The sequence below is a fragment of the Callithrix jacchus genome, chromosome 7 (genome assembly GCF_049354715.1).
Source record: "Callithrix jacchus isolate 240 chromosome 7, calJac240_pri, whole genome shotgun sequence".
Lineage (NCBI taxonomy): Eukaryota > Metazoa > Chordata > Mammalia > Primates > Cebidae > Callithrix > Callithrix jacchus.
Genome location: NC_133508.1, coordinates 1,305,138 through 1,377,226, shown reverse-complemented (window position 1 = coordinate 1,377,226; position 72,089 = coordinate 1,305,138).

Sequence of the window (72,089 nt, the reverse complement as noted above, 5' to 3'; positions counted from 1 at the left end):
ATTCACGTAAAATTAGAATTTTGGTATTTTACATGAGAGAGCATACTGAGTTGGTGTATATACTCCAAAAGAAAGTAGAATAAGGCATTGTTTATTTTCTCTAACAAACTATATTCAGAGCCATTTTCTTTTAACTATGGGGCACCTAGATATTATTAAGATTTGTTTCGATTCGTGTAAAATTAGAATTTCGGTATTTTACATGAGAGAGCATACTGAGTTGGTGTATATACTACAAAACAGAGAAGAAAAGGGCTTTGTGTATTTTTTCTGACAGATTATATTCTGAGCGATTTTGTTTTTAACATTGGGGTGCGTAGATAATATTTAGATTTTTTTCAATTCACGTAAAATTAGAATTTCGGTATTTTACATAAGAGAGCATGCTGAGTTGGTGTATATACTCCAAAAGAAAGTAGAATAAGGCATTGTTTATTTTCTCTAACAGACTATATTCAGAGCCATTTTTTTTTAACTTTCGGGCGCATAGATATCATTTAGATTTTTATCGATTTGCGTAAAATTAGAATTTCGGTATTTTACAAGAGAGAGCATATTGAGTTGGTGTATATACTCCAGAACAGAGTAGAAAAGGGCATTGTGTATTTTTACTGACAGATTATATTCAGAGAAATTTTGCTTTTAACATTGGGGTGTCTAGATAAAATTTGATTTGTTTTGATTAATGTAAAATTAGAATTTCTGTATTTTACATGAGAGAGCATATGGAGATGGTGTATATACTTCAAAACAGAGTACAATAGGGCATTGTATATTTTTTCTGACAGATTTTATTCAGAGCAATTATCTTTTTAAAAATTGGGGTACCTAGATAATGTTTAGGTTTTTTTGATTCGCGTAAAATTAAAATTTCGGTATTTTTCATGACAGAGCATACCTAGTTGGCGTATATACTCCAAAACAGAGTAGAATAAGGCATTGTATATTTTTTCTAACAAACTATAATCAGAGCCATTTTCTTTTAACTTTGGGGCGCCTAGATATTATTTAGATTTTTCTATTTGCGTAAAATTAGAATTTCGCTATTTTACGTGAGAGAGCATATTGAGTTGGTGTATATACTCAATAACAGAGTAGAATAGGGCATTGTATATTTTTTCTGACAGGCTATACTCAGAGCAATTTTTTTTCTAACATTTGGGTGCCAAGAGAATATTTACATTTTTTTTGATTCGCTTAAATATACAATTTCTGTATTTTACATGAGCGAGCATATGGATTTGGTTTATATATTCAAAAACAGAGTAGAATTGGACAACTTATTTTTTCTCTGACAGATTATATTCAGAGCAATTTTGTTTTTAAGATTGGGGTGCCTAGATAATATTTAGATTTTTCCGATATGGGTAAAATTAGAATTTCGGTATTTTACATGAGAGAGCATACTGAGTTGGTGTATATACTCCAAAACAGAGTACAATAGGGCATTGTATATTTTTTCTGATAGATTATACTCAGAGCAATTTTGTTTTTAACATTGGGGTGCCTAGATAATATTTAAATTTATTTTGATTCGCTTAAATATAGAATTTCTGTATTTTACAGGAGAGAGCTTATGGAGTACGTGTATATACTCCAAAACAGAGTAGAATAGGGCATTTTATATTTTTTCTGACAGATTATATTCATAGCAATTTTGTTTTCAATATGGGTGCCTAGATAATATTTAGAATTTTTGATTCGGGTAAAATTAGAATTTCGTTATTTTACATGAGAGAGCATACTGAGTTGGTGTATATACTGTAAAACAGAGGAGAATAAGGCATTGTATATTTTTTCTAACAGACTATTTTCAGAGCCATTTTCGTTTAACTTTTGGGCGCCTAGATATTATTAAGATTTTTTTCGATTCACGTTAAATTAGAATTTCAGTATTGTACATGAGAAAGCATATGGAGTTGGTGTATATACTCAAAAACAGAGTAGCAAAAACATTGTATATTTTTTCTAACAGATTATATTCAGAGCAATTTTGCTTTTAACATTGGGGTGACTAGATACTATGAGATTTTTTTCAATTCACGTAAATTTAGAATTTGGGTATTTTAAATGAGAGAGAATACTGACTGGTGTATATACTCCAAAACAGAGTAGAATAATGCATTCTTTATTTTTTCTAACAGACTTTATTCAGAGCCATTATTCTTTATCTTAGAAGATCCTAGATATTATTTAGATATTTTTCGATTAGTGCAAAATTGGAATTTCGGTATTTTACATGAGAGAGCATAATGAGTTGGAGTATATACTTCAAAACAGAGTAGAAAAAGGCATTGTATATATTTTCTGACAGGTTCTATTCAGAGCAATTTTGCTATTAACATTCTGGTGCCTAGATAATATTTAGATATTTTTCGTTTCACGTATAATTTGAATATAGGTATTTTACATGAGAGAGCACACTGAGTTGGTGTATATACCAAAACAGAGTAGAATAAGGCACTGTATATTTTTCTTAACAGACTATATTCAGAGCCATTTTTTTTTACCTTTCCGGCGCCTAAATATTTTTTAGAATTTTTCGATTCACGTAAAATAAGAATTTCGGTATTTTACATGAGAGAGCATATGGAGTTGGTTTATATACTCCAAAACAAAGTAGAAAAGGGCATTTTATATTTCTTCTGACCGATTATATTCAGAGCAATTTTGCTTTTAACATTGGGGTGTCTAGATAATAAGTAGATTTTTTCGATTTGCTTAAATATAGAATTTCGGTATGTTACATGAGAGAGCATACTTAGTTAATTTATATACTCCAAAACAGAGTAGAATAGGGCATTGTACATTTCTTCTGACAGATTTTATTCAGAGCAATTTTCTTTTTAACATTAGGGTGCCTAGATAATATTTAGATTTTTTCGATTCGGGTAAAATTTGAATTTCTGTATTTTACATGAGAGAGCAAATGGAGTTGGTGTATATACTCCAAAACAAAGTAGGAAACGGCATTGTATATTTTTTCTCACCGTTTATATTCAGAGCAATTTTGCTTTTTACATTGGGGTGCCTAGATAATATTTAGATTTTTTTCAATTCGGTTAAATATAGAATATCTGTATTTTACAGGAGAGAGCACATGGAGTTGGTGTATATACTCCAAAACAGAGTAGAGAAAGGCATTGTATATTTTTTCTGACGGATTATATTCAGAGTAATTTTTCTTTTAACATTGGGGTGCCTAGATAATATATAGATTTTTTTCGATTCGCTTAATTATAGAATTTCTGTATTTTACATGAGAGAGAATATGTAGTTGGTGTATATACTCCAAAACAGAGTAGAATAGTGCATTGTATATTTTTCCTGACAGATTATATTCGGAGCAATTTTTTTTTTAACATTGGGGTGCCTAGATAATATTCCGATTTTATTTTATTTACGTAAAATTAGAATTTTTGTATATTTCATGAGAGAGCACACTGAGTTGGTGTATATAGTCCAAAAGAGAGTAGAATAAGGCATTGTATATTTTTTGTAACAGACTATATTCAAAGCCATTTTCTTTTAACTTTGGGGCGCCTAGATAATATATAGATTTTTCTCGATTTGCATAGAATTAGAATTTTGGTATTTTACATGAGAGAGCATATTCAGTTGGTATATATACTCCAAAACAGAGTACAATACGGCATTGTATATTTTTTCTGAAAGATTATATTGAGAGCAATTTTCCTTTTAACATTGTGGTGCCTAGATAACATTTAGATTCTTTTCGATTAACGTAAATTTAGAATTTCGCTATTTTACATAATAGAGCATACTGAGTTGGTGTATATACTCAAAAACAGAGTAGAATAGATCATTGTATATTTTTCGTGACAGAATATATTCAGAGCATTTTTGTTTTTAACATTGGGGTGCCTAGATAATAATTAGATTTTTTTCGATTCACGTAAATTTATAATTTCAGTATTTTTCATGAGAGAGCATATTGAGTTGGTGTATATACTCCCAAACAGAGTAGAAGAGGGCATTGTATATTTTTTCTGACAGATATATTCAGAACTATTTTGCTTTTAACATTGGAGTGCCTAGACAATATTGAGATTTTTTCGATTCACGTAAAATTAGAATTTCTGTATTTTACATGGGAGAGCATATGGAATTGGTGTATATACTCAAAAACAGAGTAGAATAGGGCATTGTATATTTTTTTCTGAGAGATTATAATCACAGAAATTTTGATTTTCACATTGGGGTTCCTAGATAATATTCAGATTTTTTCGATTCACGTAAAATTAGAATTTCGGTATTTTACATGTGTGAGCATACTGAGTTGGTTTATATACTCCAAAACAGAGTAGAATAAGGCATTGTATGTTTTTTCTAACAGACTATATTCAGAAAAATTTTGTTTTAACTTTGGGGCACCTTGATATCATTTAGATTATTTTTGATTCGCGTAAATTTTGAATTTAGGTATTTTATGTGTGAGATCATATTGAGTTGGTGTATATACTTCAAAACAGAATAGAATAGGACATTGTATATTTTTTATGACAAATTATAATCACAGAAATTTTGTTTTTAACATTGGCGTGCCTAGATAATTTTTTCATTTTTTCGATTCACGTAAAATTAGAATTTCTGTATTTTACATGAGAGAGCATAGTGAGTTGGAGTATACACTCCAAAAAAGAGTAGAATAAGGCATTGTATATTTTTCCTAACAGACTATATTCAGAGCCATTTTCTTTTAACTTTGAATCGCCTAGATATTATTTAGATTTTTTTCGATTTGCGTAAAATTAGAATTTCGGTATTTTACACGAGAGAGCATATTGAGTTGGTGTATATACTCCAAAAAAGAGTAGAAAAGGGCATTGTAAATTTTCTCTGACAAATTATATTCAGAGCAATTTTGCTTTTAACATTGGGGTGCCTAGATAATACTTAGATTTTTTTTGATTCGCTTAAATGTAGAATTTCTACATTTTACAAGAGAGCATATGGAGTTGGTGTATGTACTCCAAAACAGAGTAGAATAGGGCATCGTTTATTTTTTCTGACAGATTATATTCAGAGCAATTTTGTTTTTAACCTTGGGGTGGCTAGATAATATTTAGATTTTTTCGATCAGAGTAAAATTAGAATTTCGGTATTTTGCATGAGAGAGCATACTTAGTTGGTATATATACTCCAAAATTAAGTAGAATAAGGCATTGTATAATTTTTCTAACAAACTATATTCAGAGCCATTTTTTTTTAATTTTGCAGAGCCTAGATATTATTTAGATTTTTTCGATTTGGGTAAAATTAGAATTTCTGTATTTTACATAAGAGAGCATACTGAGTTGGTGTATATACTCCAAAACAGAGTAGAATAAGGCATTGTATATTTTTTCTAAGAGACTATATTCAGACCCATTTTCTTTTAACTTTGGGGCGCCAAGATATTATTTAGAACTTTTTCGATTCGCAAAAAATTAGAATTTTTGTATTTTACATGAGAGAGCTTATTGAGTTGGTGTATAAACAGAAAAACAAAGTAGAAAAGGGCATTGTATATTTTTTCTGACAGATTATATTCAAAGCAATTTTGCTTTTAACATTGGGGTGCCTAGATAATATTTAGTTTTTTTTCGATTCGCTTAAACATAGAATTTCTGTATTTTACATGAGAGAGCATATGGAGTGTGTGTATATACTCAAAAAAAGTGTAGAATAGGGCATTGTATATTTCTTCTGACAGGTTATATTCAGAGCAAGTTTGTTTTTAACATTGGGGTGACTAGATAATATTTAGATTTTTTCGTTTCGGGTAAAATTAGAATTTCTGTATTTTACATGAGAGAGCATACTGAGTTGGTGTATATACTCCAAAACAAAGTAGAATACGTCATTGTATATTTTTTCTAACAGACTATATTAAGAGCCATTTTTTTTACCTCTGTGGCACCTAGATATTATTTAGATTTTTATTGATTCAAATAAAATTAGAATTTCAGTATTTTACCAGAGATAGCATATTTAGTTGGTGTATATACCTAAAAGCTGACTAGAATAGGGCATTGTCTATTTTTTCTGACAGATTATATTCAGTGCCATTTTTTTTAACATTGTGGTGCCTAGATAATATTTAGATTTTTTCGATTCGCTTCAATATATAATTTCTGTATTTTACATGAGAGAGCATATGGGGTTGGTGTATATACTCCAAATCAGAGTAGAATAGGGCATTGTATATTTTTTCTGACAGATTATATTCAGAGAAATTTTGTTATAACATTGGGGTATCTAGATAATATTCATATTTTTCGATTCACGTAAAATTAGAATTTCGGTATTTTACATGAGAGAGCATTCTGAGTTGGTGTATATACTCCAAAACTGAGTAGAATAAGGCGTTGTATATTTTCTCTAACAAACTATATTCAGAGCCATTTTCGTTAAACTTTGGGGCGCCTAGATATTAATTAGATGTTTTTCGGTTCACGTAAATTTACAACTTCGGTATTTTACATGAGAGAGCACATTGAGTTGGTGTATATACTACAAAACAGAGTAGAAAAGGGCATTGTATATATTTTCTGACAGCCTATATTAAGAGCAATTTTGCTTTTAACATTGGGAGGCCTGGATAATATTTAGATTTATTTCGATTCTCTTAAATATAGAATTTCTGTGTTTTAGAGGAGAGAGCATATGGAGTTGGTGTATATACTCCAAAACAGAGTAGAATAGAGCATTGTATATTTATTCTGACAGATTATATTCAGAGCAATTTTGTTTTTAACATTGGGGTGCCTAGATAATATTTAGATTTTTTCGATTCACGTAAAATAAAAATTTCAGTATTTTTCATGAGAGAGAATAATGAATTGGTGTATATACTGCAAAACAGCGTAGAATAGGGCATTGTATATTCTTTCTGAGAAATTATATTCAGAGCAATTTTGCTGTTAATATTGTGGTGCCTAGATTATATTTATATTTTGTTCTATTTGCGTAATATTTGAATTTATTTTACATGGGAGAGCATATTGAGTTTGTATATACAACAAAACAGAGTAGAAAAGGGCATTGTATATTTTTCTGACTGATTATGTTCTGAGCAATTTTGCTTTTAACATTGCGGTGCCTAGATGATATTTAGATTTATTTTCAATTCTCTTCAATATAAAATTTCTGTATTTTACGTGAGGGAGCATATGGAGTGGGTGTATATACTCCAAAACAGTGTAGAATAGGGCATTGTATATTTTTCTGACAGATTGTACTCAGAACAATTTTGTTTTTAACATTGGGGTGCCTATATAATATTTAGATATTTTCGATATGGGTAAAATTAGAATTTCTGTATTTTATATGAGAGAGCATACTGAGTTGGTGTATATACTCCAAAACAGAGTAGAATAAGGCATTGTATATTTTTTCTAACAGACTATATTTAGAGCAATTTTCTTTTAACTTTGGGGCGCCTAGGTATTATTTAGATTTTTTTCGTTTCAAGTAAAATTAGAATTTTGGTATTTTACATGAGAGAGCATATTGAGTTGGTGTATATACTTTATAACAGAGTAGAAATGCGCATTGTATATTTTTTATGACAGATTATATTCAGAGCAATTGTTCTTTCAAAATTGGGGAGCCTAGATAATATTTAGATTGTTTTCGATTCACGTAAAATTAGAATGTCGATATTTTACATCAGAGAGCATACTGAGTCGGTATATATACTCCAAAACAGAGTACAATAAGGCATTGTATATTTTTTCTTTCAGACTATATTCAGAGCCATTTTATTTTATCTTTGGGGCGCCAAGATATTATTTAGATTTTTTTTGAATTCGTGTAATATTAAAATTTCGGTATTTTACATGAGAGAGCATATTGAGTTGGTGTATATACTCCAAAACAAAGTAGAATAGAGCATTGTATATTTTTTCTGACAGATTATATTCAGAGCAATTTTGCTTTTAACATTGGGGTGCCTAGATAATATTTAGATTATTATCGATTCAAGTAAACTTAGAATTTTTGTATTTTACTTGAGAGAGAATACTGAGATTGTGTATATACTCCAAAAGAGTAGAAGAGGGCATTGTATATTTCTTCTTACAGATTATATTTAGAGAAACTTTGCTTTTAACATTGGGTTGCCTAGATAATATTTAGATGTCATTTGATTAACGTAAATTTAGAATTTCTGTATTTTACATGAGAGAGCATATTGAGTTGGTGTATATACTCCAAAACAGGGTAGAAAAGGTCACTGTATCTTTTTTCTCACAGATTATATTCAGATCCATTTTCTTTCAACATTGGGGTGCCTAGGTAATATTTAGATTTTTTTCGATTCACGTGTATATAGAATTTCGGTATTTTACACGAGAGAGCATATTGGGTTGGTGTATATACTACAAAAGACGGTAGAAAAGGGCATTGTAGATTCTTTCTGAAAGATTATATTCAGAGAAATTTTGCGTTCAACACTGGGGTGGCCTAGATGATATTTCGATTTTTTTCAGGTCGTGTGAAATTAGAGTTTCGGTATTTTACATGAGAAAGCATATTGAGTTGGTGTATATACTCCAAAACAGAGTAGAAAAGTGCATTGGGTATATTCTCTGACAGATTATGTTCAGAGTAATTTTGCTTTAAATCTTGGGGTTCGTAGATAATATTTAGATTTTTTTCGATTTGCGTCAAATTAGAATTTCGGTATTTTATATGAGAGAGCATATTGAGTTGGTTTATATACACGAACACCCAGTAAAAAAGGGCATTGTATATTTTTTCTGATAGACTATATTAAGAGAAATTTTGCTTTTAACATTGGGGTGCCTGGATAATATTTATATTATTTTCGATTCACGTAAAATTAGAATTTCGTTATTTTACATGAGAGATCATATTGAATTGGTGTATATACTCCAAAACAGAGTAGAATATGGCATTGTATATATTTTCTGAAAGATTATATTCGGAGAAATTTTGCTTTTAACATTGGGGTGCCTAGATAATATTTAGATTTTTTTGATTTGCATAAAATTAGAATTTCTCCATTTTACATGAAAGAGCATATTGAGTTGGTGTATATACTCCAAAACAAAGTAGAAAAGGGCATGGTGTATTTTTTCTGACAGATTATATTCAGAGCAATGTTGCTTTTAACACTGAAGTGCCTAGATAATATTTAGATTTATTTCGATTCACGTAAACTTACAATTTCGGTATTTTATATAAGAGAGCATATTCAGTTGGTGTATATACTCCAAAAAAAAACTAGAAAAGGGCATTGTATATTTTTTCCAACAGACTATATTCGGAGCAATTTTCTTCTAACATTGAAGTGTCTAGGTAATATTTAGATTTTTTTCGATTCACGTAAAATTAGAATTTCGGTATTTTACATGAGAGAGAATATTGAGTTGGTGTATATACTCCAAAAAAGAGTCGAAAAGGGCATTCTATTTTTTTCTGACAGATGATATTCAGAGAAATTTTGATTTTAACATTGGGGTGCCTAGATAATATTTAGGTTTTTTCCATTTGCATAAATTTAGAATTTCTGTATTTTACATGAGAGAGCATATTGTGTTGGTGAATATACTCCAAAACAGAGTAGACAAGGACATTGTATATTTTTTCTGACAGAGTCTATTCAGAGCAATTTTGCTGTTAACACTGGGGTGCCTAGATAATCCTTAGATTTTTTTGATTCCTGTAAAATTAGAATTTCGTTCGGTATTATACAGCAGAGAGCATATTGAATTCGTGTATATACTCCAAAACAAAGTAGAAAGGGGCATTGTATATTTTTTCTGACTGATTATATTCAGAGCAATTTTGCTTTTAACATTGGGGTGCCTAGATAATATTTAGATTTTTTTAGATTCACATAAAATTGGAATTTCGGTATTTTACATAGGAGAGAATATTGAGTGGGTGAATATACTCCAGAACAGATTAGAAAAGGGCATGCTATATTTTTGCTTTCAGATTATGTTCAGAGCAATTTTGCTTTTAACAGTGGGGTGCCTAGATTATATTTACGTTATTTTCGATTCACGTAAAATTAAAATTTTAGTATTTTTCATGAGAGAGAATAATGAATTGGTGTATATACTGCAAAACAGATTAGAATAGGGCATTGTGTATTTTTTCTGACAAATTATATTCAGAGCAATTTTGCTGTTAATATTGTGGTGCCTAGATTATATTTAGATTTTTTTCGATTTGAATAATATTTGAATTTATTTTACATCGGAGAGAATATTGAGTTGGTGTATATACTTCAAAACAGAGTAGAAAAGGGCATTGTATTTTTTTCCTGACAGATTATATTCAGAGCAATTTTGCTTTTAACATTGGGGTGCCTAAATAATATTTAGATTTTTGTTGATTTGCATAAATTTAGAATTTCTTTATTTTACATGAGAGAGCATATTGAGTTGGTGTATATACTCCAAAACAGAGTAGAAAAGGGCATTGTATACTTTTTCTGACAGATTATATTCAGAGCAATTTTGATTTTAACATTGGGGTGCTTAGATAATATTTAGACTTTTTTCGATTCGCGTAAAATTAGAAGTTCGGTATTTTACATAAGAGAGCATATTGAGTTGGTGTATATACTCCAAAACAGAATAGACAAGGGCATTGTATATTTTTTCTGACAAACTATATTCAGAGAAATTGTGCTTTCAACATTGGGGTGCCTAGATAATATTTAGATTATTTTCAATTCACGTATAATTAGAATTTCGGTATTTTATATGAGAGAGCATATTGAGTTGCTGTATATACTCCAAAACATGGTAGTAAACAGCATTGTATATTTTTACTGAGAGATTATATTCAGAGCAATTTTACTTTTAGTATTGGGGTGCCTAGATAATATTTATATTATTTTCGATTCGCGTAAGTTTCGAATTTCGGTATTTTACATGGGAGAGCATATTAAGTATGTGTATATACTCCAAAACAGGGTAGAAAACGGCATTGTATATTTTCTCTGACACACTATATTCAGAGCAATTTTTATTTTAACATTGAAGTGCTTAGATAATATTTAGATTTTTTTCAATTTGCTTAAATATAGAATTGTTGTATTTTACATGAAAGAGCATACTGAGTTGGTGTATATACTCCAAAACGAGTAGAATAAGGCATTGTATATTTTCTCTAACAGACCATATTTAGAGCCATTTTCTTTTACCTTTGTGGGGCCTAGATATTGTTTAGATTTTTTTCGAATCACATAAAATTAGAATTTCGGTATTTTAAATGAAAGAGCATATTGAGTTGGTGTATATACTCCAAAACAGAGTAGAAAAGGGCATTGTATATTTTTTCTGACAGATTATATTCAGAGCAATTTTGCTTTTATTATTCAGGTGCCTAGATAATATTTAGATTTTTTCGATTCTGGAAAAATTAAAATTTCTGTATTTTATATTAGAGAGCACACTGAGTTGGTGTATATACTCGAAAACAGAGTAGAATAAGGCATTGTATGTTTTTACTAACAGACTATATTCAGAGCCGTTATCTTTTAACTTTGGGGCCTCTATTTATTATTCAGATTTTTTTCGATTCACGTAAAATTAGAATTTCGGTATTTTACAGTAGAGAGCATATTTAGTTTGCGTATACACTTTAAAACAAAGTAGAAGAGAACATTGTAAATTTTTATATGACAGATTAAATTCAGAGCAATTTTGCTTTTAACATTGGGGTGCCTAGATAACATTTAGATTTTTTTCCATTTGCTTAAATATAGAATTTCTCTATTTTACATGAGAGAGCATATGGAGTTGGTTTATATACCCTAATAATGAATAGAATAGGGCATTGTATATTTTTTCTGAGAGATTATATTTAGAGCAATTTTGTTTTTAACATTGGGGTGCCTAGATAATATTTAGAATTTTTTCGATTCGCTGAAATATAGAATTTTTGTATTTTACAAGAGAGAGCATATGGAGTTGGTGTATATACTCCAAAACAGAGTAGAATAGGGCATTGTATATTTTTTATCCCAGACTATATTTAGAGCTATTTTATTTTTGACATTGTGGTGCCTAGATAATAATTAGAGTTTTTCGATATAATAGAAATTAGAATTTCTCTATTTTATATGAGAGAGCATACTGAGTTGGTGTATATACTCGAAAACAGAGTAGAATAAGGCATTGTATATTTTTTCTAACAGACTATATTCAGAGCCATGATCTTTTAACTTTGGGGCGCCTATTTATTATTTATATTTTCTTCGATTCATGTAAAATTAGAATTTCGGTATTTTACATGAGAGGCCATACTGAGTTGGTGTATATACTCCAAAACAGAGTATAATAGGGCATTGTATCTTTATTCTGACAGATTATATTCAGAGAAATTTTGCTTTAACATTGGGGTGCCTAGATAATATTTAGATTTTTTTTGTTTCGCTTAAATATAGAATTTCTGTATTTTACATGAGAGAGCATATGGAGTTGGTGTATATACTCCAAAACAGAGTACAAAAGGGTATTGTATGTATATTCTGACATATTATATTCAGACAAATTTTGCTTTTAACATTGGGGTGCCTAGATAATATTTAGATTGCTTTCGATTCGCTTAAATATAAAATTTCTGTATTTTACATGAAAGAGCATATGGAGTTGGTGTATATACTCCTAAACAGAGTAGAATAGCACATTGTATATTTTGTCTGACAGATTATATTAAGAGCAATTTTGTTTTTAACATTGGGGTGCCTAGATAATATTTATAATTTTTCGATTTGGGTAAAATTTGAATTTCTGTATTTTGCATTGGACAGCAGACTGAGTTGTTGTATATACTCCACAATTGTAAAATAAGGCATTGCATATTTTTTCTAACAGACTATATTCACAGCCATTTTCTTTTAACTTTGGGGCGCCTAGATATTATTTAGATATTTTTCGATTCCCGTAAAATTAGAATTTCTGTATTTTACATGAGGGAGCGTATTGAGTTGGTGTATATACTCCAAAACAGAGTAGAATAAGGCATTGTATGTTTGTTCTAACAGACTATATTCACAGCCATTTTCTTTTAACTTTGATTCTCCTAGACATTATTAACATTTTTCTCGATTCATGTAAAATTAGAATTTCGGTATTTTACATGAGAGAGCTTATTGAGTTGTTGTATATACTGCTAAACAAAGTAGAAAAGGGCGTTGTATATTTTTTCTGACGGATTATATTCAGATCCATTTTTCTTTTAACATTGGGGTGCCTAGATAATTCGATTTATTTGAATTCACCTAAAATTAGAATTTCGGTATTTTACATGAGAGAGCATATTGAGTTGTTGTATATATTACAAAACAAAGTAGAAAATGACATTTTATATTTTTTTTGACAGATTATATTCAGAGCAATTTTGCTTTTAACATTAGGGTGCCTAGATGATATTTAGACTTTTTTCGGTTCGCTTAAATATAGAAATTCTGTATTTTACATGAGAGATCTTATGGAGTTGGTGTATATACTCCAAAACAGAGGAGAATAGGGCATTGTATATTTTTTCTGACAGACAATATTCAGAGTAATTTTGTTTTTAACATTGGGGTGCCTAGATAATATTTAGATTTTTTCGATTCAGGTAAAATTAGAATTTCTCTATTTTACATGAGAGAGCACACTGAGTTGGTGTATATAATACAAAATAGAGAAGAAAAGGGAATTGTATATTTTTTTCTGACAGATTATATTCAGAGCAATTTTGCTTAAAACATTGGGGTGCCTAGATAATATTTAGATTTTTTCGATTCAGGTAAAATTAGAATTTCTGTATTTTACATGAGAGAGCATACTGAGTTGGTGTATATACTACAAAACAGAGTAGAAATAGGCATTGTATGTTTTTTCTAACAGACTATATTCTGAGCCATTATCTTATAACTCTGGGGCGCCTATATAATATTTAGATTTTCTTCATTTCGGGTAAAATTAGAATTTCGTTATTTTACATGAGAGAGCATATTGAGTTGGTGTATATACTACAAAACCGAGTAGAAAAGGGCATATTATATTTTTTCTGACAGATTATATCCAGAGAAATTTTGCTTTTAACATTGGGGTGCCTAGATAACATTTAGATTTTTTTTTATTCGCTTCAATATTGAATTTCTGTATTTTATATGAAAGAGCATATGGAGTTGTTGTATACACTTTAAAACAGATTAGAAAAGGGCATTCTATATTTTCTCTCACAGATTATATTCAGAGAAATTTTGTTTTTAACATTGTGGTGCCTAGATAATATTTAGATTTTTTCGATTTGGGTAAAATTAGAATTTCAGTATTTTACATGAGAGAGCATACTGAGTTGGTGTATATACTCCAAAACAGAGTAGAATAAGGCATTGTATATTATTTCTAACGGAGTATATTCACAGCAATTTTCTTTTATCTTTGGCGTGTGTAGATATTATTTAGATTTTTTTCGATTCACGTAAAATTAGAAATTCGGTGTTTTACATGAGAGAGCATACTGAGTTGGTGTTTATACTACAAAACAGAGAAGAATAAGGCATTTTATTTTTTTCTGACATATTATATTCAGAGCAATTTTTCTTTTAACATTGGGGTGCCTAGATAATATTTAGATTTTTTTCGATTCGCTTAAATATTGAATTTCTATATTTTACATGAGAGAGCATATGGACTTGGTGTATATATTCCAAAACAGAGTAGAATAGGGCATTGTATATTTTTCCTGACAGATTATATTCAGGGCAATTTTGTTTTAAACATTGGGGTGCCTAGGTAATATTTGGATTTTTTCGATTCGTGTAAAATTACCATTTCGGAATTTACATGAGAGAGCATACTGAGTTGGTGTATATACTCCAAAACACAGTAGAATAAGGCATTGTATATTTTTTCAAACAGACTATATACAGAGCCATTTTGTTTTAACTTTGGGGCGACTAGATATTAGTTAGATTTTTTTGGATTCGCATAAAATTAGAATTTCGTAATTTTACATGAGACAGCATATTGAATTGTTGTGTATACTCCAAAACAAAGTAGAAAAGGGCATTGTATATTTCTTCTGACAGATTATATTCAGAGCAATTTTGTTTTTAACCTTGGGGTGCCTAGATAATATTTAGATTTTTTTTCAATTCACTTAAATATAGAATTTTTGTATTTTTCATGAGAAAGCATATGGAGTCGGTGTATATACTCCAAAACAGAGTAGAATAGGGCATTGTATAATTTTTATGACAGATTATATTCATAGTAATTTTGTTTTTAACATTGTGGTGCCTAGATAATATTTAGAATTTTTCGATTTGTGTAAAATTAGAATTTCGGTATTTTACATGAGAGAGCATACTGAGTTGGTGTATATACTCCAAAACAGAGTAGAATAAGGCACTGTATATTTTTTCTAACAGACTAAATTCATAGCCATTTTCTTTTAACTTTGGGGCACCAAGATATTATTTAGATTTGTTTCAATTCGCATAAAATAAGAATTTTGGTATTTTACATGAGAGAGCATATTTAGTTGGTGTATATACTCCAAAACAGAGTAGAATAGGGCATTGTATATTTTTTATGACAGATTGTATTCAGAGCAATTTTGTTTTTAACATTGGGGTGCCTAGATATTATTTAGATTTTTTCGATTCGCATAAATATAGAATTTCTGTATTTTAAATGAGAGAGCATATGGAGTTGGTGTATATACTTGAAAACAGAGTAGAATAGGGCATTGTATATTTTTTCTGACAGAATATATTCAGAGCAATTTTGCTTTTAACATTGGGGTGCCTAGTTAATATTTAGATTTTTTTCGATTTAGGTAAAATTAGAATTTTTGTATTTTACATGAGAGAGCATATTGAGTTGGTTTATATAGTCCAAAAAAGAGTAGAATAAGGCATTGTATATTGTTTCTAAGAGACTATATTGAGAGGCATTTTTTTTTAACTTTGGGGTGCCTAGATATTATTTAGATTTTTTTCGATACCCGTAAATTAGAATTGGTGTATTTTACATGACAGAGCGTATTTGTTGTATATACTCCAAAACAGAGTAGAAAAGTGCATTGTACATTTTTTCTGACACATTGTATTCAGAACAACTTTGCTTTTAACGTTGGGGTTCCTGGATAATATTTAGATTTCATTTGATTAGCGTAAATTTATAATTTTGGTATTTTACATGAGAGAGCATATTGAGTTGGTGTATATAGTCCAAAACAGAGTAGAAAATGGCATCGTATATTTTTTCTGACAGATCATATTCAGAGCAGTTTTGCTATTAACATTGGGGTGCCTAGATAATATTTATATTTTATTCGATTAGCGTCAATTTATAATTTCGGTATTTTACATGAGAGAGCATATTGAGTTGGTGTATATACTCCAATACAGAGTAGAAAAGGGCATTGTATATTTTTTATGACAGACTATATTCAGTAAAATTTTGCTTTTAACAGCGGGGAGCCTCAATAATATTTAGACATTTTTCATTTCGTGTAAAATTAGAATTTTGGTATTTTACGTGAGAGAGTATACTGAGTTGGTTTATATACTCCAAAACAAAGTAGAATAAAGCATTGTATATTTTTTTCTGACAGATTATATTCAGAGCCATTTTCTTTTAATTTTGGGATGCCTAGATAGTATTTGGATTTTTTTCGATTCGCGTAAATTTAGAATTTCGTTATTTTACATGAGAGAGCATATTGGGTTGGTGTATATACCGAAAACAGAGTAGAAAAGGGCATTGTATATTATTTCTGAAAGATTATATTGAGAGCAATTTTGTTTTTAACATTGGGGTTCCTAGACAGTATTTAGATTTTCTTCGATTCCCGTAAACTTAGAATTTTGGTATTTTACATGAGAGAGCATATTAAGTTGGTGTATATACTCCAAAACAGAGTAGAAAAGGGCATTGTATATATTATGTGACAGATTGTATTCAGAGTCATTTTCTTTTAATATTGGGGTGCTTAGATAATATTTACATTTTTGTCGATTCACGTATAATTAGAATTTCGGTATTTTATACGACAGAGCAGATTGACTTGGTGTATATACTTCAAAACAAAGTAGAAAAGGGCATTATATATTTTTTCTGACAGATTATATTCAGAGAAATTTTGTTTTTAACATTGGGGTGCCTAGATAATATTTAAATTATTTTCGATTCACGTAAATTTAGAATTTCTGTATTTTACATGAGAGAGCATATTGAGTTGGTGTATATACTCCAAAACAGAGTAGAAAATAGGATTGTATATTTTTTCTGACAGATTATATTGAGAGCAATTTTTCTTTTAACATTGGGGTGCCTAGATAATATTTAGATTGTTTTCGATTTGCGTAAAATTAGAATTTCAGTATTTTACATGATAGAGCATATTGAGTTGGTGTATATACTCCAAAACAAAGTAGAATACGGCATTGTATATTTTTTCTGACAGATTATATTCAGAGGAATTTTGCTATTAACATTGGGGTGCTTAGATAATATTTAGAGTTTTTTCGATTCGGGTAAATTTAGAATTTCTGTATTTTACCTGGGATAGCATATTGAGTTGTTGTGTATACTCCAAAACAGAGTGGAAAATGGCATTGTATATTTTTTCTGAGAGATTATATTCAGAGCTATTTTGCTTTTAACCTTGAGTTGCCTAGATAATAGTTAGATTTTTTTCGACTCACGTAAATTTATAACTTCGGTATTTTACATGAGAGAGCATATTGAGTTGGTGTATATACTCCAAAACAGAGTAGAAAAAATCATTGTATATTATTTCTGACAGATTATATTTAGAGCAATTTTGCTTTTAACATTGGGGTTCCTAGATAATATTTAGATTTTTTTCGATTACCTTAAAATTAGCATTTCCGTATTTTACCTTAGAGAGCATATTTAATTGGTTTATATACTCCACAACAGAGTAGAATAGGGCATTGTATATTATTTCTGACAGAATTTATCCAGAGCAATTTTACTTTTAACATTGTGGTGCCTAGATAATATTTAGATTTCTTTCGATACACGTAAATTTGGAATTTCGGTATTTTACATGAGGAAGCATATTGAGTTGGTGTATATACTCCAAAACGGAGTAGAAAATGGCATTGTATATTATTTCTGACAGATTATATTCAGAGCCATTTTGTATTGACATTGGGGTGCCTAGATAATATTTAGATTGTTGTCGATTCACGTATAATTAGAATTTCTGTATTTTACATGACACAGCATATTGACTTGGTTTATATACTCCACAGCAAAGTAGAAAAGGGGATTGTATATTTTTTCTGACAGATTATATTCAGAGCAATTTTGCTTTTAACATTGGGGTGCCTAGATAATATTTAGATTTTTTCGATTTGCGGAAATTTACACTTTCGGTATTTTACATGAGAGAGCATATTGAGTTTGTGTATATACTACAAAACAGAGTAGGAAAGAGTGTTGTATATGTTTTCTGACAGACTATATTCAGAGAAATATTGTTTTTAACATAGGGGTGCCTAGAAAATATTTGATTTTTTCGATTCACGTAAAATTAGAATTTCGGTATTTTAAATGAGAGAGCATACTGCGTTCGGGCATAGACTCCAAAACAGAGTATTATAGGACATTGTATTTTTTTACTAACAGACTATATTCGGAGCCATTTTCTTTTAACTTTGGGGTTCCTAGATATCATTTACATTTTTTCGATTCACATTAAATTAGAATTCTGTTATTTTACATGAGAGAGAATATTGAGTTGGTGTATATATTCCAAAACAGAGTTAAAAGGCATTGTATATTTTTTCTGACAAATTATATTCAGAGCAATTTTGTTTTTTACATTGGGATGCCTAGATAATATTTAAATTTTTTTGATTCGCTTAATTATAGACTTTTTGTATTTTAAATGAGAGAGCGTATGGAGTTGTTGTATATACTCCAAAACAGAGTAGAATAAAGCATTGTATATTTTTTCTGACAGATTATATTCAGAGCAATTTTGTTTTTAACATTGGGGTGCCTAGATAATATTTAGATTTTTTCGTTTCGCGTAACATTAGAATTTCGGTATTTTACATGAGAGAGCATACTGAGTTGGTGTATATACTTCAAAACACAGTAGATTAAGGCATTGTATATTTTTTCTGACAGACTATATTCACAGCAATTTCGCTTTTATCATTGGGGTGCCTAAATAATATTTAGATTTTTTTCGATTGGATTAAATATAGAATTTCTTTATTTTACATGAGAGAGCATATTGAGTTGTTGTATATACTACAAAACAGAGTAGAATAAAGCATGGTATATTTTTTCTGAGAGATTATAATCAGAGCAATTTTGTTTTTAACATTGGGGTGCCTAGATATTATTTAGATTTTTTCGATTCGGGTAAAATTAGAATTTCGATATTTTATATGACAGAGCATACCGACTTGGTGTGTATACTCCAAAAAAGAGTAGAAAAGAGCATTGTATATTTTTTCTGACATATATTCAGAGCAGTTTTTCTTTAAATATTGGGGTGCCGAGATAGTATTTAGATGTTTTTCAATTCGCTTAAATATAGAATTTCAGTATTTTACATTAGAGAACATATGGTGTAGGTGTACATACTCCAAAACAGGAGAGAATATGACATTGTATATTTTTTCTAACAGAATGTATTCAGAGAAATGTTGTTTTTAACATTGGGGTGCCTAGATAATTTTTAGATTTTTTCAATTCAGGTAAAATGAGAATTTCTGTATTTTACATGAGTGAGCATACTGAGTTGGTGAATATACTCTAAAACAGAGTAGAATAAGGCATTGTATATTTTTTCTAACAGACTATATTGAGAGCCCTTTTCTTTTATCTTCGGGAAACCTAGATATTATTTAGATTTTTTTTTCGATTCGCGTATAATTAGAATTTTGGTATTTTACATGAGAGAGTATATTGAGTTGGTATATATACTCCATAACAGAGTAGAAAAGGGCATTGTATATTTTTTTCTGACAGATTATATTCAGATCAATTTTGTTTTTAACACTGGGGTGCCTAGATAATATTTAGATTTTTTTCAATTCGCTTATATATTGAATTTCGGTATTTTACATGAGAGAGGATACTGAGTTGGTGTATATACTCCAAAACAGAGTAGAATAAGGCATTGTATATTTTCTATAAAAGACTATTTTCAGAGTCATTTTATTTTAGATTTGGGGGCATAGATATTATTTAGATTTTTCTCGATTCCCGTAAAATTAGAATTACTCTATTTTACATGAGACAGTATATTGAGTTGGTGTTTATACTACAAAACAGACTAGAAAAGGGCATTGTATATTTTTTCTGACAGATTATATTCAGAGCAATTTTGCTTCTAACATTGGGATGCCTAGATAATATTTACATTTTTTCGATTTGGGTACAATTACAATTTCGGTATTTTACATGTGAGAGCATATGGAGTTGGTGTATATAATTTAAAACATAGTTGAATAGGGCATTGTATATTTTTCCTGACAGATTATATTCAGATCAATTTTGTTTTTAACATTGGGGTACCTAGATAATATTTAGATTTTTTTCGAATCACGTAAAGATAGAATTTGGGTATTTTACATGAGAGAGCCTATTGAGTTGGTGTATATACCCCAAAACAGAGTAGAATAAGGCATTGTATATTTTCTCTAACAGATTATATTCAGAGAAATTTTGCTTTTAATATTGAAGTGCCTAGATAATATTTAGATTTTTTTCAAATCACGTAAAATTAGAATTTTTTTATTTTACACGAGAGAGCCAATTGAGTTGGTGTATATACAACAAAACAGAGTAGAAAAGGGCATTGAATATTTTTTATGACAGATTATATTCTGAGGAATTTTGCTTTTAACATTGGGGTGCCTAGATAATATTTAGATTTTTTTCAATTAATGTAAAATTAGAATTTCTTTATTTTACATGAGAGAGCATACTGAGATGGTGTATATACTCCAAAATAAAGTAGAATAAGGCATTGTATATTTTTTCTAACAGACTATATTCAGAGCCATTTTCTTTTAACTTTGGGGTGCCTGGATATTATTTACATTTTTTTAGATTCGTGTAAAATTAGAATTCCTGTATTTTACGTGATAGAGCATACTGAGTTGGTGTATATACTCTAAAACAGATTAGAAAATAGCATTGTATATTTTTTCTGACAGATTATATTTAGAGAAATTTTGCTTTTTACATTGGGGTGCCTAGATAATATTTAGATTATTTTCAATTCGGTTAAATATAGAATTTCTGTATTTTACATGAGAGAGCATATGGAGTTGGTGTATATACCCCAAAACAGAGTAGAATAGGGCATTGTATATTTTTTCTGACACATTATACTCAGAGAAATTTTGTTTTTAACATTGGGGTGCCAAGATTATATTTAGATTTTTTCAATTCGGGTAAAATTAGAATTTCTGTATTTTACATGAGAGAGCATACTGAGTTGGTGTATATACTCCAAAATAAAGTAGAATAAGGCATGGTATATTTTTTCTAACAGATTATATTCAGAGCCATTTTCTTTTAACGTTGGGGCGCCTAGATATTATTTAGAATTTTTTCGATTTGCATAAAATTAGAATTTCTGTATTTTACATGAGAGAGCATGTGGAGATGGTGTATATACTTCAAAACAGAGTAGAATAAGATATTTTGTATTTTTTTGACAGATTATATTCAGAGCAATTTTGTTTTTAACACTGTGGTGCCTAGAGGATATTTAGATTTTTTTCGATTCGCTTAAATATAGAATTTCCGTATTTTACATGAGAAAGCATATTGAGTTGGTGTATATACTCCAAAACAATGTAGAAAAGGGAATTATATAATTTTTCTGCCAGATTATATTCAGAGCAATTTTGTTTTTAACATTGGGGTGCGTTGATAATATTTAGATTTTTTCAATTCAGTTAAAATTCGAATTTCGGTGTTTTACATGAGAGAGCATACTGAGATGGTGTATATACTCCAAAACAAAGTAGAATAAGGCCTTGTATATTTTTTCTAACAGACTATATTCAGCGCCATTTTCTTTTAACTTTGGGGCGCCTATATATTATTTAGATCTTTTTCGATTCGCGAAAAATTTTAATTTCGGTATTTTACTCGACAGAGCATATTGAGTTGGTGTATATACTCCAAAACAGAGTAGAAAAGGGCATTGTATATTTTTTCTGACAGAATATATTCAAAGCAATTTTGCCTTTAACATTCGGGTGCCTAGGTAATATTTATGTTTTGTTCGAATCAAGTAAAATTACAATTTCAGTATTTACATAAGAGACCATAATCTGTTGGTGTATATACTCCAAAACAAAGTAGAGTAACGCATTGAATATTTTTTCTAACAGACTATTTTCAGAGCCATTTTCTTTTAACTTGGGGGCGCCTAGTTATTGTTTAGATTTTTTTCGATTCACGGAAGTTCAGAATTTTTGTATTTTATATGAGAGAGCATACTGAGTTGCTGTATATACTACAAAACAGAGTAGAAAAAGGCATTGTATATTTTTTCTGACAGATTATATTCAAAGCCATTTTCTATTAACTTTGGTGCGCCTAGATATTATTTAGATTATTTTCGATTCACGTAAAATTATAATTTCCATATTTTACACGAGAGAGCATATTGACTTGGTGTATATACTCCAAAACAGAGTAGAATAAGGCATTGTATATTTTTTCAAACAGACTATATTCAGAGAAATTTTCTTTTAACTTTGGGGCGCCTATATATTATTAAATTTTTTTGATTCGCGTAAGATTAGAATTTCAGTATTTTACATGAGAGAGCATATTGAGTTTGTGTATATACTCAAAAATAGAGTAGAAAAGGGAATTGTATATTTTTTTATGACAGATTATATTTAGAGCAATTTTGCTTTTAACATTGGGGTGCCTAGATAACACTTAGATTTTTTCAATTCACGTAAAATTAGAATTTCGGTATTTACATGAGAGACCAAACTGAGTTGGTGTATATACTCTACAACTGAGTAGAATAAGGCATTATATATTTTTTCTAACAGACTATATTCAGAACCATTTTCTCTTAAACTTGGTGTGCCTAGATATTATTTAGATTTTTTCAATTCACGTAAAATTAGAATTTTTGTATTTTACATGAGAGAGCATATTGAGTCAATGTATATAATCCAAAACAGAGTAGATAAGGGCATTGTATATTTTTTCTGACAGATTATATTCAGAGCAATTTTGCTTTTAACATTCGGGTGCCTAGATAATATTTAGAATTTTTTTGATTCACGTATAATTAGAATTTCGGTACTTTACATGAGAGAGCATACTGAGTTGGTGTATATACTCCAAAACAGAGTAGAATAAGGCATTGTGTATTTTTTCTAACAGAGTATAATCAGAGCCATTTTTTTCTAACTTTCGGGCGCCTAGATATTATTTAGATTTTTTTGATTTACAAAAAATTAGAATTTCGTTATTTTGCATGAGAGAGCATATTGAATTGGTGTATATACCCAAAAACTGTGTAGAAAAGCACATTGTATATTTTTTATGACAGATTATATTTAGAGCAATTTTGCTTCTAACATTAAGGTGCCTAGATAATATTTAGATTTTTTTCCATTCACGTAAATTTAGAATTTCGGTATTTTACATGAAAGAGCATACTGAGTTAATGTTTATACTCCAAAACAAAGAAGAATAGGGCATTGTATATTTTATCTGACAGATTATATTCAGAGCAATATTGTCTTTAATATTAAGGTGCGTAGATAATTTTTTGATTGTTTTGATTCGGGCAAAATTAAAATTTCTCTATTTTACATGAGAGAGCGTATTGAGGGGGTTTATGTACTACAAAACAGAATAGAAAAAAGCATTGTATATTTATTCTGACAGATTATATTCAGAGAAATTTTGCTTTTAACATTGAGGTGCCGAGATAATATTTAGCTTTTTTTTGATTCGCTTAAATATAGACTTTCTGTATTTTACATGAGAGAGCATATGGAGTTGGTGTATATATTCCAAAACAGAGTAGAATAGGGCATTGTATATTTTTTCTGACAGATTATACTCAGAGCAATTTTGTTTTTAACATTGGGGTACCTAGAAAATATTTAGATTTTTTTCGATTCATGTAAAATTAGAATTTTGGTATTTTACATGAGAGAGCATACTGAGTTGGTGTATATACTCCAAAACAGAGTAGAATATCGCATTGTATATTTTTTCTGACAGATTATATTCAGAGCCATTTTTATTTTAATATTGGGGTGCCTAGATAATATTTAGATTTTTTCGATTCGGGTAAAATTAGAATTTCTGTATTTTACATGAGAGAGCATATTGAATTGGAGTATATACTACAAAACAGAGTAGAAAAGGGCATTGTATATTTTTCATGACTGATTATATTCACTGCAATTTTGCTTTTAACATTGCAGTGCTTAGATAATATTTAGATTTTTTTCAATTCACTTAAATATAGAATTTCTGTATTTTACATGAGGGAGCATATAAAGTTGGTGTATATACCCCAAAACAGAGTAGAATAGGGCATTGTATGTTTTTTCTGACTGATTATATTCAGAGAAATTTTGTTTTTAACATTGGGGTGCCTAGATAATATTTAGATTTTTTTCAATTCACCTAAAATTAGAATTTCGATATTTTACATGAGAGAGTATACTGAGTTGGTGTATATACTCCAAAACAGAGTAGAAAAAGGCATTGTATATTTTTTCTGACAGATTATATTCAGAACAATTTTGCTTTTAACATTGGGGTGCCTAGATAATATTTAGATTTTTTTCCATTCACCTAAAGTTAGAATTTCTGTATTACACATGAGAGAGCATACTGAGTTAATGTATATACTCCAAAACAGAGTAGAAGAGGGCATTGTATATTTTATCTGACAGATTATATTGAGTGAAATATTGTCTTTAACATTGGGGTGCTCAGATAATTTTTAGATTTTTTCGATTCGCGTAAAATTAGAATTTCTGTATTTTACATGAGAGAGCATAGTGAATGGGTATATGTACTACAAAACCGAGTAGAAAAAAAGCATTGTATATTTTTTTCTGACAGAATATATTCAGAGCAATTTTGCTTTTAACATTTGGGTGCCTAGATAATATTTAGATTTTTTCGATTCGGGTACAATTAGAATTTCTCTATTTTAAATGAGAGAGCATATGGAGTGGGTGTATATACTCCAAAAAAGAGTAGAATAGGGCATTGTATATTCTTTCTGACAGATTATATTCAGAGCAATTTTGTTTTTAACATTGGGGTGCCTAGATAATATTTAGATTTATTTCGATTCACGTAAAATTAGAATTTCGATATTTTACATGAGAGAGCATACTGAGTTGGTGTTTATACTCCAAAACAGGGTAGAATTAGGCATTGTGTATTTTTTCTAACAGAGTATATTCAGAGCCATTTTTTTGAACTTTAAGGTGCCAAGATATTATTTAGTATTTTTTGATTGGTGTATAATTTGAATTTCTGTATTTTACATTAGAGAGCATATTGAGTTTGTGTATATACTGCAAAACAGAGTAGAAACGGGCATTGTATATTTTTTCTGACAGATTATATGCAGAGCAATTTTGCTTTTAACATTGGGGTGCTAAATAATATTTAGATTTTTTCGATTCGCTGAAATATAGAATTTCTGTATTTTACATGAGAGAGCATAATGAGTTGGTGTATATACTACAAAACAGAGTAGAAAAGGGTATTGTATATTTTTTCAGACAGATTATATTCAGAGCAATTTTGCTTTTAACATTAGTGTGCCTAGATAATATTCAGATTTTTTTCGATTCACGTAAAATAAGAATTTCGGTATATTACATGACAGAGCACACTGAGTTGGTTTTTATACTCCAAAACTGGGTAGAATAAGGTATTGTATATTTTTTCTAACAGGGTATATTCAGAGCCATTTTCTATTAACTTTGGGATGTCTAGATACTATTTAGATTTTTTCGATTGGTGTATAATTAGAATTTTGTTATTTTACATCAGAGAGCATATTGAGTTGGTGTATATACTACAAAACAGAGTAGAAAAGGGCATTGTATATTTTTTCTGACATATTATATTTAGAGCAATATTGCTTTTAACATTGGAGTGCTAGATAATATTTAGATTTTTTTCGATTCGCTTAAATATAGAATTTTTGTATTTTACATGAGAGAGCATATGGAGATGCTGTATATACTCCAAAACAGAGTAGAATAGGGCATTGTATATTTTTTCTGACAGATTATATTCAGAGCAATTTTGTTTTTAACATTGGGGTGCCTAGATAATATTTAAATTGTTTTCAATCCACGTAAAATTAGAATTTCGGTATTTTACATGAGAGAGGATACTGAGTTGGTGTATATACTCCAAAATAGAGTAGAATAAGGAATTTTACATTTTCTCTATCAGACTATATTCAGAGCCATTTTCTTTTAGTTATGGATTGCCTACATATTATATAGATGTTTTTCGATTCCCGTAAAATTAGAATTTCTGTATTTTACATGAGAGAGCATGTTGAGTTGGTGTATATACTACAAAACAGAGTATAAAAGGGCATTTTATTTTTTTTCTGACAGATTATATTCCTAGAAATTTTGCTTTTCACATTAGGGTGCCTAGAAAATATTTAGATTTTTTTTGATTCGATTATATATAGAATTTCTGTATTTTACATGAGAGAGCATATGGAGTTGGTGTATATACTACAAAACAGAGTAGAAAAGGGCATTGTATATTTTTTCTGACAGATTATATTCAGGGCAATTTTGCTTTAAACATTCGGGTGCCTAGATAATATATAGATTTATTTCGATTTGCTTAAATATACAATTTCTGTATTTTTCATGAGAGATCATATTGAGTATCTGTATATACTCCAAGACAGAGTAGAATAGGGCATTGTATATTTTTTCTGACAGATTATATTCAGAGAAATGTTGCTTTTAACATTGGGGTGCCTAGATAATATTTAGATTTTTTTTGATTTACATAAATTTAGAATTTCTGTGTTTGAAATGAGAGAGAACGTTGAGTTGGTGTATATAAAACAAAACACAGTAGAAAAGGTAAGTGTATTTTTTTTTGACAGATAATATTCAGAGCAAATTTGCTTTTAACATCGGGGTGCATAAATAATACTTAGATTTTTTTCGATTCACGTAAATTTAGAATTTCTGTATTTTACATGAAAGAGCATATTGAGTTGGTGTATATACTACAAAACAGAGTAGAAAGGAGCATTGTATATTTTTTCTGACAGATTATATTCAGAGCAATGTTGCTTTTATCATTGGGGTGCTTAGATAATATTTAGATTATTTTCGATTCGCTTAAATATAGAATTTTTGTGTTTTACATGAGAGAGCATATAGAGTTGGTGTATATACTCGAAAACAGAGTAGAACATGGCATTCTATATTTTCTCTGACAGATTACATTCAGAGCAATTTTGCTTTTAACATTGGGGTGCCTAGATAGTATTTAGAATTTTTTAAATTTGCGTAAATTCATAATTTCGGTATTTGACATGAGAGAGCATATTGAGTTGGTGTATATACTTCAAAATAAAGTAGAAAACAGCATTGCATATTTTTTCCGACAGATTATATTCAGACCAATTTTCCTATTAACATTGGGGTGCCTAGATAATATTTAGATCTTATTCGATTAGCTTAAATTTAGAATTTTGGTATTTTAGGTTAGAGAACATACTGAGTTGGTGTATGTACTCCAAAACAGAGTAGAAATAGTCATTGTATATTTTTTCTGACAGAGTATATTCAGAGCAATTTTCTTTTAACATTGAAATTCCTAGATAATATTTAGATTTATTTCAATATACGTAAAATTAGAATTTTGGTATTTTATGTGAGAGAGCAAACTCAATTGGTGTATATCCTCCATAACAGAGTACAATAAGGCATTGTATATTTTTTCTAACAGACTACATTCAGAGCCATTTTCTTTTAACTTTGGGGCACCTACATATTATTTTCATTTTTTTTGATTCGCATAAAATTTGAGTTCCGGTATTTTAAATGAGAGAGCATAATGAGTAGGTGTGTATACTCCAAAACAAAGTAGAAAAGGGCATTGTATATTTATTCTGACAGACTATATTTATAGTAATTTTGCTTTTAACATTGGGGTGCCTAGATAATATTTAGATTTGTTTCGATTCGCTTAAATATACAATTTCTGTATTTTACATGAGAGAGCATATGGAGTTGGAATATAACTTCCAAAATGAGTAGAATAAGGCATTGTATATTTTTTCTGACAGATTACATTCAGAGCAATTTTGTTTTTAACATTGGGGTGCCTAGATAATATTTAGATTTTTTCAATTTGGATAAAATTAGAATTTCGGTATTTTACATGAGAGAGCATACTGAGTTGGTGTATATACTCCAAAATAGAGCAGAAGAAGGCATTGTATATTTTTTCTAACAGACTATATTCAAAGACATTTTCTTTTAACATTGGGGTGCCTAGATATTATTTAGATTTATTTTGATTCGCGTAAAATTACAGTTTCTGTATTTTACATAAGAGAGCATACTGTGTTGGTGTATATACTCCAAAACAAAGTAGAATAAGGCATTGTATATTTTCTCTAACAGACTATATTAAGAGTTATTTTCTTTTAACCTTCGGGCACCTAGATATAATTTAGATTTTTTCGATTTGGATAAAATTAGAATTTCGGTATTTTACATGAGAGAGCATATTGAGTTGGTGTATATACTCCAAAACAGAGTAAAATAGGGCATTGTATATTTATTCTGACAGATTATATTCAGAGAAATTTTGTTTTTAACATTGGGGTGTCTAGACAATATTTATATTTTTTTCGATTCACGTAAAATTACAATTTCGGTATTTTACATGAGAGAGCACACTGAGTTTGTGTATACACTCGAAAACAGAGTAGAATCGTTTATTGTGTATTTTTTCTGACATATTATATTCAGCGCAATTTTGTTTTTAACATTAGGGTGCCTAGATAATATTCAGATTATTTTGATTTGGGTAAAATAAGAATTACTGTATTTTACATGAGAAAGCATGTTGAGATGGTGTATGTACTAAAAAACGAAGTAAAAAAGGACATTGTATATTTTTTCTGACAGATTATATTCAGAGCAATTTTCCTTTTAACATTGTGGCGCCTAGATATTATTTAGATTTATTTCGATTTGTGGAAAATTAGAATTTCTGAATTTTACATGAGAGAGCATATGGAGTTGGTGTATATACTCCAAAAAAGAGTAGAAAAAAGCATTGTATATTTTTTCTGACAGATTATATTCAGAGCAATTTTGCTTTTAACATTGGGGTGCCTAGATAATATCTAGATTTTTTTTGATTTACGTAAAATTAGAATTTCGGTATTTTACATAATAGAGCATACTGAGTTGGTGTATATACTCCAAAACCGAGTAGAATAGGGCATTGTATATTTTTTCTGACAGATTATATTCAGAGCAGTTTTTTTTTAACATTTGGGTGCCTTGATAATATTTAGATTTTTTTGAATCGGGTAAAATTAATATTTCTGTATTTTATATGAGAGAGCATACTGAGTTGGTGTATATACTCGAAAACAGAGTAGAACAGGGCATTGTATATTTTTTATGACAAATTATATTCAGAGCAATCTTGCTGTTAACATTGGGGTGCCTAGATAATATTTAGATTTTTTTCGATTCGCTTAAATATAGAATTTCTGTATTTTACATTAGAGCGCATATGGAGTTAATGTATATACCCTAAAACAAAGTAGAATAGGGCATTGTATATTTTTTTCTGACAGATTATATTCAGCGCAATTTTGTTTTCAACATGGGGGTGCCTAGATAATATTTTGATTTTTTTCGATTCATCTAAAATTAGAATTTCAGTATTTTACATGAGAGAGAATACTGGGTTGGTGCATATACTCCAAAACAGAGTAGAAGAAGGCATTGTATATTATTTCTAACAGACTATATTCAGAGCCGTTTTCTTTTAACTTTGGGGTGCCTAGTTATTATTTAGATTTTTTCGATTCTTGTAAATTTAGAATATCGGTATTTTACATGAGAGAGCATACTGAGTTGGTGTATATACTCCAAAACAGAGTAGAATACGGTATTGTATCTTTTTTCTGACAGATTTTATTCAGAGCAATTTTTCTTTAAACATTGTGGTGCCTAGATAATATTTAGATTTTTTTCGATTCGCTTAAATATACAATTTATGTATTTTACATGAGAGAGCAGACGGAGTTGGTGTATATACACAAAAACAGAGTAGAAAAGGGCATGGTATATTTTTTCTGACAGATTATGTTCGGAGCAATATTGCTTTTAACATTGGGGTGCCTAGATAATATTTAGATTTTTTTTCGATTCACGTTAAATTAGAATTTTGGTATTTTACATGAGAGAGCACAATGAGTTGGTGTATATACTCCAAAATAGAGTAGAATAGGGTATTGTATATTTTTTCTGACAGATAATATTCAGAGCAATCTTTTTCTAGCATTGGGGTGCCTAGATCATATTTAGATTTTTTCAATTCTGGTAATATTAGAATTTCTGTATTTTATATGAGAGAGCAAATTGAGTTGGTGTATATAATACAAAACAGAGTAGAAAAGGGCATTGTATTTTTTTTCTGACATATTATATTCAGAGCAATTTTTTTTTTAACATTGGGGTACCTAGATAATATTTAGATTTTTTCGGTTCGGGTAAAATTAGAATTTCTGTATTTTACATGAGAGTATACTGAGTTGGATTATATACTCCAAAACAGAGTAGAATAAGGCATTGTATATTTTTTCTAACAGACTATATTTAAAGCCATTTTCTTTTAACATTGGGGTGCCTAGATAGTATTTAGAATTTTTCGATTCGCATAAAATTAAAATTTTGGTATTTTACATTAGAGAGCATATTTAGTTGGTGTATATTCTACAAAACCGAGCAGAGAAGGGCATTGTATATTTTTTCTGACTATTATATTCAGAGAAATTTTGCTTTTAACATTGGGGTGCCTAGACAATATTTAGATTTTTTTTGATTCACTTAAAAATAGAATTTCTGTATTTTACATGAGACAGCTTATGGAGTTGGTGTATATAGTCCAAAACAGAGTAGAATACGGCATTGTATATTTTTTATGACAGATTATATTCAGAGCAATTGTGTTTTGAACATTGGGGTGCCTAGATAATATTTAGACTTTTTTCGATTCACGTAAATTTAGAATTCGGTATTTTACATGAGAGAGCATACTGAGTTTATGTATATACTGCAAAACAGAGTAGAAAAGGTCATTGTATATTTCTTCTGACAAACTATATTAAGAGCAATTTTGTTTTTAACATTGGGGTACCTAGATAATATTTAGATTCTATCGATTCCGGTAAAATAAAAATTTCTATATTTTACATGAGAGAGCATATTGATTTGGTGTATATACTCCAAAACAGAGTAGAAAAGGGCATTGTATATTTTTTCTGACAGTTTATATTCAGAGCAATTTTGATTTTTACATTGGGGTGCCAAGGTAATATTTAGATTTTTTCGATTCAGGTAAAATTAGAATTTCGGTATTTTACATGAGAGAGCATACAGAGTTTTTGTATATACTCGAAAACAGAGTAGACTAATGCATTGTATATTTTTTCTAACAGACTATATTTAGAGCAATTTTGTTTTTAACATTGGGGTGCCTAGATAATATTTATATTTTAATTGATTCGCTTAAATATAGAATTCCTATATTTTACATGAGGGAGCATATTGATTTTGTGTATATACTCAAAAACAAAGTAGAAAAGGGCATTGTATATTTTTTCTGACAGATTATATTCAGAGCATTTTTTTTAACATTGGGGTGGCTAGATTATATTTAGATTTTTTCTATTCAGGTAAAGTTTGAATTTCTGTATTTTACATGAGAGAGCATACTGAGTTGGTATATATACTCGAAATCAGAGTAGAATAAGGCATTGTACATTATTTCTAACCGACTATATTCAGAGCCATTTTCTTTTAACTTTGGGGCTCCTAGATATTATTTAGATTTTTTTTGTTTCGGGTAAAATTGGAATTTCTCTATATTACATGAGAGAGCATATTGAGTTGGTGTATATACTACAAAACAGAGTACAAAGTTATTGTATATTTTTTCTGACAGATTATATTCAGAGCAATTTTGTTTTTAACATTTGGGTGCCTAGATAATATTTAGATTTTTCCATTCGGGTAAAATTAGAATTTCTGTATTTTACATGAGGGAGCATACTGATTTAGTGTATATACTCCAAAACAGAGTAGAATAAGGCATAGCATATTTTTTCTAACCGACTATATTCATAGCCATTTTCTTTTTACTTTGGGACGACTAGATATTATTTAGATTTTTTTCCATTCGCGTAAACTTCGAATTTCGGTATTTTACATGAGAGAGCATACTGAGTTAGTGTATATACTGCAAAACATTATTGAAAACTTCATTGTATATTTTTCCTGACAGATTACATTCAGAGCAATTTTTCTTTTAACATTGGGGTGCCTAGATAATATTTAGATTTTTTTCAATTCGCTTGAATATAGAATTTCTGTATGTTACATGAGAGAGCATATGGAGTGGGTGTATATACTTCAAAAAAGATTAGAATAGGGCATTGTATATTTTTTTCTGACAGATTATATTCAGAGCAATTTTGTGGTTTACATTGGGGTGCCTAGATAATATTTAGATTTTTTTCGATTCACGAAAATTTGAACTTCTGTGTTTTACATGAGAGAGAATACTGAGTTTGTGTATATACTCCAAAAAAAATAGAAAAGGGCATTGTATATATTTTCTGACAGATTACATTCAGAGCCATTTTGTTTTAACATTGGGGTGCCTAGATAATATTTAGATTTTTTTCTATTCGGTTAAATATAGAATTTCTGTATTTTACATGAGAAAGCATATGGAGTTGGCGTATATACTCCAAAACAGAGTAGAATAAGGCATTGTGTATATTTTCTGACAGATTATATTCAGAGCAATTTTGTGTTTAACATTGGAATGCCTAGATACTATTTAGATTTTTTTCGATTCACAAAAATTAGAATTTCTGTATTTTACATGAGAGAGCATACTGAGTTTGTGTATATACTCAAAAACAGAGTAGAATAGGGCATTGTATATTTTTTCTGACAGATTATGTTCAGAGCAATTTTGTTTTTAACATTGGGGTGCCTGGATAATATTTATATTATTTTGATTCGGGTTAAATTAGAATTTCTGTATTTTACATGCCAGAGCATACTGAGCTGGTTTATATACTACAAAACAGAATAGACGAGGGAATTGTATATTTTTTCTGTCATATTATATTCAGAGCAATTTTACTCGTAACATTGGGGTGCCTAAATAATATTTAGATAATTTTTGATTCGCTTAAATAAAGAATTTTTGTATTTTACAAGAGAGAGCATATTGAGTTGGTGTTTATACTTCAAAACAGAATAGAATAGGTCATTGTATATTTTTGTAACAGACATTATTCATTGCCATTTTCTTTTAACTTTGGGGCGCCTAGATATTATTTTGATTTTTTTCCATTCGCGTAAAATTAGAATTTCGGTATTTTACATGAGAGAGCATATGGAGTTGTTGTATTTACTCAAAAACACAGTAGAAAAGGGCATTGTATATTTTTTCTGACAGATTATGTTTAGAGCAATTTTGTTTTTAACATTGGGGTGCCTAGATAATATTTAGATTTTTTCGATTCACATAAAGATAGAATTTTGGTGTTTTACATGAGAGAGCATACTGAGTTGGTGTACATACTCCGAAACAGAGTAGAAGAAGGCATTTTATTTTCTAACAGACTATATTCAGAGCAATTTGCTTTTAACTTTGGGGCGCCTAGATATTATTAAGTTTTTTTTGATTCGCGTAAAATTAGAATTTCGGGATTTTACATGAGAGAGCAAATTGAGTTGCTGTATATACTACAAAACAGAGTAGACAAAAGCATTGTATATTTTTTCTGACAGATTATATTCAGAGAAATTTTGCTGTTAACATTCGGGTGCCTAGATAATATTTAGATATTTTTCGATTCACATAAAATTAGAATTTCGGTATTTAATATGAGAGAGCATACTGAGTTGGTGTATATACTCCAAAACAGAGTAGAATAAGGCATTGTATAATTTTTTTAAAGATTATATTCAGAGAAATTTTCTATTAACTTTGGGGCGCCTAGATATTATTTAAATTTTTTTCGATTCACGTGAAATTAGAATTTCGGTATTTTACACGAGAGAGCATATTGAGTTGGTTTATATACACCAAAGCAAAGTAGAAAAGGTCATTCTATATTTTTTCTGACAGATTATGTTCAGAGCAATTTTGTTTTTAACATTGGTGTGCCTAGAAAATATTTAGATTTTTTAGATACAGGTTAAATTAGAATTTCTGTATTTTACATGCGAGAGCATACAGAGTTCGTGTATATACTGCAAAACAAAGTATAAAAGGGCATTGTTCATTTTTTCTGACAGATTATATTCAGAGCAATATTGCTTTTAACACTGGGGTGCCTAGATAATATTTAGATTTATATCGATTCACGTAAAATTAGAATTTCGGTATTTTACATGAGAGAGATAACTGAGTTAATGTATATACTCCAAAACAGAATAGAATAAGGCATTGTATATTTCTTCCAACAAACTATATTCAGAGCCATTTTTTTCTAACTTTGGGGCGCCTAGATATTATTTAGATTTTTTTTTTGATTCGTGTAAAATTAGGATTTTGGTATTTTACATGAGAGAGCATATTGAGTTGGTGTATAAACTCGAAAACAGTAGAAGAGGGCATTGTATATTTTTTCTGACAGATTATATTCAGATCAATTTTCCTTTTAACATTGGGGTGCCTAGATAATATTTAGTATTTTTCAATTCGCTTAAATATAGCATTTCTGTATTTTACATGAGAGAGCATATGGAGTTGGTGTATATACTCTAAAACACAGTAGAATAGGGCATTGTATATTTTTTTCTGAAAGATTATATTCAAAGCAATTTTCTTTTTAACATTTGGGTGCCTAAATAATATTTAGATTTTTTTGGATTCACGTAAAATTAGAATTTCAGAATGTTACATGAGAGAATATACTTAGTTGGTCTATATACTCCAAAAGAGAATAGAATAAGGCATTGTATAATTTTTCTAACAGACTATATTCAGAGCCATTTTATTTTACTTTGGGTTGCCTAGATATTATTTAGATTTTTTTTGATTCGTGTACAATTAGAATTTCGTTATTTCACATGAGAGAGCATATTGAGTTGTATATACTACAAAACAGAGTACATAAAGTCATTGTATATTTTTTCTAACAGACTATATTCAGAGCAATTTTCTTTAAACTTTGGGGTGCCTAGATATCCTTTAGATTTTTATCGATTCGTGAAAAATTAGAATTTCTGTATTTTACATGAGAGAGCATATTGAGTTGGTGTATATACTACAAAACAAAGTAGAAAAGGGCATTGTATATTTTTTCTGACAGATTATATTCAGAGCACTTTTGCTTTTAACATTGGGGTGCCTAGATAATATAGAGATTATTTTCGATTCTCTTAAATATAGATTTTCTGTATTTTACATGAGAGAGCATATGGAGTTGGTGGATATACTCCAAAACAGAGTAGAATAGGGCATTGTATATTTTTTTTGATAGATTATATTCAGAGCCATTTTGTTTTTAACATTGGGGTGCCTAGATCATATATAGATTTTTTCGATTCGGGTAAAATTTTAATTATTGTATTTTTCATGAGAGAGAATACTGAGTTGGTGTATATACTCCAAAATAGAGTAGAATAAGGCATTTTATATTTTATCTAACCGTCTATATTCAAAGCCATTTTCTTTTAATTTTGGGGCACCTAGATATTATTTAGATTTTTTTCGATTCACGTAAAATTAAAATTTCGGTATTTTCTATGAGAGAGCATATTGAATTGGTGTATATACTACAAAACAGAGTAGCAAAGGGCATTGTATATTTTTTCTGTCAGATGATATTCAGAGCAATATTGCTTTTAACATTGGGGTGCCTAGATAATATTTAGATTTTTCTGGATTTATGTAAAATTAGAATTTCGATATTTTACATGACAGAGATAACTGAGAAGGTGTATATACTCCAAAACAGAGGAGAATAAGGCATTGTATATTTTTTCCAACACAGTATATTCAGAGTCATTTTTTTCTAACCTTGGGGCGCCTAGATATTATTTAGATTTTTTTTGATTCGCGTAAAATTAGAATTTCAGTATTTTACATGAGAGAGCATATTGAATTCGTGTATATACTACAAAACAGAATAGAAAAAGGCATTGTATATTTTTTCTGACAGACTGTATTCAGAGGAATTTTCCTTTAACATTGGAATGCCTAGATAATTGTTAGATTTTTTTTGATTCACGTAACATTAGAATTTCGGTATTTTACATGAGAAAGCAAACTGAGTTGGTGTATATACTACAAAACAGAGTAGAATAAGGAATTGTATAATTTTTCTAACAGACTATATTCAGAGCCATTTTATTTTAACTTTGAAGAGCCTAGATATTATTTAGATTTTTTTCGATTCACGTAAAATTTTAATTTCTGTATTTTGCTTGAGACAGCATATGGAGTTGGTGTATATACTCCAAAAGAGAGTAGAAAAGAACATTGAATATTTTTTCTGACAGATTATATTCAGAGCAATTTTGCTTTTAACATCGCCGTGCCTAGATAATGTTTAGATTTTTTTCGATTCACTTACATATTGAATTTCTGTATTTTACATGAGAAAGCATATGGAGTTGGTGTATATAACCCAAAACAGAGTAGAATAGGGCATTGTATATTTTTTTGACAGAATATATTAAGAGCAATTTTGTTTTTAACGTTGGGTAGCCTAGATAATATTTTGATTTTTTCGATTCGGGTAAAATTAGAATTTCGATATTTTACATGAGAGAGCATACAGAGTCGGTTTATATACTCCAAAACAGAATAGAATAAGGCACTGTATATATTCTCTAACAGACTATACTCAGACCCATTTTATTTTAATTTTGGGGCGCCTAGATATTATTTAGATTTTTTTCAATTCGTGTAAAATTAGAATATCGGTATTTTACATGAGAGAGCATACTCAGTTGGTGTATATACAACGAAACAGAGTAGAAAAGGGGATTGTATATTTTTTCTGACAGAATATATTCATAGCAATATTGTTTTTAACATTGTGGTGCATAGATAATATTTATATTTTTTTCGATTTACGTAAAATTAGAATTTCGATATATTTCTTGAGAGAGTTTACTGAGTTGGTGTATATACTACAAAAACGAGTAGAAGAAGATTTTGTATATTTTCTCTAACAGACTATATTCAGAGCCATTTTCTTTTACCTTTGAAGCACCTAGATATTATTTAGATTTTTATCGATTCGCATAAAATTATAATTTCGGTATTTTACATGAGAGAGCATATTGAGTTGGTGTATATACTCCAAAACAGAGTACAAAAGGGCATTGTACATTTTCTCTGACCGATTATATTCAGAGCAATTTTGCTTTTAACATTGGGTTGCCTAGATAATATTTAGATTATTTTTTGATTCGCTTAAATATAGAATTTCTGTATTGTATATGAGAGAGCATATGGAGTTGGTGTATATATTCCAAAACAGAGTAGAATAGGGCATTGCATATTTCTTTTGACAGATTATATTCAGAGCAATTTTGCTTTTAACATTGGGGTGCCGAGAAAATATTTAGATTTTTTTCGATTCACGTAAAATTATAATTTCGGTATTTTACTTGAGAGAGCATACTCCGTGTATATACTCCAAAACAGAGTAGAATAAGGCATTGTATATTTTCTCTAACAGACTATATTCAGAGCCATTTTATTTTAATTTTGGGGCACCTAGATATTATTTAGATTTTCTTCGATACGTGTAAAATTATAATTTCGGTATTTTACATGAGACAGCATATTGAGTTGGTGTATATACAACGAAACAGGGTAGAAAAGGGGATTGTATATTTTTTCTGACAGATTTTATTCAGAAAAATTTTGCTTTTAACATTGGGGTGCCTAGATAGTATTTAGATTTCTTTTTTATTCACGTAAATTAGAATTTTGGTTTTTTCAATGAGAGAGCATACTGACTGGTGTATATAATCCAAAACAAAGTAGAATAAGGCATTGTATATTTCTTTAAACAGACTATATTAAGAGCGATTTTCTTTTAACTTTGGGGCGCCTAGATAATATTTAGATTTCTTTCGATTCGCGTAAAATAAGAATTTCGTTATTTTACATGAGAGAGCATATTGAGTTGGTGTATATACTACAAAACAAAGTAGAAAAGGGCATTTTATTTTTTTCTGACACATAATATTCAGAGCAATTTTGCTTTTAACATTGGTGTGCCTAAATAATATTTAGATTTTTTTCGATTCACGTAAATTTATAATTTCGGTATTTTACATGAGAGAGCAAATTGAGTTGGTGTATATACTCCAAAACGAAGTAGAATAAGGCATTGTATATATTTTATAACCGACTATATTCAGAGCCATTTTCTTTTAAATCTGGGATGCCTAGATATTATTTAGATTTCTTCGATTCGCGTATAATTTTAATTTCAGTATTTTACATGAGAGAGCATATTGAGTTGGTGTATATATTCCAAAACCCAGTAGAAAAGGGCATTGTTTATTTTTTCTGACAGATTATATTCAGAGCAATTTTGATTTTAACATTGGGGTGCCTAGATAATATTTAGATTTTTTTCAATTCGCTTAAATATAGAATTTCGGTATTTTACATGAGAGAGCATATGGAGTTGGTGTATATACTCCAAAACAGAGTAGAATACGGCATTGTATATTTTTTCAGACAGATTATATTCAGAGCAATTTGGTTTTTATCATTGGGAAGCATAGATAATATTTAGATATTTTTCGATTCACGTAAAATTAGAATTTCTGTATTTTACATGAGAGAGCATACTGAGTTGGTGTATATATTCCAAAACAGAGAAGAATATTGCAGTGCATATTTTTTCTGACAGAATATATTCAGAGCAATTTTGCTTTTAACATTGGGGTGCCTAGATAATATTTTGATTTTTTTGATTCTGGTTAAATTTAGAATTGTTGTATTTTACATGAGAGAGCATATGTAGTTGGTCTATATACTACAAAAAAGAGTAGAATACAACATTGTATATTTTTTCTGACACACTATATTCAGAGAAATTTTGCGTTTAACATTGGGGTGCCTAGATAATATTTAGATTTTTTCGATTCGCTTAAATATCGAATTTCAGTATTTTACATGAGAGAGAATATTGAGTTAGTTTATATACTTCAAAAGGGTAGAATAGGTCATTGTATATTTTTTCTAACAGACTATATTCAGTGCAGTTTTGTTTTTAACATTGGGGTGCCTAAATAATATTTAAAATTTTTTCGATTAGCTTAAATATAGAATTTCTGTATTTTACATGAAAGAGCATACGGAGATGGTGTATATACTTCAAAACAGAGTAGAATAGATTATTGTATATTTTCTCTGACACATTATATTAAGAGCAATTTTGTTTGTAACATTGGGGTGCCTAGATAATATTTAGATTTTTTTGATTCGGTAAAATTAGAATTTCTTTATTTTACATGAGAGAGCATACTGAGTTGGTGAATATCCTCCAAAACAGAGTAGAATAAGGCATTGTATATTTTTTCTAACAGACTATATTCAGAGCCATTTTCTTATAACTTTGGAGTGGCTAGATATTATTTAGATTTTTTTCGAATCATGTAAAATTACAATATCTTTATTTTACATGAGAGAGCATATTGAGTAGGTGTATATACTCCAAAACAGAGTAGAAAGGGCATTGTATGTTTTTTTGACAGATTATATTCGGAGCAATTTTGCTTTTAACATTGGGGTGCCTAGATAAAATTTAGATTTTTTTTCGATTCGCTTAATTATACAAATTCTGTATGTTACATGACATAGCATATGGAGTTCGTGTATATACTCCAAAATAGAGTACAATACGATATTGTATATTTTTTCTAACAGAATATATTCAGAGCAATTTTGTTTTTATCATTGTGGTGCCTACATAATATCTAGATTTTTTTCGATTCACGTAAAATTAGAATTCCTGTATTTTACATGAGAGAGCATACTGAGTTGGTGTATATACTCCAAAATAGAGTAGAATAAGGCATTGTATATTTTTTCTAACGAACTTTATTCAGAGCCATTTTCTTTTAACTTTGGGGTGCCTAGATATTATTTAGATTTTTTTTTCGATTCACGTAGAATTAGAATATCGATATTTTACATGAGAGAGCTTATTGAGTTGGTGTATATACTCCAAAACAGAGTAGAAGAGGGCATTGTATTTTTTTTCTGACAGATTATATTCATAGAAATTTTGCTTTTAACATTGGGGTGCCTAGATAATATTTACATTTTTTTGATGCCCGTAAAATTAGAATTTCGGTATTTTACATAAGAGACCATACTGAGTTGGTGTATATACTCCAAAACAGAGTAGAATAAGGCATTGTATATTTTTTATAACACAACATATTCAGCGCCATTTTCATTTAACTTTGGGGCGCCTAGATATTATTTAGATTTTTTTCGATTCGCGTAATATTAGAATATCCGTATTTTACATGAGAGAACATATTGAGTTGGTGTATATACTACAAAACAGAGTAGAAAAGAACATTGTATATTTTTTCTTACAGATTATATTCAGAGCAATTTTGCTTTTAATATTGGGGTACCTAGATAATCTTTAGATTTTTTTCGATTCACTTAAATATAGAATTTCTGTATTTTACATGAGAGAGCATATTGAGTCGGTGTATATACTCCAAAACAGAGTAGAAATGGGCATTGTATATTTTTTCTGACACATTATATTCAGAGCAGTTTTGTTTTTAACATTGGGGTCCCTAGATAATATTTAGATTTTATTCGATTCGCTAAAATATAGAATTTCTGTATTTTACAGGAGAGAGCATATGGAGTGGCTCTATATACTCCAAAACAGAGTAGAATAAGGTATTGTATATTTTCTCTGACAGATTATATTTAGAGGAGTTTTTTTTTTAACATGGGGGTGCCTAGATAATATTTAGATTTTTTTAGATTCGCTTAAATATAGAATTTCTCTATTTTACATGAGAGAGCATATGGAGTTGGTGTATATACTCCAAAACAGAGTAGAATAAGGCATTGTTTATTTTTTCTGACAGATTATATTCAGCGCAATTTTGTTGTTAGCAATGGGGTGCCTAGATGATATTTAGATTTTTTCAATTCGGGTAAAATTAGAATTTCTGTATTTTACATGAGAGAACATACTGAATTGGTGTATATACTCCAAAACAGAGTAAAAATAAGGCGTTGTATATTTTTTCTGTCAGACTATATTCAGAGCCATTTTCTTTTAACTTTGGGGCGCCTAGATATTATTTAGATTTTTTTCGATTTGGGTCACGTTAGAATTTCGGTATTTTACATGAGAGAGCATATTGAGTTGGTGTATATACTACAAAACAAAGTAGAAAACGGCATAGTATATTTTTTCTAACAGATTATATTCAGAGCAATTTTGCTTGTAACATTGGGGTGCCTAGATAATTTTTAGATTTTTTTCGATTCGCTTAAATATATAATTCCTCTATTTTACGTGAGATAGCATATGAAGTTGGTGTATATACTCAAAAACAGAGTAGAATAGGGCATTGTATATTTTTTCTTACAGATTATATTCAGAGAAGTTTTGTTTTTAACATTGGGGTGCCTAGATAATATTTATATTATTTTCGATTCGCTTAAATATAGAATTTCTGTATTTTACATGAGAGAGCATGTGGTGTTGGTGTATATATTTTAAAAGAGAGTAGAAAAAGGCATTGTAAATTTTTTCTGACAGAGTATATTCAGAGCAATTTTTTTTTTATCATTGGGGTGCCTAGATAATATTTAGATTTTATTCGATTCACTTAAATTTAGAATTTCGGTATTCTACATGAGAGAGCACACTTAGTTGGTGTATGTACTTCAAAAAAGAGTAGAATAAGGCGATGGATGTATTTTTTTCTAACAGACTATATTCAGAGCCATTTTCTTTTATCTTTGGGGCGTCTAGAATTTGTTTAGATTTTTTTCGATTCGTGTAAATTTGAATTTCTGTATTTTACGTGAGTGAGCATATTGAGTTGGTGTATATACTACAAAACCGAGTAGAAAAGGGCATTGTATATTTTTTCTGACAGACTTTATTCAGAGCAATTTTGTTTTTAACATTGGGGTGCCTAGATAATATTTAGATTTTTTTCGATTCGCTTAAATATAGAATTTCTGTATTTTACAGGAGAGAGCATATGGAGTTGTTTTATATACTCGAAAACAGAGTAGAATAGGGCATTGTATCTTTTTTATGACAGATTATATTCAGAGCAATTTTGTTTTTAACATTGAGGTGCCTAAATAATATTTAGATTTTTTTGATTCGGGTAAAAGCTGAATTTTATATTTTACATGAGAAAACATCCTGAGTTGCTGTATATACTCCAAAACAAAGTAGAATAAGGCATTGTATTTTTTTTTCTAACAGACTATATTCAGAGCCATTTTCTTTTAACTTTGGGGCGCCTAGATATTATTTAGATCTTTTTTGATTCGCCTAAAATTAGACTTTCTGTATTTTACATGAGACAGCATATTGAGTTGGTGTATATACTCCAAAACAGAGTAGAAAAGAACATTGTATATTTTTTCTGACAGATTATATTCAGAGAAATTTTGCTTTAACATTCGGGTGCCTAGATAATATTTATATTATTTTCGATTCGCTTAAATATCGAATTTCTGTATTTTACATGAGAGTGCATATGAAGTTGGTGTATATACTTTAAAACAGAGTAGAATAAAGCATTGTATATTTTATCTGACAGATTATATTCAGAGCAATTTTGTTTTTAACATTGGGGTGCCTAGATAATATTTCAATTATTTTTGATTCACGTAAATTTAGAATTTCTCTATTTTACATGAGAGAGCACACTTAGTTGGTGTATGTACTTCAAAAAAGAGTAGAATAAGGCGATGGATGTATTTTTTTCTAACAGACTATATTCAGAGCCATTTTCTTTTATCTTTGGGGCGTCTAGAATTTGTTTAGATTTTTTCGATTCGTGTAAATTTGAATTTCTGTATTTTACGTGAGTGAGCATATTGAGTTGGTGTATATACTACAAAACCGAGTAGAAAAGGGCATTGTATATTTTTTCTGACAGACTTTATTCAGAGCAATTTTGTTTTTAACATTGGGGCGCTTAAATAATATTTAGATTTTTTTTGATTCACGTAAAATTAGAATTTCTGTATTATACATGAGAGAGCATACAGATTTGGTGTATATACTCCAAAACAGAGTAGAATATGGCATTGTATATTTTTTCTAACAGACTATATTCAGAGTCATTTTCTTTTAACTATGGGGCGCCTAGATATTATTTAGATTATTTTGATTCACCTAAAATTAGAATTTCGGTATTTTACATGAGAGGGCATATTGAGTTGGTGTATATACTACAAAACAGAGTAGAAAAAAGCGTTGTATATTTTTTCTGACAGATTACTATCAGAGCAATTTTTATTTAACATTGGGTTGCCTAGATAATATTTCGAATTTTTTCGATTTGCTTAAATATAGAATTTCTGTATTTTACATGAGAGAGCATATGGAGTAGGTGTATATACTCCAAAACAGAGTAGAATAGGGCATTGTATATTTTTTCTGAAAGATTATATTCAAAACGATTTTGTTTGTAACTTTGGGGTGCCTAGATAATATTTAGATTTCTTTTGATTCGCTTAAATATAGAATTTCTGTATTTTACATGAGAGAGAATGTGGAGTTGGTGTATATACTCCAAAAGAGAGTAGAATAGGGCATTGTATATTTTCTATGAGAGATTATATTCAGAGTAATTTTGTTAACACTGATGTGCCTAGATAATATTTAGATATTTTCGATTCCAGTAAACTTATAATTGCTGTATTTTACATGAGAGAGCATATGGAGTTGGTGTATAAACGTTAAACCAGATTAGAATAGGGCATTGTATATTTTTTCTGACAGATTATATTCAGAGCAATTTTGTTTTAAACATTGTGGTGTGTAGATAATATTTAGATTTTTTGATTCACGTAAAATTAGAATTGCTGTATTTTACATAAGAGAGCATACTGAGATGGTGTGTATACTCCAAAACGGAGTAGAATAAGGCATTGTATATTTTTTCTAACAGACTATATTCAGAGCCAATTTCTTTTAACTTTGGGGCACCTAGATATTATTTAGATATATTTTGATTCGTGTAAAATTAGAAATTCTCTATTTTATATGAGAGAGCATATGGAGTTGGTGTATATACTCCAAAACAGAGTAGAAAAGGGCATTGTATATTTTTTCTGACAGATTATATTCAAAGAAAGTTTGCTTTTAGCATTGGGGTGCCTAGATTATATTTAGATTCTTTTCGATTCACATAAATAATTTCTGTATTTTACATGAGAGAGCATATGGAGTTGGTGTATATACTCAAAAACAGAGTAGAATAGAGCATTGTATATTTTTTTTGACAGATTATATTCAGAGCGATTTTGTTTTTATCATTCCGGTGCCTAGATAATATTTAGATTTTTTTCAGTTCGATTAAATATAGAATTTCTGTATTTTACATGAGAGAGCATAGGGAGTTGGTGTATATACTCCAAAACAGAGTAGAATAGGGCATTGTATATTTTTTCTGACGGATGATATTTAGAGCAATTTTTTGTTTAACACTGGAGTGCCTAGATAATATTTAGATTTTTTCGATTTGGGTAGAAATATAATTTTTGTATTTTACATGAGAGAGCATATTGAGTTTGTGTATATACTACAAAACAGAGAAGTAAAGGGCATTGTATATTTTATCTGACAGATTATATTAAGAGCAGTTTTGCTTTTCACATTTGGGTGCCTAGATAATATCTAGAATGTTTTCAATTTGCTTAAATATAGAATTTCTGTATTTTACTTGAGAGACCATATGGAGTTGGTGTATATACTCCAAAACAAAGAAGAATAAAACATTGTATATTTTTTCTTACACACTATATTGAGAACCATTTTCTTTTTACTTTGGGGTGCCTAGATATTATTTAGATTTATTTCGATTGGCGTACATTTGGAATTTCGGTATTTTACATGAGAGAGCATATGGAGTTGCTATATATACACCAAAACAGAGGAGAATAGGGCATTGTATATTTTTTCGGACAGCTTATATTCAGAGCAATCTTGTTTTTAACATTGAAGTGCCTAGATAATATTTAGATTTTTTTCGATTCACGTAAAATTAGAATTTTGGTATTTTACATGAGAGAGCATACTGAGTTGGTGTATATACTTTATAACAGAGTAGAATAGGGAATTGAATATTTTTTCTGACAGATTATATTCAGAACAATTTTGTTTGTAACATTGCGTTGCCTACATAACATTTTGATTTTTTCGATTCGTGTAAAATTAGAATTTCTGTATTTTACATGAGAGAGCATACTGAGTTGGTGTACATACTACAAAACACAGTAGAAAATGGCATTGTGTATTTTTTCTGACAGATTATATTCAGAGCAATTTTGCTTTGAACATTGGGGTGCCTAGGTAATATTTAGATATTTTTCGATTCAGGTAAATATAGATTTTCTGTATTTTAGATGAGAGAGCATATGGAGTCGGTGTATATACTCCAAAACAGAGTAGAATAGGGCATTCTATATTTTTCCTGACAGATTATATTCAGAGCAATTTTGTTTTTAACATTGGGTTGACTGAATAATATTTAGAGTTTTTCGATTCGGGTAAAATTAGAATTTCTGTACTTTACATAAGAGAGCATACTGAGTTGGTGTATATACTCCAAAACACAGTAGAATAAGGCAGTGTATATTTTCTCTAACAGACTATATTAAGAGCCATTTTCTTGTAACTTTGTGACGCCTAGATATTATTTACATTTTTTTCGAATCACGTAAAATTAGTATTTCCGTATTTTACATAAGAGAGCATATGGACCTGGTGTATATACTCCAAAACAGAGTAGAATCGGACATTGTATATTTTTTCTGACCGATTATATTCAGAGCAATTTTCCTTTTAACATTGGGGTGCCTAGATAATATTTACATTTTTTTCGATTCACGTAAAATTAGAATTTCTGTATTTTACATTAGAGAGCATACTGAGTTGGTGTACATACTTTAAAACAAAGTAGAATAGGGCATTTTTTATTTTTTATGACACAGTATATTCAGAGGAATTTTGATTTTAACATTCGGGTTCCTACATGATATATAGATTTTTTTCGATTTGCTTAAATATGAAATTTCTGTATTTTACATGATAGAGCATATGGAGTTGGTGTATATACTCCAAAAAAGAGTACAATAGGGCATTGTATATTTTTTCTGACAGATTATATTCAGAGCAATTTTGTTTTTAACATTGGCGTGCCGAGGTAATATTTAAATTGTTTTCGATTTGCTTAAATATAGAATATCTGTATTTTACATGATAGAGCATATGGAGTTGGTGTATATACTTTAAAACAGAGTAGAATAGTGCATTGTATATTTTTTCTGACTGATTTTATTGAGAGAAATTTTGTTTTTAACATTGGGGTGCCTAGATAATATTTAGATTTCTTTTGATTCACGTAAAATTAGAATTTTTGTAATTTACATGAGAGAGCATACTGAGTTGGTGTATATACTCCAAAAAAGATTAGAATAAGGCATTGTAAATTTTATCTAACAGACTATATTCAGAGCCATTTTATTTTAACTTTGGGGCGCCTAGATATTATTTAGATTTTGTTCGATTCATGTAAAATTAGAATTTCGGTATTTTACATGAGAGAGCATATTGAGTTGGTGTATATACTACAAAACAGAGTAGAAAAAAGCATTGCATATTTTTTCTGACAGATTACTATCAGAGCAATTTTTCTTTTAACATTGGGTTGCCTATATAATATTTCGATTTTTTTCGATGTGCTTAAATATAGAATTTCTGTATTTTACATGAGAGAGCATATGGAGTTGGTGTATATACTCCAAAACAGAGAAGAATAGAGCATTGTATATTTTTTCTGACAGATTATATTCAGATCGATTTTGTTTTTAACTTTGGGGTGCCTAGATAATATTTAGATTATTTTCGATTCGTTTAAATATAGAATTTCTGTATTTTACTTGAGAGAGAATGTGGAGTTGGTGTATATACTCAAAAACAGAGTAGAATAGGGCATTGTATATTTTCTCTGAGAGATTATATTCAGAGCAATTTTTTTTAAGACTGAGGTGCCTAGATAATATTTAGATTTTTTCGATTCAAGTAAAATTAAAATTTCGGTATTTTACATGAGAGAGCATATGGAGTTGGTGTATAAACTTTAAAACAGATTAGAATAGAGCATTGTACATTTATTCTGACAGATCATATTCAGAGCAATTTTGTTTTAAACATTGGGGTGCGTAGATAATATTTAGATTATTTTTGATTCACGTAAAATTAGAATTGCTGTATTTTACAGAAGAGAGCATACTGAGATGGTGTATATACTCCAAAACAGAGTAGAATAAGGCATTGTATATTTTTTCTAACAGACTATATTCAGATCCAATTTCTTTTAACTTTGGGGCGCCTAGATATTATTTAGATATATTTTTATTTGCCTAAAATTAGAATTTCTGTATTTTACATGAGAGAGCATATGGAGTTGGTGTATATACTCCAAAACAGAGTAGAAAAGGGCATTATATATTTTTTCTGACAGATTATATTCAGAGCAATTTTGCTTTTAACCTTGTGGTGCCTAGATAATATTTAGATTTATTTCGATTTGATTAAATATGGAATTTCTGTATTGTACATGAGAGAGTACATGGAGTTGGTGTATATTATCCAAAACAGAGTAGAATAGGGCATTTTATATTTTTTATGACAGATTATATTCAGAGCAATTTTGTTTTTAACATTGGGGTGCCTACATAATATTTTGATTTGTGTGATTTGGGTAAAATTAGAATTTCTGTATTTTACATAAGAGAGAGTACTGAATTGGTGTATATACTAAAAACAGGGTAGGCAATGGCATTGTATATTTTTTCTGACAGATTATATTCAGAGCAATTTTGCTTTTAACATTCGGGTGCCTAGATAATATTTAAATTTTTTTCGATTCGCTTAAATATAGAATTTCTGTATATTACATGAGAGAGCATACCGAGTTGCTGTATATACTCCAAAACAGAGTAGAATAGGGCATTGTATATTTTTTCTGACAGATTATATTTAGAGAAATTTTGCTTTTAAAATTGAGGTGCCTAGATAATATTTAGATTTTTTTGATTCACTTAAATATAGAATTTATTTATTTCACATGAGAGAGCATATGGAGTTGGTGTATATACTCCACAACAGAGTAGAATATGGCATTGTATAATTTTTCTGACAGATAATATTCACAGCAATTTTGTTTTTACATTGGGGTGCCTAGATAATATTTAGATTTTTTTCGATTCACGTATAATTAGAATTTCGGTATTTTACATGAGAGAGCATACTGAGTTGGTGTATATACTCCAAAACACAGTACAATAGGGCACTGTATATTTTTTCTGACAGATTATATTCAGAGCAATTTTGTTGTTAACATTGGTGTGCCTTCATAATATTTAGATTTTTTTGATTCGGGTAAAATTACAATTTCTGTATTTTTCATGAAAGAGCATATTGAGTTGGTGTATATAATACAAAACAGAGTAGAAAATGGCATTTTGTATTTTCTCTGACAGATTATATTCAGAGCAATTTTGCGTTTAACATTGGGGTGCCTAGATAATATATAGATTTTTTTCGATTCACCTTAAATTTGAATTGCGGTATTTTACATTAGAGAGCGTACTGAGTTGGTGTCTATACTACAAAACAGAGTATAAAATGGCATTGTGTATTTTTTCTGACAGATTATATTCAGAGCAATTTTGCTTTTAACATTCGGGTGCCTAGATAATATTTAGATATTTTTCGATTCTCTTAAATGTAGAATTTCTGTATTTAAGATGAGAGGGCATATGGAGTCAGTGTATATACTCCAAAACAGAGTAGAAAAGGGTATTATATATTTTTTCTGACAGTTTATATTCAGAGCAATTTTGTTTTTGACATTGGTTTGACTAAATAATATTTTGATTTTTTCGATTCGGGTACAAATAGAATTTCTGTATTTTAAATGACAGAGCATGTTTAGTTGGTGTATATACTACAAAACATAGTAGAAAAGGGCATTGTATATTTTTTCTGACATATTATATTCAGAGCGATTTTTCTTTTAACATTGGGGTGCAGAGATAATATTTAGATTTTTCTCGATTCGCGGAAAATTAGAATTTCTGTATTTTACATGAGAGAGCATATGGAGTTGGTGTATGTACTACCAAACAGAGAAGAAAAGGGCATTGTACATTTTTTCTGACTGATTTTTTTCAGAGCAATTTTGTTTTTAACATTGCGGTGCCTAGATAATATTTAGAAACTTATCGATTCACTTAAAATTAGAATTTCGGTATTTTACATGAGAGAGAATACTGAGTTGTTGTATATACTCCAAAACAGAGTAGAATAGGGCATTGTATATATTTTCTGACAGATTATATTCAGATCAATTTTGTTTTTAACATTGTGGTGCCTAGATAATATTTAGATTTTTTTCGATTCGCTTAAATATTTAATTTCTGTATTTTATATGAGAGAGCATACTGTGTTGGTGTATATACTACAAAACAGAGTAGAATAAGGCATTGAATATTTTTGCTAACAGACTATATTCAGAGCCATTTTCTTTTAAATTTGGGGCGCCTAGATATTATTTAGATTTTTTTAAATTCCCGTAAAATTAGAATTTCGGTATTTTACATTAGAGAGTATATTGAGTTGGCGTATATACTACAAAACCGAGTAGAAAAGGGCATTGTATATTATTTCTGACAGATTATATTCAGAGCAATTTTGCTTTAACATTGGGGTGCCTAGATAATATTTAAAGTTTTTTCGATTCGGGTAGAATTAGAATTTCTGTATTTTACATGACAGAGCATATTGAGTTGGTGTTTATACTACAAAACAGAATAGAAGAGGGCATTGTATATTTTTTCTGACAGATGATATTCAGAGCAATTTTGCTTTTAACATTGGGGAGCCTAGATTATATTTTGATTTTTTCGGTTCGGGAATATTTAGAATTTCTGTATTTTACATGAGAGAGCATATTTAGTTGGTGTATATACTACAAAACAGAGTAGAAAAGGGCATTGTATATTTTTTCTGAAATATTATATTCTGAGCAATTTTGCTTTTAACATAGGGGGGCCTAGATAATATTTAGATTTTTTCGATTCGCTTAAATATAGAATTTCTGTATTTTACATGAGAGTGCATATGGAGTTGGTGTATATACTCCAAAATAGAGTAGAATAAAGCATTCTATATTTTCTCTAACTGACTATATTCAGAGACATTTTCGTTTAACTTTGTGGTGCCTAGATATTATTTAGATTTATTTCGATTCGCGTAAAATTTGAATTTCGGTATTTTACATGAGAGAGCATATTGAGTTGGTGTATATACTCCAAAACAAAGTAGAAAAGGGCATTGTATATTTTCTCTGACAAATTATATTCAGAGCAATTTGTTTTTAACATTGGTGTGCCTAGATAATATTTAGATTTCTTCAATTCTGGTAAAATTAAATTTCTATATTTTACATGAGAGTGCATACGGAGTTGTTGTATTTACTCCAAAACAGAGTAGAATAAGGTATTGTATATTTTTTCTAACAGACGATATTCATACCCATTTTCGTTTAACTTTGGGGCACCTAGATATTATTTAGATTTAATTCGATTCACGTAAAATTAGAATTTCATTATTTTACATGAGAGAATATATTGATTTGGTGTATATACTCCAAAGCAGAGTAGAAAAGGGCATTGTATATTTTTTATGACAGACTATATTAAGAGCAATTTTGTTTTTAACTTTGGGGTGCCTAGATTATATTTAGATTTTTTTCGATTTGCATAAATATGGAATTTCTGTATTTTAAATGAGAGAGCATATGGAGTTGGTGTGTACACTTCAAAACAGAGTAGACAAGGGCATTTTATATTTTGTCAGACAGACTATATTCATAGCAATATTGCTTTTAACATTGGGGTGCATAGATAATATTTAGATTTTTTTCCATTCGCTTTAATATAGAATTGCTGTATTTTAAATGAGAGAGCATATGGAGTTGGTTTATATACTCCAAAACAGAGTAGAATAGTGCATTGTATATTTTTTCTGACAGATTATATTCATAGCAATTTTGTTTTTAACATTGGGGTGCCTAGATAATATTGAGATTTCTTTTGATTCGGGAAAAATTAGAATTTCAGTATTTTACATGAGGGAGCATATTTAGTTGGTGTATATACTCCAAAACAGAATAGAATAAAGCATTGTATATTTTCTCTAAAAGACTATATTAAGAGCCATTTTTTTTTAACATTGGGGCGCCTAGATATTATTTAGATTTTTTACGATTCGCGTAAAATTAGAATTTCTGTATTTTACATGAGAGAGCATATTGAGTTGGTGTATATACTCCAAAGCAGAGTAGAATAAGGCATTGTATATTTTGTCTAACAGACTATATTCAGAGCAATTTTCTTTTAACATTGAGGCGCCTAGATATTATTTAGATGTATTTTGATTAGCGTAAAATTAGAATTTCTGTATTTTACATGAGAGAGGATATTGAGTTGGTGTATATACTCCAAAACACAGTAGAAAAAAGCATTTTATATTTTGTCAGACAGACTATATTCATAGCAATTTTGCTTTTAACATTGGGGTGCCTACATAATATTTAGATTGATTTTGATTCGCTTAAATATAGAATTCCTGTATTTTAAATGAGAGAGCATATGGAGTTGGTGTATATACTCCAAAACAGAGTAGAAAAAAGCATTGTATATTTTTTCTGACAAATTATATTCAGAGCAATTTTGTTGTTAAAATTGGGGTCCCTAGATAATATTTAGATTTGTTTGACTCCCTTAAATATAGAATTTTTTTAATTTACATGAGAGAGCATATTGAGTTGGTGTATATACTCCCAAACAGAGTAAAATAGGGCATTGTATATTTTTTCTGACAGATTATATTCAAAGCAATTTTCTTTTTAACATTGGGGTGCCTAGATAATATTTAGACTTTTCGATTCTGGTAAAATTAGAATTTCTGTATTTTACATGAGAGAGCATACGGCGTTGGTGTATTTACTCCAAAACGTAGTAGAAAAGGGCATTGCACATTTCTTCTGACAGATTATATTGAGGGCTATTTTGCTTTTATCATCGGGGTTCCTAGATAATATTTATATTTTTTTCGATTCGCTTATGTATACAATTTCTGTATTTTACTTGAGAGAGCATATTAAGTTGGTGTATAAAGTACAAAAGAAAGTAGAATAGGGCATTGTATATTTTTTCTGACAGATAATATTCAGAGAAATTTTTTTTTGAACATTGGGGTGCATAGATACTATTTAGATTTTTTTCGATTGGCTTAAATATTGAATTTGTGTATTTTACATGAGAGAGCATATGGAGTTGGGGTATATACTCCAAATGGTAGTAGAAAAGGGCATTGTATATATTTTCTGACAGATTATATTCAGAGAAATTTTGCTTTTACATTGGGGTGCCTAGATAATATTTAGATTTTTTTCGATTCACGTAAAATTAGAATTTCGGTATTTTACATGAGAGAGCATATTGAGTTGGTGTATATACTCCAAAACAGAATAGACAAGGGCCTTTTATATTTTGTGAGACAGACTGTATTCATAACAATTTTGCTATTAACATTGGGGTGCCTAGTAATATTTAGATTTTTTTCGATTCGCTTAAATATAGAATTTCTGTATTTTAAATGAGAGAGCATATGGAGTTGGTGTATATCATTCAAAAGAGAGTAGAATAGGGCACTGTATATTTTTTCTGACAAATTATATTCAGCGCAATTTTGTTTTTAACATTGGGGTGCCTAGATAATATTTAGATCTTTTCGATTCGCTTAAATATAGAATTTCTGTATTTTACATTAGAGAGCTTATGGAGTTGGTGTATATACTCCAAAACAGAGTAGAAAAGGGCATTGTATATTTTTTCTGACAGATTATATTCACAGTAACTTTGCTTTTAACATTGGGGTGCCTAGATAATATTTAGATTTTTTTCGATTCTGGTAAAATTAGAATTTCTGTATTTTACATGAGAGAGCATACTGAGTTGGTGTATTTACTCCAAAACAGAGTAGAATAAGGCATTGTATATTTTTTCTAACAGAATATATTCAGAGGCATTTTCTTTTTACTTTGGAGGGCCTAGATATTATTTAGATTTTTTTTTGATCCGCTTAAATAAAAAATTTCTGTATTTTATATGAGAGAGCATATGGAGTTGGTGTATATACTCCAAAACAGAGCAGAATAGAACATTGTATATTTTTTCTGACATATTATATTCACAGCAACTTTGCTTATAACATTGGGGTGCCTAGATAATATTTAGACTTTTTTTCGATTATCGTAAAATTAGAATTTCAGTATTTTACATGAGAAAGCATTCTGAGTTGGTGTATATACTCGAAAACACAGTAGAATTGGAAATTGTATATTTTTTCTTACAGATTATCTTCAGAGCAATTTCGTTTTTAACATTGGGGTGCCTAGATAATATTTAGATTTTTTTGAATCGGGTAAAATTAGAATTTCTGTATTTTACATGACAGACCATAGTGAGTTGGTGTATATACTCCAAAACAGAGTAGAATAAGGCATTGTATATTTTCTCTAACACAGTATACTCATAGCCATTTTCTTTTAACTTTGGGGCACCTAGATATTATTTAGATTTTTTCAATTCTGGTAAAATTAGAATTTGTGTATTTTACATGAGAGAGCATACTGAGTTGGTGTATTTCCTCCAAAAGAGAGTAGAATAAGGTATTGTATATTTTCTCTAACAAACAATATTCAGAGCCATTTTCTTTTAACTCTGGGGTCCTAGATATTATTTAGATTTTTTTTGATTTGCATAAAATTAGAATTTCCATATTTTACATGAGAGACCATATTAATTTGGTGTATATACTACAAAACAAAGTCGAAATAGGCATTGTATATTTTTTATGACAGATTATATTCAGAGCAATTTTGATTTTAACATTGGGGTTTCTAGATAATATTTAGATTTTTTTCGATTCGCTTTAATATAAAATTTCTGTAATATACATGAGAGAGCATATGCAGTTTGTGTATACACTCCAAAACAGAGTAGAAAAGGGCATTGTATATTTCTTCTGACAGACTATATTCAGAGCAATTTCTCTATTAACATTGGGGTGCCTAGATAATATTTAGATTTTTTTCGATTCGCTTAAATATAGAATTTCTGTATTTTACATGAGAGAGCATATTCAGTTGGTTCATATACTCCAAAACAGAGTAGAATAGGACATTGTATATTTTTTCTGACAGATTATATTCAGAGCAATTTTGTTATTAACATTTGAGTGCCAAGATAATATTTAGATTTTTTGATTCGGGTAAAAGTAGAGTTTCCTTATTTTACATGAGAGAGCATACTGAGTTGGTGTATATAATCCAAAACAGAGTAGAATGAGGCATTGTATATTTTTTTCTAACAGACTATATTCACAGCCATTTTATTTTTACTTTGGGGCGTCTAGATATGATTTAGATTTTTTTCGATTCACGTAAAATTAGAATTTCGGTATTTTACATGAGAGAGCATATTGAGTTTGTGTATATAATCCAAAAAAGAGTAGAAAAGGGCATTATATATTTTTTCTGACAGAGTATATTTAGAGCAATTTTCCTATTATCATTGCGGTGACTAGATAATATTTAGATTTTTTTGGATTCACGTAAAATTAGGATTTTGGTATTTTACATGAGAGAGCATACTGAGTTGGTGTATATACTCCAAAACAGAGTAAAATAGGGCATTCTTTTTTTTTCTGATAGATTATATTCACAGCAATTTTGCTTTGAACATTAGCGTGCCTAGATATTATTTAAATTTTTTTTGATTCACGTAAAATTAGAATTTGGGTATTTTACATGAGAGAGCATATTGTTTGTGTATATACTAAAAAACAGAGTAAAAAAGGTCATTGTATATTTTTTCTGACAGATAATATTCAGAGCAATTTTGCTTTTAACATTGGGGTGCATAGATAATATTTAGATTTTTTCCGATTTGCTAAAATATTGAATTTCTGTATTTTACATGAGAGAGCATATGGAGTTGGGGTATATACTCCAAAACAGAGTAGAATAGGGCATTGTATATTTTTTATGACAGATTATATTAAGAGTAATTTTGCTTTTAACACTGGGTTCCTTGATAATATTTAGATTTATTTGATTCGGGTGAAATCATAATTTCTGTATTTTATATGAGAGAGCATACTGAGTTGGTGTATATACTCCAAAAGAGAGTAGATTAAGGCATTGTATATTTTTTCTAACCGACTATATTCAGAGCCATTTTCTTTTAACTTTGGGACGCCCAGATATTATTTAGATATTTTTCGATTCACGTAAAGTTAGAATTTCTATATTTTACCTGAGAGAGCATACTGAGTTGGTGTATATACTCCAAAACAGAATAGAATAAGGCAGTGGATATTTTTTCTAGCAGACTATATTCAGAGCCATTTTCTTTTAACTTTGGGACGCCCAGATATTATTTAGATTTTTTTTGATTCACGTAAAATTAGAATTTCGGTATTTTACATGAAAGAGCATATGGAGTTGGTGTATATACTCCAAAACAGAGTACAATAGGGAATTGTATATTTTTTCTGACAGATTATATTCTGAGCAATTTCGTTTTTAACATTGGACAGCCTAGATAATATTTAGATTTTTTTCGATTCGCTTAAATATAGATTTTCTGTATTTTACATGAGAGAGCACATGGAGTTGGTTTATATACTCCAAAACAGAGTACAATAAGGCATTGTATATTTTTTCTGAAAGAGTATATTAAGAGCAATTTTGTTTTTAACATTGGTGTGCCTAGATAGTATTTAGATTTTATCAATTCGGGTAACATTATAATTTCTGTATTTTACATGAGAGAGCATACTGAATTTGTGTATATACTCCAAAACAGAGTAGAATAAGGCATTGTATATTTTTTCTAACAAACTATATTCAGAGCCATTTTCTTTTAACTTTGGGGCGCGTAGATATTATTTAGAATTTTTTCGATTCGGGTAAAATTAGAATTTCGGTATTTTACATAAGAGAGCATACTCAGTTGGTGTATATACACCAAAACACAGTAGAAAAGAGCATTGTATATTTCTTTGACAGACTATATTCAGAGCAATTTTGCTTTTAACATTGGGTTGCCTAGATAATATTTCGATTTTTTTCGATTCGCTTAAATATAGAATTTTTGTATTTTACATGAGAGAGCATATTTAGTTGGTGTATATATTCCAAAAGAGTGTAGAATAGGGCATTGTATATTTTTTCTGACAGATTATATTCAGAGCAATTTTGTTGCTAACATTAGGGTGCCTAAATAATATTTAGATTTTTTCTATTTGCTTAAAAATAGAATTTTTGTATTTTTCATGAGAGAGCATATTGAGTTGGTGTATATACTCGAAAACAGAGTAGAATAAGGCATTGTATATTTTTACTGACAGATTATATTCAGAGAAATTTTGTTTTTAACATTGGGGTGCCTAGATAATATTTAGATTTTTTTGAATCGGGTAAAATTAGAATTTCTTTTTTTACATAAGAGAGCATACTCTGTTGGTGTATATACTCCAAAACAGAGTAGAATAAGGCATTGTATTTTTTTTCTAACAGACTATATTCAGAGTCGTTTTCTTTAAACTTTGTGGCGCCTACATATTATTTAGATTTTTTTTGATTTGGGTAAAATTAGAATTTCAGTATTTTACATGAGAGAGCATATTTAGTTGGTGAATATACTCCAAAACAGAGTAGAAAACGGTGCTCTATATTTTTTATGACAGCTGATATTCAGAGTAGTTTTGCTTTTATCATTGGGGAGCCTAGATAATATTTACCTTTATTTCGATTCGCTTAAATATAAAATTTTGTATTTTACATGAGGGAGCATATGGAGTTGGTAGATATACTCCAAAACAGAGTACAATATGGAATTGTATATTTTTTCTGACAGAATATATGCTGAGCAATTTTGTTTTTTAACATTGGACTGCCTAGATAACATTTAGATTTTTTTCGATTCGATTAAATACAGATTTTCTGTGTTTTACATGAGAGAGCATATGGAGTTGGTTTATATACTCCAAAACAGAGTAGAATAGGGCATTGTATATTTTTTATGACAGAGTATATTCAGAGCAATTTTGTTTATAACATTGAGGTGCCTAGATAGTATTTAGATTTTATCAATTCGGGTAACATTTTACTTTCTGTATTTTACATGAGAGAGCATACTGAGTTTGTGTATATACTCCAAAACAGAGTAGAATAAGGCATTGTATATTTTTTCTAACAGATTATATTCAGGGCCAGTTTGCTTTTAACATTGGGGTGCCTAGATAATATTTAGATTTCTTTCGATTCGCTTACATATAGTATTTCTGTATTTTACATGAGAGAGCATATGGAGTTGGTGTATATACTACAAAACAGAGTAGAATAGGGCATTGTATATTTTTTCTGACAGTCTATATTCAGAGCTATTTTCTTTTAACTTTGGGGCGCCTAGATATTATTTAGTTTTTTTTGATTGGCGTAAAATTAGAATTTCGGTATTTTACATGAGAGAGCATATTGAGTTGCTGTATATACTAAAAAACAGAGTAGAAAAGGGCATTGTGTATTTTTCCTGACAGATTATATTGAGAGCAATTTTGGTTTTAACATAGGCGTGCCTAGATAATATTTAGATTTTTTTCAATTCACGTAAAATTAGAATTTCGGTATTTTACATGAGAGAGCATACTGAGTTGGTGTATGTACTCCAAAACAGAGTAGAGTAAGGCATTGTTTATTTTTTCTAACAGACTATAGTCAGAGTCATTTTCTTTTAACTTTGGGGCACATAGATATTATTTAGATTTTTTCGATTTGCGTAAAATTAGAATTTCGGTATTTTACATGAGAGAGCATACTGAGTTGGTGTATGTATTCCAAAACAGAGTAGAATAAGGCATTGTTTATTTTTTCTAACAGATTATAGTCAGAGTCATTTTCTTTTAACTTTGGGGCACATAGTTATTATTTATATTTTTTTCGATTCGCGTAAAATTAGAATTTCGATATTTTACATGAGAGAGCATATTGAGTTGGTGTATATACTCCAAAACAGAGTAGAATAGGGCATTGTTTATTTTCTCTTACAGATTATATTCAGAGCAATTTTTCTTTTAACATTGGGGTGCCTAGATAATATTTAGATTTTTTTCAATTTGCTTAAATATAGAATTTCTGTATTTTACATGAGAGAGCATATTGAGTTGGTGTATATATTCCAGAAAAAATTAGAATAGGGCATTGTATATTTCTTCTGACAGATTATACTCAGAGAAATTTTGTTTTTAACATTGGAGTGCCTAGATAATATTTAGATTTTTTCGATTCGGGTAAAATTATAATTTCTGTATTTTACATGAGAGAGCATACTGACTTGATGTATATACTCCAAAACAGAGTAGAATGAGGCATTGTATATTTTTTTTAACAGACAATATTCAGAGCCATTTTCTTTTAACTTTGGAGAGCCTAGATATTATTTAGATTTTTTTGGATTCGCATAAAATTAGAAATTCGGTATTTTACGTGAGAGAGCATATTGAGTTGGTGTATATATTCCAAAAAAGAGTTGAAAAAGGCATTGTATATTTTTTATAACAGATTATATTCAGAGCAATATTGCTTTTAACATTGGGGTGCCTATATGATATTAAATTTTTTTCACTTCTCTTAAATATAGAATTTCTGTATTTTACATGAGAGAGCACATGGAGTTGGTGTATATACTCCAAAAAAGCTTACACTAGGGCATTGTATATTTTTTCTGACATATTATATTCATATCAATTTTGTTTTTAACATTGGGGTGCCTAGGTAATATTTAGATTTTTTCATTTCCAGTAAAATTAGAATTTCTAAATTTTACATGAGCGAGCATAGTGAGTTGGTGTATATACTCCATAACAGAGTAGAATAAGGCATTGTATATTTTTTCTAACAGACTATATTCAGAGCCATTTTCTATAACTTTGTGGCAGATAGATATTATTTAGATTTTTTTCGATACGCGTAAAATTAGAATTTCGGTATTTTACATAAGAGAGCATACTGAGTTGGTGTATATACTCCAAAACAGAGTAGAATACGGCATTGTATATTTTCTCTGACAGAATATATTAAGAGTAATCTTGTTTTTAACATTGGGAAGCCTAGATAATATTTAGATTTTTTCGATTCGGGTAAAATTCGAATTTCTGTATTTTACATGAGAGAGCATATTGAGTTGAGTTGCTGTATATACTACAAAACAGAGAATAGGGCATTGTATATTTTCTCTGACAGAGTATATTAAGAGAAATCTTGTTTTTAACATTGGGAAGCCTAGATAATATTTATATTTTTTCGATTCGGGTAAAATTAGAATTTCTCTATTTTACATGAGAGAGCATATTGAGTTGAGTTGGTGTATATACTACAAAACAGAGAATAGGGAATTGTATATTTTCTCTAACAGGCTATATTCAGAACCATTTTGTTTTACCTTTGGGGCACCTAGATATTATTTAGATTTTTTTCGATTCGCTTAATTATAGAATTTCTCTATTTTACATGAGAGAGCATACTGAGTTGGTGTATATACTCCAAAACAGAGTAGAATACGGCATTGTATATTTTGTCTGACAGAATATATTAAGAGTAATCTTGTTTTTAACATTGGGAAGCCTAGATAATATTTAGATTTTTTCGATTCGGGTAAAATTCGAATTTCTGTATTTTACATGAGAGAGCATATTGAGTTGAGTTGCTGTATATACTACAAAACAGAGAATAGGGCATTGTATATTTTCTCTGACAGAGTATATTAAGAGAAATCTTGTTTTTAACATTGGGAAGCCTAGATAATATTTAGATTTTTTCGATTCGGGTAAAATTAGAATTTCTCTATTTTACATGAGAGAGCATATTGAGTTGAGTTGGTGTATATACTACAAAACAGAGAATAGGAAATTGTATATTTTCTCTAACAGGCTATATTCAGAACCATTTTGTTTTACCTTTGGGGCACCTAGATATTATTTAGATTTTTTTCGATTCGCTTAATTATAGAATTTCTCTATTTTACATGAGAGAGCATACTGAGTTGGTGTATATACTCCAAAACAGAGTAGAATAGGGCATTGTATATTTTTGCTGACCGACTATATTCAGAGCTATTTTGTTTTAACTTTGGGGCACCTAGATAGCATTTAGATTTTTTTCAATTCACGTAAATTTAGAATTTAGGTATTTTACAAGAGAGAGCATACTGAGTTGGTATATATACTCCAAAACAGAGTAGAATAAGGCATTGTATATTTTTTGTGACAGATGATATTCAGAGCATTTTGGTTTTTAACATTGGGTTGCCTAGACAATATTTAGATTTTTTGAATTTGAGAAAAATTAGAGTTTCTTTATTTTACATGAGAGAGCATATGGAGTTGGTGTATACATTCCAAAAAATAGTAGAATAGGGCATTGTATATTTTCTCTGACAGATTCTATTCAGAGCAATTTTGTTTTTAACATTGGGGTGCTTAGATAATATTTAGATTTTTTCGATTCGGGTAAAATTAGAATTTCTGTATTTTAAATGAGAGTGCATATAAAGTTGGTGTATATTCTCCAAAAAAAAGTAGAATACGGCATTGTATATTTTTTCTGACAGATTATATTTCGAGCAATTTTGTTTTTAGCATTGGGGTGCCTAGATAATATTTAGATTTTTTCAATTCGGGTAAAATTTGAATTTCTGTATTTTACATGAGAGAGGACACTGAGTTAGTGTATATACTCCAAAACAAAACAGAATAAGGCATTGTATATTTTTTCTAACTGATTATATTTATAGCCATTTTCTTTTACTTTTCGGGCGCCTAGATATTATTTAGATTTTCTTCGATTCACGTAAACTTTGAATTTCGGTATTTTACATGAGAGAGCATATTGAGTTGGTGTATATACTCCAAAACAGAGTAGAATACGGCATTGTATATTTTCTCTGACAGAATATATTAAGAGCAATCTTGTTTTTAACATTGGGGAGCCTAGAAAATATTTAGATTTTTTCGATTCGGGTAAAATTCGAATTTCTGTATTTTACATGAGAGAGCATATTGAGTTGGTGTATATACTACAAAACAGAGAATAGGACATTGTATATTTTCTCTGACAGAATATATTAAGAGCAATCTTGTTTTTAACATTGGGAAGCCTAGATAATATTTATATTTTTTCGATTCGAGTAAAATAATTTCTCTATTTTACATGAGAGAGCATAGTGAGTTGAGTTGGTGTATATACTACAAAACAGAGAATAGGGCATTGTATTTTTTTTCTAACAGACTATATTCAGAGCCATTTTCTTTTAACTTTGGGGCACCTAGATATAATTTATATTTTTTTCGATTCGCTTCAATATAGAATTTCTGTATTTTACATGAGAGAGCATATTCAGTTCGTGTATATACTAAAAAAGCGAGTAGAAAAGGGAATTGTATATTTTTTCTTACAGATTATATTAAGAGCAATTTTTCTTTTAACATTGGGGAGTTTAGATAATATTTAGACTTTTTCGATTCGGGTAAAATTAGAATTTCTGTATTTTACATGGGAGAGCATATTGAGTTGGTGTATATACTCCAAAATAGACAAGAACAGGGCCTTGTATATGTTTTCTGAAAGACTATATTCAGGGCCACTTTGCTTTAACATTGGGGTGCCTAGATAATATTTAGATTTTTATCGATTCATGTAAAATTATAATTTCTGTATTTTACATGAGAGAGCATACTGTGTTGGTGTATATACTCCAAAACAGATTAGAATAAGGCATTGTATATTTTTTGTAACAGACTATATTCAGCGCTATTTTCTTTTAACTTGGGGGCACCTAGATATTATTAAGATTTTTTTTGATTCATGTAAAATAAGAATTTTGGTATTTAACCTGAGAGAGCATATTGAGTTGCTGTATATACTCCAAAAAAGAGTAGAAAAGGGCATTGTATATTTTTTATGACAGAATTTATTCAGAGCAATTTTGCTTTTTACATTGGTTTGCCTAGATAATATTTAGATTTTTTTCGATTCGCTTAAATATTGAATTTTTGAATTTTACATGAGAGAGCATATGGAGTTGGTGTATATACTCCAAAACAGAGTAGAATAGGGCATTGTATATTTTTTCTGACAGACGATATTGAGAGCAATTTTGTTTTTAACATAGGGGTGCATAGATAATATTTAGATTTTTTCAATTCGGGTACAATTAGAATTTTTATATTTTACATGAGAGAGCATACTGTGTTGGTGTATATACTCGAAAACAGAGTAGAATAAGGCAATTTACATTTTTTCTAACAGACTATATGCAGAGCCATTTTCTTTTAACTTTCGGGAGATTAGATATTATTTAGATTTTTTTCGATTCACGTAAAATTAGAATTTCTGTATTTTACATGAGAGAGCATACTGAGTTGGTGTATATAATCCAAAACAGAGTAGAATAAGGCTTTGTACATTTCTTCTAATAGACTATATTCAGAGCCATTTTTTTTAACTTTGTGGCGCCTAGATATTATTTAGATTTTTTTCGATTCGCGTAAAATTAGAATTTTTGTATTTTACATGAAAGACCATATGTAGTTGGTGTATATACTCCAAAACTAAGTATAATAGGGCATTGTATATTTTTTCTGAGAGATTATATTCAGAGCAATTTTTTTTCTATCATTCGGGTGCCTAGATAATATATAGATTTTTTCGACTGGGGTAAAATTTGAATTTCTGTATTTTACATGACAGGGCATATTGAGTTGGTGTATATACTCGAAAACAGAGTAGAAAAGGGCATTGTATATTTTTTCTGACAGGTTATATTCAGAGCAATTTTGCTTTTAACAATGGGGTCCCTAGATCATATTTAGATTTTTTTTATTCACTTAAATATAGAATTTCTGTATTTTACATGAGAGAGCATATGGAGTTGGTGTATATACTTTAAAACAGAGTAGAATAGGGCATTGTATATATTTTCTGAGAGATTACTATCAGAGCAATTTTTCTTTTAACATTGGGTTGCCTAGATAATATGTCGATTTTTTTCGATTCACTTAAATATAGAATTTCTGTATTTTACGTGAGAGAGAATGTTGAGTTGGTGTATATACTCCAAAACAGAATAGAATAGGGCATTGTATATTTTCTCGGAGAGATTATATTCATAGCAATTTTTTTTCACACTGAGGTGCCTAGATAATATTTAGATTTTTTTCGATTCGCATAAATAAAGAATTTCTGTATTTTACATGAGAGAGCATATGGAGTTGGTGTATATACTCCAAAACAGAGTAGAATAGGGCATTTTATATATTTTCTGAGAGATTACTATCAGGGAAATTTTACTTTTAACATTAAGGTGCATAGATAATATTTAGATTTTATTCGATTCACGTAAAATTGGAATATCCGTATTTTACATTACAGAGCATACTGAGTTGGTGTATATACTCCAAAACAGAGTAGAATAGGGCATTGTTTATTTTTTCTGACAAATTATATTCAGAGAAATTTTGTTTTTAACATTGGGGTGCCTAGGCAATATTTAGATTTTTTTGATTAGGGTAGAATTAGAATTTCTGTAATTTACATAAGAGAGCATATTGATTTGGTGTATATAGTACAAAACAGAGTAGAAGAGGGCATTATATATTTTTTTCTGACAGATTATATTCAGAGCAATTTTGCTTTTAACCTTGTGGTGCCTAGATAATATTTAGATTTTTTTCGATTCGCTTAAATATGGAATTTCTGTATTTTACATGAGAGAGCATATGGAGTTGGTGTATATTCTCCAAAACAGAGTAGAATAGGGCATTTTATATTTTTTCTGACAGATTATATTCAGAGAAATTTTGTTTTAAACATTGGGGTGCCTACATAATATTTTGATTTTTTTGATTCGGGTAAAATTAGAATTTCTGTATTTTACATGAGAGAGCATATGGAGTTGGTGTATATACTCTAAAACAGAGTAAAATAAGTCATTGTATATTTTCTCTGACAGACTATATTTAGAGCCATTTTCTTTTAAGTTTGTGGTACCTAGATATTATTTAGATTTTTTTCGATTCGCATAAAATTAGAATTTTAATATTTTACATTAGAGAGCATATTGAGTTGGTGTATATAGTCCAAAACAGAGTAGAAACGGGCATTGTATATTTTTTCTGACAGATTATATTCAGAGCAATTTTGCTTTTAACATTCGGGTGCCTAGATAATATTTAGATATTTATCGATTCACGTAAAATTAGAAGTTCGGTATTTTACATGAGAGAGCATACTGAGTTGTTGTATACAATCCAAACAAGAGTATAATAAGGCATTGTATATTTTTTTTCACAGACTATATTCAGGGCCATTTTCTTTTAACTTTGGGGCGCCTAGATATTATTTAGATTTTTTATGGTTCACGTAAAATTAGAATTTCAGTATTTTACATGAGAGACCATGTTGAGTTGGTGTATATACTCCAAAACAGAGTAGAATAGGGCATTGTATATTTATTCTGACATATTATATTCAAAGAAATTTTGTTTTTAACATTGGGGTGCCTAGATAATATTTAGAATTATTTCGATTCATGTAAAATGAGAATTTTGGTATTTTACATGATGGAAAATACTGAGTTGGTTTATATACTCCAAGACCGAGTAGAATAGGGCTGTATATTTTTTCCGACCGATTAGATTCAGAGCAATTTTGTTTTCAACATTGGGGTGCCTAGATAAATTTTGCTTTTTCGATTCTGGTAAAATTAGAATTTCTGTATTTTACATGAGAGAGCATATTTTGTTGGTGTATCTATTACAAAACAGAGTAGAAAAGAACACTGTATATTTTTTCTGACAGATTATATTCAGAGCAATTATGCTTTTAACATTGGGGTGCCTAGATAATATTGAGATATTTTTCGATTTGCTCAAATATAGAATTTCTCTATTTTTCATGAGAGAGCATACTGAGTTGGTGTATAAACTCCAAAACAGAGTAGAATAAGGCATTGTATAGTTTTTCAAACAGACTATATTCAGAGCCATTTTCTTTTAACTTTGGGCGCCTAGATATTATTTAGATTTCTTCGATTCCCGTTAAATTAGAATTTCAGTATTTTACATGAGAGCACATTGAGTTGGTGTATATATTAAAACTCAGAGTACAAAAGGGCATTGTATATTTTTTCTGACAGATTATATTCAGAGCAATTTTGGTTTTAACATTGGGGTGCCTAAATAATATTAAATTTTTTTCGATTCACGTAAAATTAGAATATCCGTATTTTACATGAGAGAGGATATTGAGCTGGTGTATATACTTTAAAACAGGGTAGGGAAGAACATTGTATATTATTTCTGACAGATTATATTCAGAACAATTTTTCTTCTAACATTGGAATGCCTAGATAATATTTAGACTATTTGCGGTACATTTAAAATTTGAATTTTGGTATTCTACATGAGAGAGCATATTGAGTTGGTGTATATACTCCAAAACAGAGTAGAAAAAGGCATTATATATTTTTTTCTGACAGATTATATTCAGAGCAATTTTGCTTTTCACATTGGGGTTCCTAGATAATATCTAGAATATTTTCAATTCGCTAAAATATGGAATTTCTGTATTTTACTTGAGAGACCATATGGAGTTGGTGTATATACTCCAAAACAGAGAGGAATAAGGCATTGTATATTTTTTCTTATAGACTATATTTAGAACCATTTTATTTTAACTTTGGGGTGCCTAGATATTATTTATATTTTTTTCGATTTGCTAAAATATAGAATTTCAGTATTTTACATGAGAGAGCATATGGAGTTGGTGGATATACTACAAAACAGAGTAGAAAAGGGCATTGCATATTTTTTCTGACAGATTATATTCAGAGCAATTTTGTTTTAAACATTGGGGTGCCTAGGTAATATTTAGATTTTAACTATTCTGGTAAAATTGGAATTTCTGTATTTTACATGAGAGAGTACACGAAGTTTGTGTATATACTCCAAAACAGTGTATAATAAAACATTGTATATTTCTTTAACAAACTATATTCAGAGACATTTTCTTTTAACTTTGGGGCGCCTAGTAATTATTTAGATTTTTTTTGATTCGCGTATAATTATAATTTCCGTATTTTACATGAGATAGCACATTGAGTTGGTGTATATACTACAAAACAGAGTAGAAAAGGGCATTGTATATTTTCTCTGACAGACTATATTCAGAGCAATTTTGCTTTTAACATTGGGGTGCCTAGATAATATTTAGATTTTATTCGATTCGCTTAAATATACAATTTATGTATTTTACACGAGACAGCATGTGGAGTTGGTGTATATATTCCAAAACAAAGTAGAATAAGACATTGTATATTTTCTATAACAGACTATATTTAGAGCCATTTTCTTTATCTTTGGGGTGCCTACATATTATTCAGATTTCTTCCGATTCGCTTAAATATAGAATTTCTCTATTTTACATGTGAGAGGAGGTAGAGTTGGTGTATATACTCAAAAACAGAGTATAATAGGGCATTGTATATTTTTTCTGACAGATTATATTCAGAGCAATTTTGTTTTTAACATTGGGGTGCCTAGATAGTATTTAGATTTTTTCGATTCGGGTAAAATTTGAATATCTTTATTTTACAAGAGAGAGCATAGTGAGTTCCTGTATATACTCACAAACATAGTAGAATAAGGCATTGCATTTTTGTTCTAACAGACTATATTCAGAGCTATTTTCTTTCAACTTTGTGGAGCCTAGATATTTTTTAGATTTTTTTTGATTCACGTAAAATTTGAATGTGGGTATTTTACATGAGAGAGCATATTGAGTTGGTGTATATACTCCAGTACAGAGTAAAAAAGGGCACTGAATAATTTTTATGACAGATTATATTCAGATCAATTTTGCTTTTAACATTGGGGTGCCTAGATAATATTTAGAATTTTTTCGATTCACGTAAAATTAGAATTTCGGTATTTTACATGAGAGAGTATACTGAGTTGGTGTATATATTCCAATACAGAGTAGAATAGGGCATTGTATATTTTTTTGACAGATTATATTCAGAGCAATTTTGTTTTTAACATTGGGGTGCCTAGATTATATTTATATTTTTTTGATTCAGGTAAAATTAGGATTTCTCTATTTTACATGAGAGAGCATATTGAGTTGGCGTATATACTCGAAAACAGAGTAGAATAGGGCATTGTATATTTTTTCTGACAGATTATATACAGAAAAATTTGGTTTTAAACATTGGAATACCTATGTAATATTTAGATTTTAACTATTTCGGTAAAATTAGAATTTCTATATTTTACATGAGAGAGTACACGAAGTTGGTGTATATACTCATAAACAGAGTAGAATAAAACATTTTATATTTTTTCTAACAGACTATATTCAGAGCCATTTTCTTTTAACTTTGGGGCCCCTAGATATTTTTTAGATTTTTTTCGATTCACATAAAATTAGAATTTTGTTATTTTACATGAGAGAGCATCCTGAGTTGGTGTATATACTCCAAAACACAGTAGAATAAGGCATTGTATATTTTTTCTACCAGTCTATATTAAGAGCCATTTTCTTTTAACTTTGGGGCGCCTAGATATTATATAGATTATTTTCTATTCGCATATAATTAGAATTTCCGTAGTTTACATGAGACAGCATATTGAGTTGGTGTATATACTCCAAATCAGAGTAGAAAAGGGCATTGTATATTTTTTCTGACAGATTATATTCAGAGCAATTATGCTTTTAACATGGGGGTGCCTAGATAATATTGAGATATTTTTTGATTTGCTCAAATATAGAATTTCTCTATTTTACATGAGAGAGCATATGGAGTTGGTGTATATACTCCAAAACAGAGTAGAATAGGGCATTGAATATTTTTTCTGACATATTACATTCAGAGCAATTTTTTTTTTAACTTTGGGGTGCCTAGATAATTTTTAGATTTTTTCGATTTGTTTAAAATTAGAATTTCTATATTTTAAATGAGAGAGCATACTGAGTTGGTGTATATACTCCAAGACACAGTAGAATAAGGCATTGTATATTTTTTCTACCAGTCTATATTAAGAGCCATTTTCTTTTAACTTTGGGGCACCTAGATATTATATAGATTATTTTCGATTCGCATATAATTAGAATTTTTGTATTTTACATGAGGGAGCATATTGAGTTGGTGTATATACTCCAAAAGAGGGTAGCGTAAAACATTGTATATTTTTTCTGACAGATTATATTCAGAGGAATTTTGTTTTTAACATTGGGTTGCCTAGATAATATTTAGATTTTTTTCGATTCGCTTAAATAGAGAATTTCTGTATTTTACATAAGAGACCATATGGAGTTGGTGTATATACTCCAAAACAGAGTAGAATCAGGCATTTTATATTTTTTCTGACAGATTATATTCAGAGCAATTTTGTTTATAACCTTGGGGTGTCAAGATAATATTTAGATTTTTTCCATTCGGTTAAATTTAGAATTTCGATATTTTACATGAGAGGGCATATGAAGTTGGTGTATATACTCCAAAACAGAGTAGAATAAGTCATTGTATATTTTCTCTGACAGATTATATTTAGCGCCATTTTCTTTTAAGTTTGTGGCTCCTAGATTTTATTTAGATTTTTTTCGATTCGCATAAAATTAGAATTTCGGTATTTTACATGAGAGAGCATATTGAGTTGGTGTATATACTACAAACCGAGTAGAAATAGGCATTGTATATTTTTTCTGACAGATTATATTCAGAGCAATTTCGCATTTAAAATTGGGGTGCCTAGATAATATTGAGATTTATTTCGATTCGCTTATATATAGAATTTCTGTATTTTACATGAGAGAGCATACTGAGTTGGTGTATATACTCCAAAACAGAGTAGAATAAGGCATTGTACATTTTTTCTAACAGACAATATTCAGAGCCATTTTCTTTTAGCTTTGGGCGCCTAGATATTATTTAGATATTTTTCGATATCCCGTTAAATTAGAATTTCGTTATTTTACATGAGAGAGCATATTGAGTTGGTGTATATACTACATAACACAGTAGAAAATTGCATTGTATATTTTTTCTGACAGATTATATTCAGAGCAATTATGTTTTTAACATTGGGGTGCCTAGATAATATTAAGATTTTTTCGATTCACGTAAAATTAGAATTTCGGTATTTTACATGATAGAGCATACTGAGTTGGTGTATATACTCCAAAACGAAGTAGAATAACGCATTGTATATTTTTTCTAACAGACTACATTCACAGCCATTTTCTATTAACTGTGGGGAGCCTAGATATTATTTAGAATTTTTTTTGATTCGCGTAAAATTAGAATTTCGGTATTTTATATCTGAGAGCAAACTCAGTTGGTGTATATACTCCAAAACAGAGTAGAATAAGGCATTGTATATTTTTTATAACAGACTATATTCAGAGCCATTTTCTTTTAACTTTTTGGCCCCTAGTTATTATTTAGATTTATTTCTATTCGTGTAAAATTAGAATTTCCGTATTTTACATGAGAGAGCATATGTAGTTGGTTTACATACTTCAAAACAGAGTAGAAAAAGGCATTGTATATTTTTCTTGACAGATTATATTCAGAGCAATTTTGTTTTTAACATTGGGGTGCCTAGATAATATTTAGATTTCTTCAATTCGGGTAAAATTCGAATTCCTGTATTTTACATGAGAGAGCATACTGAGTTGGTGTATATACTACAAAACGGAGTAGAATTAGGCATTGTATGTTTTCCTAACAGACTATATTTAGAGCTATTTTCTTTTAACTTTCGGGCGCTTAGATATTTAGATTTTTTTCCATTCTTGTAAAATTAGAATTTCGGTATTTTACATGAGAGAGCATATTGAGTTGGTGTATACACTCCAAAACAGAGTAGAAAAGTGCATTGTATATTTTTTCTGACAGAATATATTCACAGCAATTTTGCTTTTAACATTGGAGTGCCTAGGTAATATTTAGATTTTTTTCGATTCACGTAAAATAAGAATTTCGGTATTTTACATGAGAGAGCATACTGAGTTGGTTTATATACTCCAAAACAGAGTTGAATAGTGCCTTGTATATTTTTTCTAACAGAATATATTCGGAGCAATTTTGTTTTTAACACTGGGAGGCCTAAATAATATTTAGATATTTTGGATTCTGGTAAAATTAGAATTTTTGTGTTTTTCATAAGAGAGCATATTGAGTTGACATTGTGTATATACTACAAAACAGAGAGTAGGGCATTGCATATTTTTTCTGACAGAATATACTCAGAGCAATTTTGTTTTAAACATTGGGGTGCCTAGATAATATTTAAGTTTTTTCGATTTGGGTAAAATTAGAATTTCTGTATTTTACATGAGAGAGGATACTGAGTTAGTGTATATACTCCAAAACAAAGTAGAATAAGGCATTGAATATGTTTTCTAACAGACTATATTCAGAGCCATTTTCTTTTAAATTTGGGGCACCAAGATATTATTTATATTTTTTTCGATTCACGTAAAATTAGAATTTCGGTATTTTACATGAGAGAGCATGCTGAGTTGGTGTATATACTCCAAAACAGAGTAGAATAAGGCATTGTATAATTTTTCTAACCGACTATATTTAGATACTTTTTTTTTAACTTTGGGTGGCCTAGATATTATTTAGATTTTTTTTGATTCGTGTAAAATCAGAATTTCTGTATTTTACATGAGAGAGGGAATTGAGTTGGTGTATATAGTACAAAAGAGAGTAGAAAAGGGCATTGTATATTTTTTCTCACAGATTATATTCAGAGCAATTTTTTTTTAACGTTGGAGAGCCTAGATAATATTTAGATTTTTTTGATTCGGGTAAAATTAGAATTCTGTATTTTACATAAGAGAGTATACTGAGTTGATATATATACTCCAAAACAGAGTAGAATAAGGCATTGTATATGTTTTCTAACAGACTATATTCAGAGGCATTTTCTTTTAACTTTGGTGCACCTTGATATTATGTAGATTTATTTCGATTTGTGTAAAATTAGAATTTCGTTATTTTACATGAGAGAGCATATTCAGTTCGTGTATATACTAAAAAAGAGAGTGGAAAAGGGCATTGTGTATTTTTTCTGACAGAATATATTAAGAGCAATCTTGTTTTTAACATTGGGAAGCATAGATAATATTTAGATTTTTTCGATTTACGTAAAATTAGAATTTCTGTATTTTACTTGAGAGAGCATATTGAGTTGAGTTGGTGTATATACTACAAAACAGAGAATAGGGCATTGTATATTTTTTCTAACAGACTATATTCAGAGCC